The 72,089-nt window shown below is 39.7% G+C and overlaps 2 protein-coding genes and 1 non-coding gene across 3 annotated transcripts; 1 reads left to right on the top strand and 2 right to left on the bottom strand.

Moving 5' to 3' along the window:
* The first annotated feature begins 30,800 nt into the window (after window positions 1-30,800).
* Window positions 30,801-30,907, top strand: LOC127089009 (small nucleolar RNA R71). The gene has a single exon (XR_007790791.1). It is a non-coding gene; the product is annotated as a small nucleolar RNA R71 (small nucleolar RNA).
* A 12,641-nt stretch (window positions 30,908-43,548) lies between these two features.
* Window positions 43,549-44,480, bottom strand: LOC127081138 (pyrophosphate-energized vacuolar membrane proton pump; the record flags this gene model as incomplete). Its single annotated transcript, XM_051021421.1, has 2 exons — window positions 43,549-44,024; window positions 44,124-44,480. Coding segments are annotated over 2 exons (828 nt in total), but the record flags the coding sequence as incomplete, so codon positions are not given.
* A 732-nt stretch (window positions 44,481-45,212) lies between these two features.
* Window positions 45,213-46,778, bottom strand: LOC127081137 (peptidyl-prolyl cis-trans isomerase FKBP65-like). The gene is made up of 5 exons (XM_051021420.1): window positions 46,314-46,778; window positions 46,053-46,223; window positions 45,641-45,768; window positions 45,450-45,549; window positions 45,213-45,329 (listed from the first exon to the last, which is right to left on the bottom strand). The coding sequence occupies exons 2-5, from the start codon at window positions 46,182-46,184 to the stop codon at window positions 45,213-45,215; spliced, it is 477 nt and encodes a 158-aa protein (XP_050877377.1). The 5' UTR covers window positions 46,185-46,223; window positions 46,314-46,778.
* Window positions 46,779-72,089: the final 25,311 nt, after the last annotated feature.

The raw sequence follows: 72,089 nt of genomic DNA, 5'->3' as shown, positions 1-72,089 counted from the left end.
GGTCTCAGTGCATTTCAAAATAGTCAGATGAATTGACTGATCAACTTTTCAAGTCCACAAATCATATTTTGATGAATTGATGATTGAGGACACTCAAATAAGTTCAAATATGCATGAAAGGAAGAGTTAAAGAAATTTCCTTGATTGTATTTGACCATGGGCTGAGGTGGCTTCAAGAGCAAGGCTTTGTGGATGATAAGATGAACTGGGGTTTCCTTGGGGAACAAACCTCAAACCCCTTGACTTGCTTTGATCGAGATGATGAATTGAGATGCTAGGGAGGCATATTTGACGGATGAGAGCTTTGGGAACCATTACCATGCTTGCTTTCTCCTCTTCTTGGCCATGTCTTTGTACCAATGACCTCCTTGAAGCTTTTGGCCTTGTGATTGCTCAAGCTACAACCAAAAGATGTTAGTGACATATTTTTGGGCTTTTGGTTAGCCAACAAAAATGAGAAAAGCAATGATATACAATTCAAGCATGCTTGGTGATCTCAAACCACTCACAAAGAGTCCCACCCAAAGGCAAAGGGAACCAAGATGCTTAAAGATCCTTGAAGCTATGCAAATGCAATGTTATGATGCCATGAGGGATCTTAGCGACAAAATTAGGGTCTTACAGATATCTCTTTTGATAATCATACACCCGTGGGGGTTCACACTGAAAATGACACAACCATCATGGTCATGTTCACAATCACTAATCAAACACATAGTTCTATGCATCTCCACCAAATATCTACAAATATGCCTCACATCAAAAACTCTGAAATTCCCGGGACAGTCGTCCACTATGTTGAAAGAAGCGTTACCACGAGCAGGCAACATATTGGCTTTCACATTCGGAGCTTTGTCCTCAAAGGACACGATACCACTCTTCACAAGCTCTCTGGTGAAAAACACACTGAAGATCAGGTTTGAACCACCATGGCAGTGGCTCAGGAATTTGTGGAGGGTTTCTTAGTTGAATAAGATTCTTGAGTACCAAAGACGGGTATAACTCTGCATACGTCATAGGAATAAGGTCAAAAGAGACCTTCTTCCTCTCAAAATGTTGGTTCTTTGTTGCGATTGTTGTTGATGTTGTTATTGAAATGGAACTGATTGATTGTTGGAAATGTTGGAAAAAACTGGAATTACTGAAGATACCTGGTGCTGATGTGTAAGACCCCAATTTTGAACCTAAGATCCCTCATGCTATCTCACCATTTGCATTGGCTTTCAGATCATACCTTGGCATCTTCATTATCCCTCATGAAATTCTGGTATCAGATATCAGATGTCGAAGGTAATGTCATGACACTAATATCTGTTAATACACATAGGATAAAGATACAGAATGGTAAAGCAAATGACACAAGCAATTGTTAACCCAGTTCGGTGCAACTCACATACGTCTGGGGGCTACCAAGCCAGGAAGGAAATTCACTAAAATAGAATTAGTTCAAAGACTCTCCGTACACTTCAACAAGTTACAGTCTTTCTCACCTAATCTCTACCCGTGCAATTTCTACCTAAGCACTCTTAGATATGAGAACCCACTCACTTCCCTACAATCACACCTGTGATCTTAAACAACAATCCCTTGAGAAAAGAAAATACTTTTCAATTACAACTCTTGATTTTACTTCACAGTTTCAATCAAGAAGACACACTCTTGATCTTGCTTCACAACTTTGATCAAGAAGACACACACTCTTGCTTAACAACTTTAGAGTGACAAATTACAACCACAAATCAGTCCAATTCAATCATCAATGGATGACTTGAATGGCTTACAAGTCTCACGAATAAACAAACACAAACCCTAGCTCTCTCTCTATATTTCGCTTAGTATTGGTTGTATGTTCAAACAGGTTTTCTAAGTCGCTTTTTATAGAAGCATCCAGCTGGGCTTGGACATCTTGAAAACCCTAAATCTATTTTCCAATTAAATCTTTTTATAACAGCTGGTTAGATCTCCTTGGAAAATAAGTAAATCTGGTTGTAATCCATGATTGAATGCGCCAGCTAATCAGATCGTCAATCATACAAAGATTGCCACTAATTGTGCAATCACAAAACACCAGACATTCACACTGAATGTTCTGTGTACAGGATGTCGTGACATCGGGTCTGACATCCTGGAAAAATCCTGCATAATCCAATAATTCCTTTTATAACTTTCAGCAGGTACAACCATATCAGATGCCATGACCTTGTGTATGTCATCTGAAACAATCCTGCATGAACATGTCTTTCATTTCAGCTCCAGCACGTACATCCAATATCAGAAGCCATGGCATTGTATGTGGAATTCTGAAACAATCCTGCATGAACATGTTCTTGAACTCCAGCACGTACATAGGATATCTCATGTTAAGACATCACACATAACATCTTGTGAACACTCTTTGTTTTACCAAAATTGCTGCCAACACTTAGAATCAACAAACTCCCCCTTTGGCAAATTTTGGCTAAAACATATATCTGTCCTTTTTGTTCACAAGGTAAACTATCAGCAGTTAAACAACGTAACAGTAGTTTAAACAACAATAGAAGCAAAACAATTACTAGATATAGCTACTAGTAATACACACATGCACAAGGGTACTTCTCTTCCCCCTAAATCTGTGCAACACAAACATAATTACTAGTTATGGATGCAACTAGTAAGACACACAAATGTACAAGGGTACTCCTTCTCCCCTTAAATCTGTGCACACAACAAACAGTCTCTATGACCATAACAGCTACTGTAACTCCAGCACCTGTACCAGCTAGAATGTCATTCTGACATCTACTTCAACACCACCACATGTGCACCATATCAGACATCCTCTTTGGCATCTGTAAACAGAACAACATTCTGTTTTAACACCTGTGCACTTCCTTTAATAATAATTGTCCTCCAGCTATATACATCTCACAACTTCCACAACAACTTCCATATCAGCACTTCTCCCCCTTTTTAGTCAAAATTGACCAAAGGTTACCTTTTTCAAAAACAATAAAACTTCAGTCTTTCAAGCATCAGAATAGCTTCCAGCCACACAGTCTAGTCTTTGCCACAACACAGGTTACCCAGTCAGAAATATCCTCTGGGATAACCACAAACTCCTTTACTTGCTATAGGTTCTCATGAACACAGATCCTCAACTTCCCTCTTAAACATTCAAATTGGTTGGCATCCAAAGCTTTAGTGAAAATGTCTGCAAATTGCTTTTCAGTAGTAACATGCTCCAGAGTTATGATCTTCTCTTCTACAAGTTCTCTGATGAAGTGATGACGAATGTCAATGTGCTTTGTCCTGCTATGTTGAATAGGATTTTTGGAAATATTTATGGCACTCAGGTTATCACAGTATAATGTCATGACTTCTTGTGTGACATTGTATTCAGACAACATCTGCTTCATCCATACCAGTTGAGAATAACTACTCCCAGCTGCTATGTATTCAGCTTCAGTAGTGGATAGAGATACACAGTTTTGTTTCTTGCTAAACCATGAAATCAGATTGTTCCCCAAAAGGAAGCATCCCCCAGATGTGCTTTTCCTATCATCATCACTTCTAGCCCAATCAGCATCATAGTAACCAGTCAACATGGATCCAGATCCATGAGTATACAACATCCCATAGTCACTGGTGCCATTGACATATTTCAGTATTCTCTTCACTTGGTTTATGTGACTGACTTTCGGTTCAGCTTGATACCTAGCACAAACACCTACAGCAAATGCAATGTCAGGTCTGCTTGCTGTGAGATATAGCAAACTTCCTATCATGCTTCTGTGTAGACTCTGATCTACACTGACACCATTTTCGTCTTTAGAGATTTTCACATGAGTAGGAGCAGGTGTCCTTTTATGGATTGCATTTTCCATGCCAAACTTCTTCACATTGTTCTTGGCATACTTGCTTTGAGATAGAAAGATAGAGTCTTCCATCTGTTTGACTTGTAGCCCAAGAAAGTAGGTCAGTTCTCCAACAAGGCTCATCTCAAACTCAGATTGCATTTGTCTAACAAAATGTTCAACCATCTGTTTTGACATCCCACCAAATACAATGTCATCTACATATATTTGTGCCACCATGAGCTTTCCTCCTTCATTCTTTACAAACAGAGTTTTGTCAATGCCTCCTTTCCTGTATCCATTGTCAGTGAGGAACACTGTGAGTCTCTCATACCAAGCCCTGGGAGCTTGCTTCAACCCATAGAGGGCTTTCTTTAATCTGTACACATGTTGTGAAAGATTTGGATCTGTGAATCCTTTAGGTTGTTCAACATATACTTCTTTATTTAAGTAGCCATTCAGGAAGGCACTTTTTACATCCATTTGAAACAACTTGAATTTTAGAATACATGCCACTCCAAGCAATAGTCTAATGGACTCAAGGCGAGCTACAGGAGCAAATGTTTCATCAAAGTCTACTCCTTCAACTTGAGTATATCCTTGAGCTATTAATCTAGCTTTGCTTTTTGTAACAACCCCTTGTTCATCAGATTTATTCTTATATACCCACTTTGTTCCTATGACATTTACTCCTTCAGGTCTAGGAACCAATTCCCATACTTCATTCCTCTTGAATTCGCCTAACTCCTCTTGCATGGCATTGATCTAGAACTCATCAGTCAAGGCTTCCTTGATATTTCTGGGTTCAATCTTTTACACAAAGCAGCCATGTGAGATTACTTCCCTTGATCTAGTAGTGACTCCTTTATCTGGATCTCCTATGATAAGATCTTTGGGATGATCCTTCTGAATTCTGATAGAGGGTCCATTGTTGATTTTGTCATCTTCAGGTTCAGCTTGAGGAGGTTCTTCTTCCTTATTTTTGTCTGAGAAGTCAGCTGGAGAATCATTCAGAGATGTCTCGACATCGTCTGTGACATCTGTCTGTTGGTCATCAACCACAACATTAATGGATTCCATCAATACATTAGTTCTGGAATTAAAGACCCTATAAGCTATGATGTTTGTTGAATAGCCCAAAAATATTCCTTCATCACTTTTGGGATCCATCTTCCTTCTTTGCTCACGATCAGCCAGGATATAGCATTTGCTACCAAATACATGGAAGTATTTGACGGTAGGGTTTCTTCCTTTCCAGACTTCATAAAGGGTTGTGGGAGTCCCTTTCTTTAATGTCACTATGTTGTGAACATAGCAGGCTGTGTTCATGGCTTCAGCCCAAAAATGATAGGGCAATTTCTTAGCATGAATCATAACTCTGGCTGATTCTTGAAGAGTCCTATTTTTTCTTTCCACCATACCATTTTGCTGGGGAGTGATGGGAGATGAGACCTCATGATGAATTCCTTCTGAAGAGCAGAATTCTGCAAATTTGCTGTTCTCAAACTCCTTCCCATGATCACTTCTAATTTTGACAACAAGACTTTCTTTTTCCCTTTGAAGTTTCAGACAAAGCTCCTTAAAGACTTCAAATACATCAGATTTTACTCTTATAAAATTGATCCATGTGTATCAGGAGAAATCATCCACCACCACATATGCATATTTCTTCCCACCAAGGCTTTCTACTTGCATGGGCCCCATCAAGTCCATATGAAGGAGTTCCAGGACTTTGGTAGTTGTGTCATGTCTGAGCCTCTGGTGTGACATCCTTGTTTGTTTTCCAATCTGATATTCTCCACAGAGTTTTCCCTCATCAATCTTTAAGTTGGGAATTCCTCTAACAACATCAACTGATATGATCCTCTTCATATCTTTAAGGTGCAGATAGCCTAATCTTTGATGCCATATCTTCACTTCTTATTCTTTGGCTAAGGTACACATTGAAGAGTATCCAGTTTCTTGAGAGCTCCACATGTAGCAGTTGTCTTTGGACCTAACTCCCTTCATGATTACTTTATTTTCTTTGTTAGTAATCAAACATTCAGTTCTGGTGAAGTTTACATTCAGACCTTGATCACACAGTTGACTGATGCTTATAAGATTAGAAGTTAATCCCTTAACAAGTAGGACATCATCAAGGTCAGGAACTCCAGGGCAATCCAGCCTACCCATTCCCTTGATTTCACCCTTTGCACCATCAACAAAGGTAACATAACTCTTGGCATGAGGATGAAGTTCCGTTAGCAGATTTTTGTTCCCAGTCATATGTCTAGAGCAACCACTGTCAAAATACCAATCTTCTTTGGCTAAAACTCTGAGGGAAGTGTGAGCTATCAGACTTGTGACCTTTGTCTTAGGAACCCATTGCTTTTTGTTGATAGTCTTGTGATGCTTGGACCTTGATTGGTATTGAGACTGAACAGGGCCAGGATAGCCACATAGCTTATAGCAGAAGGGCTTCAGGTGGCCAAATTTTCCACAGTATTGGCATTTCCATCTTTGATGCTTCCTTTTTTGCTGTTGTGACATCTGATGTGACATCTCAGGTTTGCTTTTAACATGGCTGCACTTAGGTTTGGATTTTGGTTTGCAACCAGTGTAACTGCACTCAGCCTTGAATCCAATGCCAGATTTGTTTCCTGTTATTTGGCCCGTCTGGAGAATCTTGTCTAAGATGGCAGATCCATTGTTAAGCATTCTTACATACTTAGTCATCTCATCTAGTTTGGAATTCAAGAATACAACTTCAGTCTTCAATTTTGAGATGGTTTCCACAAACTCTTCCTTTTCATTTTCCAGCTGAGCTATCACTTTCTTCTGGCTTTCAACTTGTCTGCACACTCCAGCACTTCTGTGGTACAACTCTTTGTAGGTAGTGGCCAGCTCTTCAAAGGTTCTCTCATCATCAATTGACTCTTCCTCAGACCCCCATCTTCCTGTCAATGTAGTCACATGGTTTGTAGCTTCTTCTGTTTCACTTCCATCAGACCAAGAGGCCACAAGACTCCTCTTTTGTTTCTTGAGGTAGGTCCCACATTCAGTTTTAATATGACCATACCCATTACACTCATAGCACTGAACTTCTTTGTGCTTTTCTTCAGACTTTGTTTTCTTACTAAAGCTGTTGGATTTACTGATGTCAGATGTGATGTTCTTGACATTGCCCTTTGCTCTCACATCTACCTTTTTTATCAGTCTGTTGAACTGTCTTCCCAGCATTGCTATCTCATTTGCCAGGTCTTCATCAATATCTTGACCACCTTCCTCATCTTCCTCTTCAGTGTTTGACATAAATGCTATGCTCTTGGCTTTCTTTTCAGCTCCATCACATATTCCCATCTCAAATGTTTGGAGGGATCCAATTAGCTTATCAACTCTCATATTTGAGATGTCTTGAGATTCTTCTATGGCTGTTACTTTCATAGCAAATCTCTTGGGGAGTGATCTGAGTATTTTTCTTACTAACTTTTCATCTGACATCTTCTCACCCAAAGCTCTAGAGGCATTGGCAATTTCAAGGATACTCATGTAGAATTCATGAATATTTTCATCTTCTTTCATCCTTAAGTTTTCAAACTTGGTGGTGAGCAGCTGTAGTCTAGACATTTTCACTCTAGAGGTGCCTTCATGAGTGGTTTTGAGAATGTCCCAAGCATCTTTAGCTACTTCACAGGTGTTTAGTAATCTGAAGATGTTCTTGTCCACTCCATTGTAGATGGCATTCAATGCTTTATAATTTCCAAGGGCTAGGTCGTCCTCCTCCTTGGACCATTGTTCTTCAGGCTTTTTCTCAGCAGTGGCTTCTCCTTCTTTAGTAACTACAGGGTGCACCCGGCCTGTCAACACAACCTTCCAAGCCTGGTTATCAAGAGATTTTAGAAAGGCTACCATTCGAGGTTTCCAATAGTCATAGTTAGAACCATCCAAAATTGGTGGCCTGTGAACAGATCCTCTATCTCTCTCCATTGTACCAGTAAGTATTTCCCCTAGATCTCACCCAGAACCAGAGCAGGATGCCTGCTCTGATACCAATTGAAATTCTGGTATCAGATATCAGATGCCGAAGGTAATGTCACGACACTAATATTTGTTAACACACATAGGATAAAGATACAGAATGGTAAAGCAAATGACACAAGCAATTGTTAACCCAGTTTGGTGCAACTCACCCACGTCTGGGGGCTACCAAGCCAGGAAGGAAATTCACTAAAATAGAATTAGTTCAAAGACTCTCCGTACACTTTAACAAGTTACAGTCTTTCTCACCTAATCTCTACCCGTGCAATTTCTACCTAAGCACACTTAGATATGAGAACCCACTCACTTCCCTACAATCACACCTGTGATCTTAAACAACAATCCCTTGAGAAAAGAAAATACTTTTCAATTACAACTCTTGATTTTACTTCACAGTTTCAATCAAGAAGACACACTCTTGATCTTGCTTCACAACTTTGATCAAGAAGACACACACTCTTGCTTAACAGCTTTAGAGTGACAAATTACAACCACAAATCAGTCCAATTCAATCATCAATGGATGACTTGAATGGCTTACAAGTCTCACGACTAAACAGACACAAACCCTAGCTCTTTATCTATATTTCGCTTAGTATTGGTTGTGTGTTCAAACATGTTTTCTAAGTCCCTTTTTATAGAAGCATCCAGCTGGGCTTAGATATCTTGAAAACCCTAAATCTATTTTCCAATCAAATCTTTTTATAACAGCTGGTTAGATCTCCTTGGAAAATAAGTAAATCTAGTTGTAATCCATGATTGAATGCACCAGCTAATCAGATCTTCAATCATACAAAGATTTCCATTAATTGTGCAATCACAAAACACCAGACATTCACACTGAATGTTCTGTGTACAAGATGTCGTGACATCGGGTCTGACATCTTGGAAAAATCCTGCATAATCCAATAATTCCTTTTATAACTTCCAGCAAGTACAACCATATCAGATGCCATGACCTTGTGTATGTCATCTGAAACAATCCTGCATGAACATGTCTTTCATTTCAGCTCCAGCAGGTACATCCAATATCCGAAGCCATGGCATTGTATGTGGCATTCTGAAACAATCCTGCATGAACATGTTCTTGAACTCCAGCAGGTACATAGGATATCTCATGTTAAGACATCACACATAACATCTTGTGAACACTCTTTGTTTTACCAAAATTGCTGCCAACACATAGAATCAACACCTCATTCATTGGGTTTGTAATGGGAGAGGTCACCAAGCACATTTGATTGTATTATACTTTGTTTTGATTTTTTTACTAACCAAAATACCAAAAATATGTCAATGTGTAGTTTACTTCTTTTATAGGAAGTATGCGTGTTCACCTATGCCTCATCAAGCTCATATCTTGGGTTTGAGACCCTAAATGCAAGGAGGCTAATAAAGAGATGGTTCACATTGGCTCTTGACATCATATATGGATCCCCATGATCTTAAATTATCATTTTGATCAAGAATTCATCAAGAGTTTGAAGCTTGTTTTCCTTGGAAGCCCTAATTCATCTGGGTATCTTGTGTGACTTACTCAACAAGTTTCTTCAACATTTGATAAAATATTTCAATGGATACTTTATGTACACATATATGATCCTCCATGAGTCCAAAAGATCAAGGGAACTTTATGTTTGCAAGTTGGTTCATGGTGGTTGACCAGAGAAAGTCAACTAGTCAAAACTGGGGTTCCCTAGACCCTATCTCCTATGACTTTTGTCATATGAAAATGATTAGAAGAGAAAAATTACTCCTTATAAAATTGCAAACAACTTTCATGTTAAAGTCAAGATCTATTTTTTCTTGGAAAGTCATTTTTATGGTGAAAGATTATAGGTCATTTTGTCTGAACCCTAGTTAGGAGGTCAATTTCCAAGGACCATAACTTGCTCAATTTTTATGTTATGAAGGATATCCAAGTTTCATGATAAATTTAAAGATGTACTATCCAACTTTTATTATTTGAGAAATGTTAAATTCAACTTAGAAATGCTTGTTCCAAGAGGAAACATTATAGGTCATTTTGGGCCATTACCATTGAACAAGAGATTTTCCTCAACTTCTAAAATGCATAACGCCTTCATCCGAAATCCAAATGAGGTTCAATTTGTGACCAAATGGAATAGGTTTGAAATAGCTACAACTTTTATGAAGTAACTATTTCCATTTGAAGCCCCTAGAAAAAGTTATTCAAGGTGGAAGAAGTGAACATTTGACTTGGTACTTAGAAAATTTTCATTTATGTTTGATTTTCCAAACTTCCACCTCCAAATTCATCATAATCTAAGCTTCAAATGGAAGAGTGTTCAACATGAGAGTTGTTCCCATTGATCTCACCTTTCCAAAAAGTCTAAGATCACCTCATTTGGCCAAGTATTGGATGACTTTCACATTGCTTCTCTTCAAGGCTTCACTTGGATTAATCTCATGTTCACATTCCAATTTCCATTGCTTGATTACATGACACATTTTCAGCATTGCACGTGATGAAATTGGACCTGATTACATCATTTCATGGGCCTATCACACGCCCATGCAACCATGCAAGAGTGAATTTCTATTTTTGGCATTTTTGAATGAAGTGTGTGGAAAGCAAATGCATATCCTATAAATAAGACTCCTCATGCTCAGAATTATGGACACCTTGCCTAAGCTTTGAACCTGCAACCCTAACCCTCACTATTAGAGGACAAACTTGAAGATTTTCAATTGAAAATCGAGTTTCAATTTCACTTCAGTTTTGAAGTTGAAACTCCAAGAATCCAAACCTTTCCTTGATCCAATTCAACTTCTACAAGCTTCTGAAGTCGAGTCAAGGCCAATTGGAAGCAAGATCAAGCAATATTTAAAAGCTCCCTCGGAGGTGAATTTTCAGAAACTTCATCTCTTCGATTCTCTCTCAATTCTTCACTATTCTCTTTGATTTTTGGGTGGCTGAAGTCCTACCAATGTAGGCAACAAGATTGAGTTACTTTGATGTTAAATCGAAGCAACTCAGTTCATGATCCTCAAAATTCAAATCCATGTATCTTTTGATATACTTGGAATTGGAGAAAATTGAGGCCAGATTCGAGATCCTGAGCATTTTCTCATTGAAATAATGTCCTAGTTTTTCATTTTTCATTAAGATGAAGTTGGACCAGTTCGGTGGAGGTCACCAGAGAAGATGACTGAAGCCCTAACTTCGATGGTGTGTTGGGACACCTCCTGACCACCTGATCATGTTGGAACATTTTAATCCTGGCCTTTGGTTTGAATTACCAGGCGTACATCACTTTGATTCATGTCCACCATGGAAAGCACGCGTGTGGCCATCAGATCTTCCACCACAATTACTGAGGGAGATCTGATGGCCTTTGTTTTTTCTAATTTCTTTTTATTTTCTGAATTTTTATTTAATCCTTTTAATTTGTTTAATTCATATTAATTTCATTTTTAATCTAAAAAATATGGGACTTTCACCAAAAATCTTTAATTATTTTTCTCTTTCATATTATGAATTAAAATTATTTTTGGATTAATTTTAATATTTTTCATGAATTAAATGTTTTTGTGCATATGTTTAATTATTTTAAAATACTTCTGACTTTTTAAAAATAGTGTAAATTTTTGTCTAAGGTCTTTTGACCTTGTTTGACCTAGGATAAATCCCTTGGCCATTTATTTGGTGTTTTGAAGGGATTTTAGATTTTAACCAAACAAACTGTATTTTAATTCACTTTTAATTGGATTTTTAATTGATTAAATGTTCAAAAATATTATTGAGTCATTTTTATAGTCTTGAGATGTTTGATTTTCTGTTTGGGCCTTGGTCAAGGTTGATTTGACTTTTGTTGAATCAAAACCATTGGATTTAGGGGTTGATGAAATGTACATTTCATCTCTCAAAATGAATGGATGTTCTTGATTTGATGAAAATCCTCCCTTGGTCAATTTGTGTTTCTATCTTCCCCTCCCTCTTCATCTTCATCCCTATTCTTTCCCATTCCCTCATTTGACTAATGAAATCTCTAATGTCTTAAGGCTAATTGGTTCATCAATGACCTTGTGTCAGATGAACCAATACAAGTATGACTGAGATAGGTCCCTCTCTCTTGATCTTTTCTTTTAGTGTGTGGCATGTTTTAGGAGTTTGGTTCTTCATACCAAACCTCTAACATGCATTAACACCTAAATTTTAATTGCTCGACCTCAGATAGTTGTGACTTCTACATAAGTCCAATTACGATTGCTTAACATAAAGCTAAATTTGACCCTAATGGCACATCATTCTAGTATGTGAGATTGTAAGTCTCCCATTCTTTATGGTATTGTGTGGAGACTTGACCTTTGTTCCTTTCATGAGAGCCTGTGGCATACTTGTTGAATTATCCAAGTTGAAGCCCTTCTCATGGAAGATGTCTTGGTGTAAGGATTCATACTAGTGAAAGAATGGTTGAGTGTTCTCCAAAGAATGACTTAATCAATTAAAAAACACCACTAACCTTTATTAACCTTTGACTAAAATTTGACTAATTCTCATTAAAATTGCTTTACTTTCAAGTCATTTACTTTGTGCAATTTAAATTTCAGTCATTTATCATTCATTGCCAGTTACATTTCATTTAATTTGTTTATGTTTATGTCATTTTCACTTTGCTCAGTTGAGCCATATCTTGTGATTGTATATATTTGTTTGTATGTTTTGGTTTTGTTTCTGGCCTTAGGACCTTAAAATACTTAATAACAACAAAAAACCCTAAAAAATATCTGGTGGACTGTTGATCTTGATCTGAACTCTTGGACTTAGAACTAGGTAACATTCCCTATGCAAAAAAGACTTGGCCAATGCCAACATTTTGAGACCAAGCTATTGTGAACTGAGCCTTCATCTGATGCAAGCCTTGGATCTTGTTTGAATTCATCTGCTACTTTGTCTTTGTGCTAATTGTTATTTTGACCTTGTGTCTGATGCTTTGCTTTGAGTTGATCAAGGAATATTTCATCTGATACATGAGAAGACAAAGAAGGCTGCTAACTTCTGGGATTGCTTGCTTGGATGTGGCTATCTTTATTTGATGCCTTAATCTTTATGATGTCTGGATATTTCTAATTGCTTATTGATTATTGTTTGATTCAAAGTCCAAAGGGAAAGTGGGTTTTCAACATGACATTCTTGTCTGTTGGATTGCATCCCATTGGTCAAATCTTTTCAACTCTCAACTTTTAAGTTGTGCTTAGGATAGCCTCTTCATCTCCTCCCACTTCTTAAATTTCAAATCTCTCCCCCTTTTAAAAAACTTTCTTTGCTTTTTATTTCAAACTTAGACTTTGTTTTAATAACTAGAAACTTTGGCCTTATGCCAATGAATTTTCAAACTCTTTCTTAAATAAAATTTGTAAATAAACTTAACCATACTGACTTAAATCTCAAAAGACAAAAAGGACTGACAACTTCATTCAAACTTTTGGCCTTTGTGCCTTTTCATTTAAACTTTTGTTAAAAGAAATACACAAACTTTGAAATTTTTACCACGAACCACGAGGTTTTGATCCCTCATTTTAATGTTGGTACGTAGGCACAAGTCCGAAGGTCTTGTCAAACACAAAAAAATATAATCAATAAATTCTTTTCTCACCCCCACACTCTATTTTTTCTCAAATATCTTTTATACCAAATACATAGGCACACATAAAAAGGGCTCCCTAGGAGTACCTAAGAAACTTTGGGTGCTAACACCTTCCCTCGTGTAACCAACCCTCTTATCCAATTTGATAGTATCAACAACAACAATGTCAGTAGATCAGTATCGCCGTTAGTTATACTATTAGCGGGCCCTGCTCCGTATGCATCCGATAAAGCTGTGCCGTGTCAATATAACGCCACTATGATTGAAAATGGTCAAGAGGTTCTGAGTTTTTGTGATGAAGAGCTTCCTAAGGAAGGAAGAAATCATAATTTGGCGCTGCACATTTCAATGAACTGTAAGGAGGATGCCATGTCCAATGTGTTGGTTGACACTGCACATTTCAATGAACTTTTGTATTAGATCCTTTAGACTTCAAGCAACGTTATGGGAAGCTTTTGTCTGTATTATTTACTGATGTGTTGAAGGACTTCTGAGTATTTTGGTTCAGTTTTATGATCCTCTCTACTGATGCTTCACTTTTACCGATTATCAACTTGTACCTACGTTAGAGGAGTATGCCCATCTCTTGGAAATACCAATATCTGACAAGGTACCTTTTAGTGGACTGGAGGAGATTCCTAGATCTCATATCATTGTTGAAGCTCTTCATCTGAAGAAGTCTGCGATTGATGCTCATTTGGTGTAGAAAGGAGGTATTTTGGGACTGACTTCTGAGTTTATCAGTGGTAAAGCTGTTGTCTTTGCTCAAGCCAGTAGTATGGATGCTTTTGAAGCCATCTTTGTATTGCTAATCTATGGTCTAACTTTGTTCCCTAAAATTGACGATTTTGTTGATGCTAACGCCATTAGAATCTTCTTGACTGGGAATCATGTTCCTACTCTGTTGGGTGACATGTATTTCTCTTTGCATTTGAGGAACTCTAAAGGTGGTGGGACTATTGTATGTTGTGTTCCTCTTCTGTACAAGTGGTTTATTTCGTACTTGCCTCAAACACCTGATTTTTTGGAGAACAAGCAATGGCTATGATGGTCTCAGAGACTTATGTCTCTCACTAATGATGATATTGTTTGGTATGATTCTGCATTGAGTAGCTTGGTTATTATTGATAGTTATGGTGAATTCTCTAATGTGCCTCTCATTGGTACACAAGGAGGAATCAACTATAAACCTGCTTTAGCTCGTCGTCAACTTGGGTTCCCCTTGAGAGATAAACCTAATAACACCCAGTTAGAAGGTTTGTTTTATCAAGAGGGTAAAGATCCCCAACATTTGAATCAGAGGATGATGCATGCTTGGCATAATGTGCATAGGAAAGGAAGATCCGAGCTTGGTCCATGCAACAGTGTAGATTTGGAAGCTTACACTATTTGGGTGAAGAAGAGAGCTTTGGAGCTGAAGATGTCGTATGCTTCTGAAAGACCTATGTCTTTGGTTGTGGTTGAGCCATTAACTCTCCCTAACCAATATGTAAAGAAGTTGGAAGACGCACTCACCAAGATGTAGCAAGAGAGAGATATGTGGGAAGAGCGGTTACATGCTTTGAGTCGAAAGCATGAAGAGTTGCAGCTTGAGTCTAAGGACAAGGATGCACTTATTGAGATTCTTGAAGACCAAGTAGTGAAGAGACAGAGAGAGCCAGCAGATCTACCATCCTCTAGCATGCCTCAACCTTCTGGTGCTTGGAAAAAGATTGTTGATCAGCTAGTCCTTGAGAAGGCTCAAACGAAGACATCTTTTGAGTCTAAGATTCGATGCATCCGAAGGAAGTACTCACAGATAGATCATCTGATATCGTTGCTAAGGGATCCTTAGGATGATAGTTTCCTTTTCTCTTGTATTTGTACTTGGATTTCTGAAATTGTACTCAGTGTAATCCTTCCAAAATTTTATGAATAAAAAGAGACTTTATGGTCAATCAAATTGTCACTATTGTTATATATATATTGCAAATAGAACTTCATATGTTCCTTGAAATTAAAATCAATAAAAAACTTGCATTTTATGCATCATTTGCATAGCAGGTTTTGTCCGCCAAATGTATTATCAGTTCTTCTTTTGAGCATCAGCAAAGTTGACTCATCGTTATAACACTCGTGCTAATCAACCAAGGACCATGGAGCATCTAGAGCAAGAAAACAGAGAGTTGAAGGACGAGATTTCCAGCTTAACGACGCTGATGGAATCTGTCATTGCTGTACAGAACCAGTCATCGCCAACTCCCGCAACTCCTCCCCAGAGAATTGTCATTTCTGAGGTTGCTACCTCAACTGTTCCTATTGCTGCCAGCCAATCCTGTCCTTCCATGCCTGCTGCATTCCCTTGGGGGATGCCATCCAACTTTATGCCAGAAGGGTATGCACCCACCTTTGTTTCTCTGCCGGCATCTAGCTTGGTCACGTCAGTGCCACCTTCTGTTGTTCATACTCTGCCTTGTGTTGAGGAAACTATCTATCACTCTGAGCCGTCTGAGGGTCCAGACGTGTATGAGAAAATGGACGAGATGAAAGATCAGTTCCTAGAGCTGCGTAAAGAGTTGAAGACTTTAAGAGGAAAAGATTTGTTTGGGAAGAGTGTTACTGAGCTTTGCCTGGTCCCCAATGTTAAAATCCCGATGAAGTTCAAGGTCCCTGACTTTAAAAAGTATAAAGGGAACACTTGTCCGCTGAGCCATCTTGTGATGTATGCCAGAAAAATGTCTACTCAAACTGATAATGATCAATTGTTGATTCACTATTTCCAAGACAGTATGACTGGAGCTGCTTTAAGGTGGTATATGGGTTTGGACAGTGCAAGCTTCCGTACTTTCAACGACTTGAGTGATGCCTTTGTCAAGCAGTACAAGTACAACGTGGATATGGCGCCCGATAGAGACCAGCTGAGGTCTATGTCTCAGAGAGATAAAGATACATTCAAAGAGTATGCCCAGAGATGGAGGGAATTGGCTGCCCAGACCAGTCCACCTCTTGAGGAGAAGGAAATGACGAAGATCTTCTTGAAGACACTGAGTTTGTTTTATTATGAACATATGATTGCAAGTTCCCCCAATGACTTTACTGAAATGGTAAATATGGGGATGAGGCTAGAAGAAGGAGTCCATGAAGAACGTCTGTCTAAAGAAGAAGCATCATCTAGCAAGAAATATGGTGGGAGTTTCTCCAAGAGGAAGGAAGGAGAAACTAATTCAGTGTCAGTGGGGAGGCAGAAGAGGCCTCATGTCAGAAAGAGTTCTCAACCTCGTCAACATCAACATCAAGTTTCATTAGTAATTCCTGTATTTTCCAATAATTCCAACAATCAATCAGTCCTGATTCAGCAACAACAACGTCAACAACAACCACAACAAAGAACAAACTACAACAATAATAGTAATAACCAACAAAACTTTGAGAAGAAGAATGTCTCTTTTGACCCTATTCTTATGACATACACAAAATTATACCCATCATTGGTTCTCAAGAACCTCATTCAACCAAGAATTCCTCCGCAAATTCCTAAGCCACTCCCATGGTGGTTCAAAACTGAACTTCGTTGTGCTTTTCACCAGGGAGCCCCTGGCCACGACATAGAAAACTGCTATCCACTGAAGTATGAAGTGCAAAAGCTTGTAAACAATGGAATGGTGTCCTTTGAGGACATAGCGCCTAATGTGAAAATTAATCCATTACCTGCTCATGGTAATGCTACTGTCAAAATGGTGGATGGATGTCCAGGGAATTTTCGAGTTTTTGATGTGTGACGTATCTAAAGATCTCTAGTGGAGATGCAGAGAACCTTGTGTTTAATCAGTGACTGTGAACATGACCATGATGGTTGTGTGATTTGCAATGAGAACACCGTGGGTGTATGGTTGTCAAGAGGGATATCCAGAAGTTGATGGATGAGCATGTAATCCAGATTCAACAGTCAATGGATATATATGATGTGAATGTGATCTTGCCGATATTTAAGACCCCTGAGCGGGTAGTTATCTAGTTTGATAGCAGCAACATCAACAATGTCAACAAATCGGTATCGTCGTTGGTTATACAGTTAGCGGGCCATGTCCCATATGCATCCGATAAAGTTGTTCCATATCAATACAATGCCACAATGATTGAGAATGGTCAAGAGGTTCCTCTTCCAGTTGCAGACTCCATGGTGAACATTGCTGACATTGCGAAGATGACCCGTGGTGGTTGTGTGTTTGGTCCAGTTTTCCCCAAAGAAGTAGAAGACGTTACAACAAGTAAGAAGGCAGAAATTCCAGTAGTGAATCCAATTAGTACTTCAATGTGTCAGTCTGGTGAATCCAACAAACTGAAGGCTAACGATAATGATGAAGTTTTGAAACTGATTAAACGAAGTGAGTTCAATGTTGTGGAGCAGCTGCTCCAAACTCCGTCAAAGATCTTTGTACTGTCACTATTGATGAACTCTGAAGCACATAGAGAGGCGCTGCAGAAAGTGCTAGAGCAGGCTTACGTTGAGCATGATGTGACTGTGGATCAGTTTGACCACATTGTTGCCAATATTACTTCTTGCAATAATCTGAGCTTTTGTGATGAAGAGCTTCCCGAGGAAGGCCAAAATCACAATTTGGTGTTGCATATTTCAATGAATTGTAAGGAGGACGGTATGTCCAACGTGTTGGTTAACACTGGTTCGTCTTTGAATGTGCTTCCTGAAATCAACTATGTCAATAGTTTATTATCAAGGCGCCCCGATGAGGTACAATGGCGTGATTGTCAAAGCGTTCGACGATTCTCGTAAAACTGTCATTGGAAAAGTGGACCTTCCGATTAAGATAGGTCAGAGTGATTTCCAAATTACTTTCCAGGTAATGGATATCCACTCGGCCTATAGTTGTATATTAGGAAGGCCACATATTCATGAAGTAGGAACTATGAAGTCCACTCTACACCAGAAGCTGAAATTTGTGAAGAACGTCAAGCTTGTCGTTGTTGGTGGAGAGAAGGCATTATTGGTGAGCCATTTGTCATCTTTTACCTATGTTAAAGCTGAGGAGGAGGTTGGAACGCCGTTCCAAGCCTTGTCTATTACTGAGGAGAATAAAACTGGGGAACCCATGTCTTCTTTAAAAGATGAAGAAAAGGCTATTGAGGTTGGCAGCATTGATCAATTGGGTCGTATGATAGAGATTGCTGAGAACAAGAATAGGTTCGGATTGGGATTTCAACTAGGCCCGTTCAACATCAGAACTGAAGTTATGGAACCAAGTTTCCGCAGTGGAGGGTTCATTCATGTTAATGATCAACACTTAGTTGTCGTGATTGAAGACAGCGATGATGAAGATGAAGCTTGCACGAACTTTGTGACACATGGCCAGACTTGTAACAATTGGGTTGTTGTTGATGTTCCTACTGTTATTCATTGCTCTAAGTAATTTGTTTTCATTTTTTAAGAAAAAACCTTATCCTATGCCTCAGGGAGAAGTGAACATTGTTGGGCACTTTTATTATTAACATCAATAAAATACAATTTTATTCATCCACATCTATGATGTTTTATTTTTACTTTTTGCTTTTCTAAAAATGGTAATCACAAAAAAAACACAAAAAAATAATAATAATCTTCCATCTACATAATATTTGGTCACAATTCACCTCTCTAAAATCAAAATATCAAATCATTATGCATGTTGATTCTCAAACCCATTAAATACAATGATCCTACTCCCTATCCAAACTTTGATTTCCCTATGTTTGAAGATAAGGAAGAGATTGATGATGAAGAAGTATCTGATGAATTATCTCGTTTACTTAAGCACGAGGAAAAAGCCATTCAGCCATTCAAAGAGCAGATTAAACTAGTCAACTTGGGTTCTGAGGATGATGTGAAGGAAGTCAAGATTGGGTCTCAACTGTGTCCAGAAGCTAAGAAGGGGTTGATTGCTCTTCTTCGAGAATATTCTGATGTGTTTCATTGGACCTATCAAGACATGCCTGGGTTGGATTATGAGATTGTGGAGGATAGATTGTCGTTAAAGCTAGAATGCCCTCCGGTCAAGCAGAAGTTGAAAAGGACTCATCCTGATATGGCAGTTAAGATCAAAGAGGAAGTGCAGCAGCAGATCAATGTTGGTTTTCTCGTAACCTCCGAGTATCCGAAGTGGGTGGCCAATGATGCGTGCTTTTCGCAAGTATACGAACGCGTCAGAGTAATATAAAAGATTGTCAAATCCAAAAAGACCAAGTGTCAATCTATCGTTATCTATTGATATGGTGTTTATCAAAGGCAATCAAAATAGGTGTTTTTAGAATGTGTAATGAAAAGTAAAGTATTGAATAAAGTTCAATTAATAAAGACAAGGTCGAATGTAATTCACATAATCAATTAATAATCCAAGTACTTGCTAATAGAACTACTTATGGGCAGTGTTTCCTACTTTGAAAAGAACCAATTTAACGGGAACTGTCGCTTTCACGTATTCAGAACCGAGTTGTACTCCCTAATCAAACCCTCTTATTGTCACTTATAAAAAGGCACGCATTGCGTTAGAGTAGTAAACCTATTTTTAAGAAATATAGTATCTTGACTAAGTTGAAAAGTATTTTAACCAGAATTTCTTAACCAAAAGAGGTTCTCACGAACCAGACTATAAACTTATAAACGCGTCCGAAAATAGTTTTAAAATCTCTTTTCTTCTTAAATTAAGACTCCTAATGAACTAAACAAAGCGCTTTCGCTGTTTTTGAAATAGTTAAAAACAATTAAGTTTAAATAGACGTTGGACGACTTTCGATCTTACCCAACGGAAATTGAAGTGCGGGAAAACTTAAGTTGAAAGTTAAAATAGCCCTTAAGTGTTTCTACGAACAATTCTACGGATTATCGGTTCAATTACGATCCTTACATTCTAACCTTATAGGTTTAGTTAGACATGGTAAAGTAAAGGTGCATTTAATTTAAATAAAAGTAATGCGAGTGCGGAAAGTAAATAAAAGTAATGAGAGTGCGGAAAATAAATGAAAGTAGTGCGAGCGCGGAAAATAAATGAAAGTAGTGCGAGTGCGGAAAATAAATGAAAGTAGTGCGAGTGCGGAAAATAAATGAAAGTAGTGCGAGTGCGGAAAATAAATGAAAGTAAAGCGAGTGCGGAAAATAAATAAAGTAAAGCGAGTGCGAGAAATAAATAAAGTAAAGCGAGTGCGGGAAATAAATAAAGTAAAGACAGTGCGAGAAATAAATAAAGTAAAGCGAGTGCGAGAAATAAATAAAATAAAGACAGTGCGGGAAATAAATAAAGTAACGACGAAGTAATAAAAACCTGCTCCAATCGGAGGGTTGAATAAAATGCAAAGCGGAAATGAAAATGGCGGCAGGATTAGCTTCCTTCCAAAGTGCTCCAAACTCGATTACAGACTCGATCACAAAACTCGATTACACAATTGTGGTAACACCCCAATGCGAAGCGATTACCACTTTAAAATACTGAATATATGCCTAAGTGAAACAAAGTTTGCTCTAAGTTTGCCTCTGCTCTAAGTTTGGATGCTTGAATAAGTGATTTCGAGTCTCTATTTATAGGAGAGTAAAATGATGGAAATGACAAGGATGCCCTTCAACTTGAAAATGGGAGGGAAAACTTTTCCTCTTGTGGCACCCGCCACAAGGCCATGGCGCCCGCCTCAAGGCCAATCTGAGGCGCCTTAGTGGAAGTAGTGGGGAATGTGGCAGTTGAGGGAAGTTGAGCTAGGACACGTCATGGCAGGGTGTATGGCGCCAGCCACAGTGGAAGCCATAAGTACAAAATGCTGAATTTTAGGGTTTTTAGCTCTTTTTCACTCCTTTTCTCTATCGGGGCTCCGATTAAAGTAAAAATCTGAAAACAAAGAGAAACATAGTAATAACACAATAAAATGACAATAAAACTACTAAAATGCATGCGAAATCGGAGTCGAAAATACTGTAAATTTCAGTGTTATCAAACTCTCCGACACTTAAACCTTTGCTTGTCCTCAAGTAAAACATTAAAAAGCTCATAAAACAAAAACCAGTGTAAACGAGTGCTTCAGGTTAAAGAGGTTCTAAGTTCAAGTCGAGATGCAGTGATAGGTACTAACTTAGTGAACTAAGGGTATCATGATGACACTAATCCGCAAATACGAACATAAACTTTATTCCTATATTAACCAACCCATATTATCCCATAATACCTAGGCCTGCCTCTTCATCTCTTTTTGTGTCCTTTTCATTCAGGCGCAATCACATTAAGCCCGTTATCCGTACATGCTTCATAGCAGAGTGACCTGTTAGTGGTTATGACCTAAACATGGGGTTTCTGGCACATAAATCTGTGTAAAACCCTTTTATTTGACCCAACTGTAGTTGTGGGGGATCGAATCGTAATTCGCCCTACCGAGTTCAGTGCCAGATACCTTTGAACCAACTAACAGTGGGTAAGTTTTTCTTTTTCTTTTTCTTTTTGTAGCAAATTTTTACAATTCTTTGGTTTAAATGACTTTGTGAGGGTCACCTATACCGGAGTTGCCTTTTTGCTTTCTTTTATTTTTTTGTTTTGCTGGATCGTTCACTTATTTGCATCGGTCCCCTACGTAGAGGATGCGTAGGCCGGAGCTGACTGCTAAGATAAACTACTGAGGACTTATATTGAAATGATGATTAAGGCCATGGTATATGGGGTTTCGGGAATGATTCCTATATTTACGAAGCTTATGGTGCTAAAACAGATACTGATGTTTCATAAAGTTCTCCCAAGTCACCGCATCCTTACTTGAAACCTGTCTTTAAAACCCGAAAACTTTCGGAATAACACTGTTTTATTTTGCAAAAAAAATTTCGGTGGGGCTAAAGGTTTGGGGAGATTAGATTGTACTTAAAGATACACTATATTTGGTGACTCGTCAAACTCATGCATTATCTAAGACACTTAAACTGAAAGCAAAATAAACAACTAAAAGGCAATAAAAATAAACAAACTATCTAAAAACAGCAAAGAAAAGCGATAAAGAAAAGACGATAGATTCTCCTCCCACACTTAAATCGAACATTGTCCCCAATGTTTCGAAATAAGATAAGGGAAGAGTTACCTGACAACCTACTGCTAACCACTAGTGCCCTCGCCATCCTGAGGTGGACGACGGGATCGGGTACGACGACGGTCACTCTGATCCATCCTCGCCTGCAAGGCATCCTGAGCGGTCCTCACCTCTCGAAGGTTACCCAAAATGGAACCTTGAGTGGCTTCGATGAGTGCCATGTGTTGCTGGTGGTATTGTTGCTGACGGGCTTGCGTATTTGTAATCGTAAGCAGGGACTGTAAAACAGTGTCATAGGACCTGTCTGTCCTCCGCTGCGATTCTTGCATGAAGCTAATGTTATTCACCAGTTGTGGTTGGATGGTAGAGAGTAGGTTGTCACACCTTTGCTCTCTAGCCATGTGGTCACGCCACATCTCCTCTGTAATATAAAAGCCAGGAGCGGTACCTGCAGAAGAAGAAGATGGTGCGGTGTGTGGTGGTGAAGTGTGATGGGGGGACACATTAGGTGCGGGAGATCTCTCTCTCCGATCATATTCGTCATCAGTGTCATGTCCCGCCTCATCAGGAATGTTAGGACGAAGAGGACCTAGAACGGGTGGAGCATCTAGAGCGTAGGTCCAATTCCTTTCATCTCGTACATTTGTACGTCTAGTGCATGGTAAAACAACAGATGAGATAGCTACACCATGAACCATAAGCACATAACCTCCTTCTCTCCTCAATCGGCACAATTTCATGTCTCTCAGAAATTTTAGGTTAATTGTGCGCGGAGGTAAGGGGTCTAGGGTAGCTATCTCATTGTTCAGGTTAAGCGCCCGAGCAATAGATGTAATCAATCCTCCAAAAGAAATCGGTCCCGCTTTATTTAAAGTTAAAGTCATATGAGCAAGCATGAACAGGACCAAATTAATTCGTCTATTTGTGAGGCTTCCTTGCAAAAATAGAAGCTCTCTAGCATTAACCTTATTTGGATTCTCCTGGCCAAAAATAGTACATGCCAATAAATATCTAAAAACTCTGATGGCCGGGTTATGGATAGTCGAGGCAAGAACTCCCTCAAAAGAATTTATGGAAGTGTTTGACAGTCTTTGCCAGAAGGAGAACACCTTGACTGACCAATCCGAATCCAAAGGGGCCTCACAAATAGCACCGTCCCCATGAGGGATTTCTAATAAGCCTGCTAGTTCGTCGGTACTGAATTCATATTCAACAGCAAACATTCTAAATCTGACAGTACCAATTGTGCTAGCAGTGTTAGGATTGACAATATAGATTAAAGAACTCAAAAATTCGATTGTCAATCGCTCATAGGTAGGTTCTTTGTTTGAAAAGAAATTATGCAAACCTAAGTTATCTAATAAATGAAATATGCTATGATAGATACCTAAAGTGTAGAGACAGTTTTCGTCAACATACCTTGTCGGGAGGATCTCCCGATTTTGCAACCGTTCGATAATCTTCCTTTGCCTATCTCCCGGTTTCCCTCCTCGAAGAATGAATCCATTAAACTCCATTGTGTAGCTCTTGAAACTTGACGAAGAAGATGAAGTGGAATGTGATAAGGTTGGATTTTTACGAAATCCAACGGATGAAAATGAAAATGGAAATCGGGACAATGATTTGTATGGTGTGAGGATGAGAAAGGTGTGAGCTTTTTGTGGGTTCAAGGATGTTTTTGCAAGGTGGAAAAATGGGTTTGGAAGGTTGTAAGGTGTGAAAATGGTGAAGAAATGGAGTCTGCCCCGAGCTTTTACAGACGCTGTGGCGGGCGCCACAGGGTCTATGGCAGGCGCCACAGGGTCTATGGCGGGCGCCACAAGGCAAAATCTGGCTGGGCCGGATTTTGGTCTTTTGGCCTGGGTTCCGGATAGCGTTTGTCTTGTAATTTTCCTAGTATCATTGGCTTGCATAATTTTATAAAAGTAAAAATAAAAATAAAACAAAATTTAAATATTAGACTAATAAATAAATAAATAAACAACTAAAATAAAAAATGTAAATAAAACAAACATAAGACATATATATATAAAAGTATAAATATCAATGTGTAGACATAGATGATAAAATATTCCAAATGCGATGATATAAAATGAGTTATGTAAATGTGAGAAATATAAAAAAGAGATAAAATAAGATGAAATGGTGAGATCATATAGTCGGGATGTCGTCTTCCTGAGTGGATCCACGGAGCATGGCTACCTCCTGCCTGAGCTCTGCGATCTCCTGGTATAAACAGTCGGCTTCGGTAGCGTGGGTGAGATCAGATACTCCCATCTATAAAGTGAGGTCAGCCACCTCCTGTTTAAGCTCTGCAATCTCTCTACGACACTCTACAATCTGGGTGCGGATGTCTGGGGTCTGCAATGATAGATTATTAGAGAAAATAGTGATCCTGGGAGAAGGTGGTGTAGGCGTGTACTCAGCAATGGGTGGTGATCTCGGCTCTTCGATGGTCTCTCCCTGGCCCTCTAGAGCATAACTCCAATTCGCTGGGTCATGCACACTAGTCATCATAGGATCCGACAGTGTGAAATAATGAATAACCTCATTGTCGACTAGCAATCGAAATTGACATGGGTGGAAAGAGGCTCTCCTCATCAACCCTCTGGTCAAACAGAAGTCGATGTCCATGGTAGTGTACCCACAGTAGGTCCGGAGATGTAACAGCTTGCGAGATAGACCTAAAGCGACAACAATCTGTGTAATGATCTCGCCCACATGGATGACTCCTTCGGTCGATCTGGAGACACCGCTGAGGCCACATAACAGAAAGTTCCCACATGCTACAGGGCGAGACTGGGATGCACAAAATATTAGGAAGATCTCCTCTTCACTCAGTAATGTCTCAGCATCCGGTCTTCCTAGGAAGGAATGTGCCAATATCATCTGGAAGTATCTAAAGGCAGGGTTATGTATAACATGAAACAACTGCGTAGATGGATCCTCGCTTCTGCCACCTGATATATCACTCCAAACTTCTCCACCTCCTTACCCAGAAAATATCCCATAGGTGTCTCCGGGATAGCATCAGGAGTGGTCTGGAAACCCAATAGGCCACCGAACTCTTTCTGGCTGAAAGAGTACTCAACTCCAAAGAGCCTGAAAGCAGCATAAGTTCTTGTAGGTGTTACTCAGATCGTCAGCAAACTCGTCCCAGTGAAGCTGGTGGCTCAGGAATCGGATACTCGGTTCGATACCCAGTGCCTCCATACAGTGCTGATCAGGATAACGTGTGGGCGCCATAGGGCGCTGATAAAGAGCGATGTAGCGCTCTCTCTGAGCATTATCTCTATAGGCTACGTGCATATCGTCGAAATCCTGCATCCTGTAAAAGTTAGGAAAGTGATCCTGAAAAATACAAACCATTCAAATTTTTAGTCTCGATGAAAAATATGATAAAATAAAATAAAATTAAATAAATGCGAAAAAGTAAAATGAAAAACCATGGGTTGCCTCCCACGCAGCGCTTGTTTAACGTCATTAGCTTGACGATTAGAATTTATACACCTGTAGTAGTATGAATTGGTGGATCAATCAGAGTGTGGCTTGAGTAGTATGCTGGAATGTCTCCTCCTTCGTAGAGATTCAGTCTTTGTCCATTTACAATGAATGGACTACAGGTTTCGTTCTTGATTTCTACTGCTCCGGATCTCACAATCATGGATACTTCGAAAGGGCCAGTCCATCTTGAGCGTAGCTTTCCAGGGAAGAGCCATAACCTAGAGTTGAAAAGGAGAACAAGATCGCCTATATTGAAGTTTTTCTTTACTATTCTTTTGTCGTGATAGGCTTTTGTTCTCTCTTTGTATATTTTTGCATTCTCGTAGGCAGATTGCCTAAGTTCTTCTAGTTTATGAATGTCAAGGGTACGCTTTTCTCCAGTAGCTAGGTAGTCTAAATTCAAAGTTTTAATGGTCCAATAGGCCTTATGCTCTAATTCGAACGGTAAGTGACATGATTTTCCATATACTAGTTGGTAAGGAGTAGTTCCTATAGGGGTTTTGAAAGCGGTTCTATAGGCCCATAATGCTTCTTGAAGCATCTGAGACCAGTCTCTCCTAGAAATAGAAACAATTTTCTCTAGGATTTGTTTGATCTCCCTATTGGATACTTCTACTTGGCCACTAGTCTGTGGGTGGTATGGTGTTGCTACTCTATGCCTAACTCCATATTTTCTTAAAAGTTTGTCAAATATCCTTGATATGAAGTGTGATCCTCTATCGCTTATGACTAAACGTGGTATTCCAAATCTTGGGAAAATATAGTTTTTAAATAGTTTGATCACAACCCTAGTGTCGTTTGTGGGTGCAACTATAGCTTCAATCCACTTAGACACATAGTCTACAGCTACTAAGATATACCTGTTTCCTAAGGATGATGGGAAAGGTCCCATGAAATCTATACCCCATACGTCGAAGAGTTTTACTTCCTGAATGTTTCTTAGAGGCATTTCATCACGCCTTGAAATGTTTCCAGTGCGTTGGCATCTATCACATTTGACAATGCAGGCATAGACATCACGCCACATGGTAGGCCAGAATAGGCCAGCTTGAAGAATCTTGGCGTATGTCTTAGAGGTGCTCGCATGTCCACCATAGGGTGCAGAATGACAATGCTCGATAATACTATTTACCTCTTCTTCCGAAACACTACGGTGAAAAATGCCATCTTTACCCCTTTTGAAAAGGAGCGGTTCGTCCCAATAGAAGTTTCTCACATCGTGGAAGAATTTCTTCTTGTGGTGGTAGCCAAGATCAGGGGGTACTATATCAGCAGTTAGGTAATTAACGAAGCTACATACCAGGGTACGTTACTTATTGCTAAGGAATTTTGGGAGTGCTCATCAGGGCCTAGGTTATTATCTTCAATGGTTTCTAGTCTAGCTATCAGTCTATCATAGATGAAATCATCATTTATGGGTACTAGTTCTGGTTTTAGATGTTCTAGCCTAGAAAGGTGATCGGCTACTACATTTTCAGTGCCTTTTTTTATCTCTGATATCTAAATCAAACTCTTGTAGTAATTGAATCCATCGGAGTAACCTGGGCTTGGCATCTTTTTTACTTAATAGGTAACGAATGGCAGCATGATCGGTGTAAACTATAAGTTTTGCTCCTACTATATAAGATCTAAATTTGTCTATAGCGAAAACTACAACGAGTAATTCTTTTTCAGTTATTGCATAGTTAAGTTGGGCAACATCTAGGGTTCTACTGGCATAATAAATTGCATGTAATTTTTTATCTTTCCTTTGTCCTAGAACGGCTCCAACTGCATAATCACTAGCATCGCACATTATCTCAAAAGGTTCTGACTAATCAGGTGGTGTCATAATGGGTGCAGATACTAATGCTTGCTTTAAAAGATTAAATGCCTCATTACATTTTTCATCAAAAATGAATTCAGCATCTTTCATTAAAAGTCCAGTTAAAGGTTTAGTTATTTTGGAGAAGTCCTTGATAAAACGCCGGTAGAATCCATCGTGTCCATGAAAGCTTCAGACTTCTCTGATGGTTTTTGGTGGTTTTAGGTTCTCTATAACTTCTATTTTAGCTCTATCTACCTCTATACCTTTTTTGGAAACTATATGCCCTAAAACTATTCCTTCGGTCACCATGAAATGACACTTTTCCCAGTTTAGCACGAGGTTCACCTCCACGCATCTCTCCAGGATTTTCTCAAGGTTAGCAAGACAATTGTGGAAATCGAATCCGTAAACCGAGAAATCATCCATAAACACTTCCATAATACCATCTAGGTAATCTGCAAAGATTGACATCATGCAGCGTTGGAAAGTGGCTGGGGCATTACAAAGGCCGAATGGCATTCATCTGTAGGCAAAAGTTCCATAAGGGCATGTAAAGGTAGTTTTTTCTTGATCTTCGGGGTGGATAGGTATTTGGAAGAATCCAGAGTATCCATCTAGATAGCAGAAGTAAGAGTGTCTGGCTAGACGCTCCAACATTTGGTCTATAAATGGTAAAGGGAAATGATCATTCCTGGTTGCTTTATTTAATTTTCTATAATCTATACACATCCGCCATCCTCCTTTTAACCGTTTTGCTACATGTTCGCCTTTATCGTTCTGCACGACTGTGATGCCTCCCTTTTTAGGTACTACATGCACAAGGCTCACCCACTTACTATCCGAGATCTGATAGATTATACCTGCCTCAAGTAACTTAAGAACTTCCTTTTTAACAACATCACTCATTATAGGGTTTATTCTTCTCTGATGTTCTCTAGAGGGTTTTGAATCTTCTTCGAGCGAAATCCGATGCATGCATACGGATGGGCTTATACCTTTTAGGCCAGAGATACTATATCCTAAGGCTGAGGGATATCTTCGTAAAACGTCTAAAAGTTGGTTCGTTTCCTCTTGGCTCAAGGTAGCACTGACTATGACTGGACGGTTCATCTCTTCATCGAGGAACTCATATCTCAGATTCTTAGGCAGTTCCTTAAGTTCTAAGGTTGGTTTTTTAGGGCATGGCATAGGATCTGGGGTAAGGGATAAACATACGTGAAGGTCGTCATCGATGAAGGGTTTCTTAAAGTCATCATCTTCCATTATGAGAGTTGATGGTAACTTAATTGTTTTTATAATTTCTTCTTATTCTAATTCTCTAACACATTCATCAATGATATCCAAGGCATAACACGCATCTCCCATCACAGGTGCCATAAGAAATTTCGAAAGTATAAATTCTATTTTCTCATCACCTACCTCAAAGGTCAACTTTCCTCTCTTGACATCTATTATGGCTCCTGCAGTCGATAAGAATGGTCTACCTATAAGGATTGGTATATCAGTGTCCTCTTTGATGTCCATGACAACAAAATCAGTAGGGATCAATAGCTGACCTATACTAACAGGGACATCTTCTAAAATGCCTATCGGATACTTAACAGATCTATCGGCTAACTGAAGTGACATCTGAGTGGGTTGTAATTCTCCTAAGTTTAACCTCTCACAAACTGCTAGAGGCATTAAGCTCACACTAGCTCCTAAGTCTAGAAAGGCTTTTTCGATGACATGCCTTCCCAAAAGACAAGGAATGGAGAAATTTCCAGGATCTTTATCTTTTTTGGCTAATTTATTCTCGGAAATGGCATTACATTCCAAAGGCTTCGGATCGTCAAGTCTACGTTTGTTGGTAAGGATGTCTTTGAGAAACTTTGCATAAGAAGGTATTTGGGTGATGGCTTCTATGAAAGGGATTTCTACGTGAAGTTTTTCTATAACTTTAATAAAATTTTGATATTTTTTATTGATCTGTGTTTTTTTGAGTCTTTGCGGATATGGTATAGGCGGTTTATATGGCGGGGGTGGTACATAAGTTTTGTCTTTAGGTTCTTCTCCTTTTTCTCGACCTTCCTGGTTTTCAGATTCCTCTGGTTCCTTTAATTCTTCCGTGGGCATGGTATATTCCTTAGAAGTTTCGGGTTCACTCAATCTTGGGTTTGGTGGCTCATCATAAGCATTCCCACTTCGTAGGGTAATGGCATTAGCTTGTCCTCTTGGATTTTGTTGAGGTTGTCCAGGGAACTGTCCTACAGGTGTAGTCTCAGGGGCTTGGTTTAAAGCTACCTGAGAGATCTGGGTTTCAAGCATCTTGGTATGAGTAACTATTTGGTCAACCTTGGTTCCTAACTGAGTAATCAATTCGTTAACATGAATGTTTTGGTTCATGAACTCCTTGTTTTGTTGGGTTTGAGCGGTGATAAAATTTTCCATAATTTTTTCAAGGCTCGGCTTTGGTGGTACAGGTTGCATAGGTTGATTTGATCTTGGGGCTTGATAACCATGTTGTCTCGGAGGTGCATTATTTTGGATTGGGTTATTGTTTTTATAGGAGAAGTTCGGGTGATTCCTCCATCCAGGGTTATAGGTATTCGAGTATGGGTTCCCTTGGGTGTAGTTCACTTGCTCAGAGTGGGTTTCGTTTAATAGACTTCATTCTGTAGATTGGTGTCCTTTTGTTCCACATATCTCACAATCCGCCGAAACTGCGGCTACAGTATTCGGGTTTATGCACATATGCTCGACCTTAAGGGCTAATGCGTCCATTTTAGCTTGCATCATGTCTATAGAGCTTAGTTCATGCACTCCTCCTTGGGCTTCCTTCTTCTCAACTGTCGCTCGTTCAACTCCCCATGATTGATGGTTTTGAGCCATATCTTCGATGAGGACACTAACTTCCGGATAAGGTTTGTTCATCAGAGCACCGCCTGCGACAGCGTCGATGGTCATCTTCGTGTTATAGTGAAGTCCATTATAGAAGGTTTGAATGATTAACCAATTTTCTAAATCATGATGTGGGCATGCTCGTAACAACTCTTTATATCTCTCCCAAGCTTCGAACAACGATTCTCCTTGGTTTTGGGTAAATCTAGTTATATGGTTTCGAAGAACGGCGGTCTTACTTGGGGGAAAATATCTAGCAAAAGATACTCTTCTAAGGTTATCCCAAGTCGTAATGGAATTGGGTGGAAGGGAATCTAACCATGATAGGGCTTTATCTCTGAGGGAAAAAGGGAATAATCTTAAAAGTATTGCCTCAGGAGAAGCTCCATTGATTTTAAAAGTGTCTGCTAATTGAAGAAATATTTTTAAATGTTGGTTTGGGTTCTCAGTAGCGAGACCTGCGAATTGTCTCTGTTGCACTAGTTGCAACAGGGAAGGTTTAAGTTCAAAATTATTAGCTGGGATGGTTGGGTTTACTATACTAGAACTAGGTTCTTCGTTGGATGGTTGAGCAAAATCCTTAAGAGGTCTTTGGTTTTGATCTTAGGCCATAGCTCTCTTAATTCTATGAAAGAATAAACGTGCGTGAGCGTAACGTTCAGGTTCTGCCAGAGGGTATACTAAGCTCAAACTTCTGGTGCTACGAGTTCTTCGCATTGACCGGCGGGAACTAACCTAAGTCTAAACGATATAACAACAGGGAAATGAAATTTGACGAAATTGGTCCCCGGCAACGGCGCCAAAAACTTGATGCGTGCTTTTCGCAAGTATACGAACACGTCAGAGTAATATAAAAGATTGTCGAATCCATAGAGACCAAGTGTCAATCTATCGTTATCTATTGTTATGGTGTTTATCAAAGGCGATTAAAATAGAGGTTTTTAGAGTGTGCAATGAAAAAGTAAAGTGTTGAATAAAGTTCAATTAATAAAGACAGGGTCGAATGTAATTCACATAATCAATTAATAATCCAAGTACTTGCTAATAAAACTACTTATGGGCAGTGTTTCCTACTTTGAAAAGAACAAATTTAACGGGAATTGTCGCTTTCGCGTATTCAGAACCGAGTTGTACTCCCTAATCAAACCCTCTTATTGTCACTTATAAAAGGCGCGCATTGCGTTAGAGTAGTAAACCTATTTTTAAGAAATATAGTATCTTGACTAAGTTGAAAAGTATTTTAACCTGAATTTCTTAACCAAAAGAGGTTCTCACGAACCAGACTCTAAACTTATAAACGCGTCCGAAAATAGTTTTAAAATCTCTTTTCTTCTTAAATTAAGACTCCTAATGAACTAAACAAAGCGCTTTCGCTGTTTTTGAAATAGTTAAAAACAATTAAGTCTAAATAGACGTTGGACGGCTTTCGATCTTACCCAACGGAAATTGAAGTGCGGGAAAACTTAAGTTGAAAGTTAAAATAGACCTTAAGTGTTTCTACGAACAATTGTACGGATTATCGGTTCAATTACGATCCTTACATTCTAACCTTATAGGTTTAGTTAGACATGGTAAAGTAAAGGTGCGTTTAATTTAAATAAAAGTAGTGCAAGTGCGGAAAGTAAATAAATCTAGTGCGAGTGCGGAAAATAAATGAAAGTAGTGCGAGTGCGAAAAATAAATGAAAGTAGCGCGAGTGCGGAAAATAAATGAAAGTAATGCGAGTGCGGAATATAAATGAAAGTAGTGCGAGTGCGGAAAATAAATGAAAGTAAAGCGAGTGCACAAAATAAATAAAGTAAAGCGAGTGCGAGAAATAAATAAAGTAAAGCGAGTGCGGGAAATAAATAAAGTAAAGACAGTGCGAGAAATAAATAAAGTAAAGCGAGTGCAAGAAATAAATAAAGTAAAGACAGTGCGGGAAATAAATAAAGTAAAGGCGAAGTAATAAAAACCTGCTCCAGTCGGAGGGTTGAATAAAATGCAAAGCGGAAATGAAAATGGTGGCAGGATTAACTTCCTTCCAAAGTGCTCCAAACTCGATTACAGACTCGATCACAAAACTCGATTACACAATTGTGATAACATCCCAATGCGAAGTGATTACCACTTTAAAATACTGAATATATGCCTAAGTGAAACAAAGTTTGCTCTAAGTTTGCCTCTGCTCTAAGTTTGGATGCTTGAATAAGTGATTTCGAGTCTCTATTTATAGGAGAGTAAAATGATGGAAATGACAAGGATGCCCTTCAACTTGTAAATGGAAGGGAAAACTTTTCCTCTTGTGGCCCCCGCCACAAGGCCATGGCGCCCGCCACAAGGCCAATCTGAGGTGCCTTAGTGGAAGTAGCGGGGAACATGGCAGTTGAGGGAAGTTGAGCTAGGACACGTCATGGCAGGGTCTATGGCGCCGGCCACAGTGGAAGTACAAAATGCTGAATTTTAGGGTTTTTAGCTCTTTTTCACTCCTTTTCTCGATCGGGGCTCCGATTAAAGTAAAAACCTGAAAACAAAGAAAAAGATAGTAATAACATAATAAAATGACAATAAAACTACTAAATTGCATGCGAAATCGGAGTCGAAAATACGGTAAATTTCAGTGTTATCAGCAAATATTGTGTTGGTTCCAAAGAAAGATGGAAAAGTCTGCATGTGTGTTAATTATAGAGATTTGAACAAAGCTAGTCCGAAAGATGATTTCCCTCTGCAACACATGTACATGTTGGTAGATAATACAACTAAATTCAAAGTCTTTTCATTTAAGGATGGATTCTCCGGTTCTAATCAGATGAAGATGGCATCTGAAGATATGGAGAAGACCACATTCATTACACCCTGGGGAACATTCTGTTATAGAGTGATGCCTTTCGGTTTAAAGAATGTTGGTGCAACATACCAGAGAGCTATGACCACTCTTTTTCATGATATGATGTATAAAGAGATTGAAATTTATGTTGATGATATGATTGCCAAATCAAGTGATGAAGAAGAACATGTTGAGCATTTGTTGAGGTTATTCCAGCGTTTGAGAAAATACAAACTCCTCTTGAATCCCAATAAGTGTATTTTTGGTGTTCGTTCTGGTAAGTTGTTGGGCTTTATTGTCAGCGAGAAGGGTATTGAAGTTGATCATTCCAAGGTCAAAGCAATACGAGAGATGCCTGTGCCCAAAATTGAGAAGCAAGTAAGAGGTTATCTCGGCCGTTTGAACTATATCTCGAGATTTTTATCGCATATTACTGCCACGTGTGCGCCTATTTTTAAGCTTATTTTAAAGCTTTTTAGGAAAGATCAGTCTTGTGATTAGACTGAGGATTTCCAGAAAGGTTTTGATAGTATGAAAGAATATCTGCTTGAACCTCTTATTTTGTCTCCGCCTGTTGAAGGAAGACCATTGATCATGTATTTGAATGTGCTTGATGAGAGTATGGGTTGTGTTCTTGGTCAGCAAGATGAATCTGGAAAGAAAGAATATGCAATTTACTACCTCAGTAAGAAGTTCACCGACAGTGAGACTCGATATTCTATGCTTGAGAAAACATGATGCGCATTGGCTTGGGCTACGAAGCGTTTGCGTCAGTATATGTTGAATCATACTACTTGGTTGATATCCAAAATGGATTCAATCAAGTACATTTTTTAGAAGCCTGTTTTAACTGGGAGGATTTCCCGTTGGCAGATGTTGTTATCTGAGTATGATATTGAATAACGATCTCATAAAGCGATTAAAGGTAGTGTCTTGGCTGACCATTTGGCTCACCAACTGATCGCGACTTTGGTAAGTCTATGTGAATTGTGACTGCAAGTGCACAGTCCTATCGCGTAGTTTTAAAGATTATCGAACCCACAAGGACTAATAATCGAATTTATTGTGGTCTAAAGTTACTATGTAAATCTAAGGCAAATGATTATTCTAAGATTGGAGGGATGAAGAGAAATAACTATAAGGTAAATAGAATAAAGATAAAGATATAAGATATAGGGGATATCGGTATGTAATACATCAAACCTCAAGGATTCGATAGATAGTTGGTGTAATCTTATTGGCTAAAATATTCTTCAGTAGAAATTATTTATAGAAAGGACTTAGTCTCACACTCTCATTTTTATTGACTCTGAACATACTCCTAAACCAGAATGCTTGGCTCTCGCGGTCTCATTTTGAATTTAAAAGTATTTTTCGAATATAGATAAAGTCTAATTAATCCTAAAGCGCTCTCGATGTGTTTAGCATCAATGCCTAGTGTCAGCTATTTGGTTAAAATCTCAAACTCTCGTTCTTGTTGACAGTAACCTTAGTTTGTTTTGTACTCTCGTACGAAAACAGTTTGATTAAAATAAGAAACTAAAGCCGGAAAAATAAGTTTTAATAAAAACTAACACCAATTATTTATTGAATCTCGTCTTTTCGACGGTCTTTACATACCGATACCTAAGGTTTAGCCGGACATAGATCCGATGACAGACATGGCAATTGGGGAATTAAACATACAGTAAGGTATAAATAAATAAAACAGTAAACAATAATAAACCTGGATTGCAATTTAAGAACTGAAATTGAATCTTGAATCTTCGATTAAATAATTCCGGCAGGCTTTGGCAATGAATACCCCTTACAATTGAATCCTAAATACGTAAAAAATAATAAACTATAAGAGTCCCCGATGTGGAGAAACTATCACTTTTACAATGGTAAGAAACTGCCTAGAAACTAAAAAAAAATAAAGCAAAACAAAAATTAATCGTAGACTTAAAACTGGAAAAAGAGAGAGGGAGTGTGCGAGTCTGAATGGTCCTTTTTATATCCATTCCATATTCCTCATTTGTAGCAGAAGTTAGTGGAAACCGTGGCTAAAAGAGTGGAGGAAAAGTAGGAAAAGTAGGAAGACTAGGTTGTAGCAGTTGCCACAGCCCTAATTCCATGATGAGTGGCACGCCACTCTTGTAGTAACCGCCAACCACTTTTCAAGGGTTGGTGGCGGGCGCCACCTCCCTTTTGGCCCAATGTGGCGGGCACCACATCCTTTGGGTAATGGGCGCCACAAGCCCATTTGCTTTGGTGGCCCATTATCCCATTGGAAACCTCATTTTCTTCTCTTTTCTTGCCTTTTTTCTTTCCTTTTTGCTATTTTCCATTTTTATTACGGTAAACCTTTTAATCGATAAATACCTGCAAATAAACATAAAATACTGTGTAATAAATAGTGTTAATCGAGTAAAACGCAGTGCATATAGAGCCAAAAATACGATACGTTTTTGCGTTATCAAACTCCCCCATACTTAAACTTTTGCTTGTCCTCAAACAAATGCCGCGTACATGAATAAAAAGTTTTGTAAAATATTTGCAGCATACATTATCAAGACTCGTAGAAAGCACAGTTGCATTCGGATACTCATTCTAGTCTATAAACTTTACTTTGGTTCAAATTTGTATTAACAGGTACTCACTTCCACACTAAGGGTATCGTTAGAACACACAGTCGCAATGTTGAAACCATAAGTCTCCTTCCTATGCAAACTAATCCGAATCATGTTGTCATGCCTAAGTACACCTTACTAAACCTTCTTTTTATCCTTTTTCATTTTGGCACAATCACATTAAGCCCGCTATCCTTTCACATTCATAGCAAGATAGTCTGTTAGTGACTATGATCTCATCATTATTTATTTATTTCTTTTTCGCACTTTGGCTCACATAACATTTGAAGATGGTTATACCGTTGGGCTAAATGACCGGGCGAGGGTCACCTAACTTAGAGGGAACAATGTTTTTCATACATTTTGTAATCTTTTCTTCTTTTAAGCCTGAAATCATACACTTATTTGCATCGACTTCTCGTGTAGTGTGTGCTTAGGATGGTGTTGATTGCTAGATAAACTACTTAAGGAAATATTAAAGGATAGACTTTAAGGCTATGGCATGACAAGTACTCAAATTGATCTAATACTTGGAAGATTTAAGGTGTTAAAGCGATACCGATCTTATAAAGCTTTTCCAAATCTCTATAATTCAACCTCAGTTTGATTTATAGTTCAGAATTTTCAAAAGATGCACTGTATCTCTAAGTCTAGATTTTTGCAAAATTTTTGTATGGCTCAAGTAAACAGGAGAATCAGTAAATAACGGAAACCACACATAAAGACTCGATAGTGCATTGATATTTAACTCGACTGAAACTTTAACAAAAATTAAAATAACCATAAAAGTTATAAAATAACAAAAAGAAATAACAATAATTTAAATCTAACAAGAAAGCCATAAATAAAAAAGCGGTAAAGCTTCCTCCCCCATACTTAAATATTGCATTGTCCCCAATTCAATGAGGTAAGATAGGAAAGAAAGATAGAACCTGGTTATGCTGCTACTGACGCCTTCTGCCACGTGTACATGGACATCCACCATTCCCTGGCTGGTGAGGTGACGTATAGTTCTGGAGATCTTCCACACGCATTGTCAGTGTTGCCATTTCTTCGATCAAGCCAGACATGTTTTGTTCGGTCCTGAAGGCATAGTCGTGCCGATCATGCTGCATTTGGAGAAGGATTTGCATCATTTCAGTTAGCTGAGCTCCCATGGTTTGGATCTATAGGTCTTGCTGAGCGTCTAATTCTCTATGTTGCAGCAGTTCAGCATAGATCTCATCAAGAGTGGCTGGTGCCATATTTCTTCTTGGTCTTTGACTGGAAGATGTACCTGCAACATTTTCAAATGAAGTGTGTGTGGTGTGCGGGTCAGTAGCGGGAGCAGTTTACTCCCGAATGTGATCCTCATCGGTGTCCCCGCCAGTAGCTACATTCTCAGGAATGTGCGCGGGGACTTGGTTAGGCACCAGATCATTAGTATAACAATAATTATCCGGGTTGCGCACATCTGTGCGATTTGGATTTGGGAGGATAAATTCTTGTAACACATTATTAGTAATTATTAAATTAAATTTACCATCACTCGTTCGTTTTACTAGTTTCATGCTCCTTGCCATGTCAATTTCAATGGCATGATACGGGAGCGGGGTTAGTCTAGAGAATTTTTCTTCGAGTCCTAGGACTCGGGCTATGGAGGTTATTAAACCTCCAAAAATAATCGGGCCTCGCTTTGCATTGACAATGGCATGCATGTGAGATAGCATAAACGGGACGGTATTCACCTTTTGTGGAAAAAATGTGGCGAACAAATAAAAGAGTTCTTTTTCGCTCACCTTGTTAGAATTTGCTCGGCCAAAAATGGTGCACGCCAATATTAAGCGGAAATATCGAATAGCCGAATTTTGAATTAAAGTGGCTCTGTTTCCCTCAAAACTATGGGTTACTGTACCGGTTATTGCCCTCTAAAATGGTTGGAAAGCGCATTGCCAACCCTCAATATCTAGGACCTCACTTACTATGCCATTCCCATGGGGAAAATGTAGAAGGTCCACTAATTGGGAAAATGTAAGGGCATATTCGATGTTAAATAAACGAAATTGGACAGTCCCACTGGAGCAGTTTGTGTTGGGTGTGGGACTAAAGATTAATGAGCTTAGGAATTCTAGTGTTAGTTGAGCATAGACAGGGTCTTTGAGAGATAGAAAATAATTCAAATTAAAAATGTATAGCATATAGTTAACACTATCTTGAATTCCTAAGGCATATAAACAGTGTTCATCGGCATACCTTGTTGATTTGATCTTTCTGGTGCTTAGAGACGTGTTCGTCTCCTCTTGTAATTCGCATGGCTCGCCGTTTTTGAACATTATTTCATATTCCTTCATCTGTGTCATGATGAATTTTACACTTCTTGTGTAATATAGTGAGAATAGAGCAAGAGAGGAGAGAAATATGTGAATGAGAGTTGTGAATTGTTGAGGTAATGTTGGTGGTTTATATAGAGGTGAAGGTGGTTAGAAAATTAATTGGTAAATAAATAGCATTTACCATAATCAATGCCTTGGTCCAAGAGTTTTGAAATTGGTTGAATGACATTAAGGCATTGTCTGCTTGCAAGGAACATCACAATAAAGGTGGGTTGAATGGACCAAAGTACACAGCCTGCGCCACTTTTGGTGTGTATGGCGGGTGCCACTAGGGCCCTATGGCGGGCGCCACAACCCTGGCATGGGCGCCACAACTGTGTGTGGCAGGCGCCACATGCAGTGTGGTTTCCCATGCGTGTGCTTTTATTTTGCTTTGACCATGCAATTGTTAATTTATCAATAATATAGTGTATGAGAATAGAAAAACATGATACATTGGAATGGAATTTAATTGCAAAATTGACGAATGAAAGAATCGGGTAGACGGGAAAAGATGAAATAATTTGTCTACTGGAATAAAAGGTAATAAAGTAATTAAATAAATTCCAATGTGTGAAAGTAGATAACAATAAAATCCCAACAAGAAAATAAAATAAAATAAAAGTCAATAAATCGGTAACACAATAATAAATTAGCCATAACGGCGACTGCTGGTAGGAGGAGAGAACGAGTAGAAGTGCTGGTAAATGTGATCCAGGTTCCCTGTCACTACATCCATAAAGCCGTGGAATTCCACGCGGAGGGTGCTCAGCTCGCCTCTCAAATTGGCGACATCTGCCTGAAGAGCTTCGATGGCAGCAACATGATCGGTAAGAGGTGTAGTAGGTATAACTGGGGCATGTGATTCCGCATCAGAGAGATAATTGTCATAGTGGTCGTAGATTTGGGGTGTCTCTGTAGGAGATGGTGGTGCATCTGGTGGTCCATCCAAATCATAGAGCCAATTGTTCCTATCATGTACACTCGTCCTAGGGTCTGGCAGGGTAATTAGGTGTACTACTTTGCGGTTGATTAGAAATTCAAACGCATCTGGACCTAGGTTCCTAATGATACCGGTGTTGAATAAAAAGTCAATATTCATTGGTCGTATTCCACCTAAAAGGGCGAGCTTGATAAGTGGATGTCTCAGTCGATGGAATTTGCTATCATGGTCACTCAGCCTCCCACTAAGATTGGTCTATAGTCCTCTTGTGCCATACGATACATATTAGTTATCATAAATGTAGCAGCGTTAACAGGTCGGGCCTGTGATGCGCAATACATTATGAAGAGTTCGTCCTTGGACACAAAGGTTATGTTCCTTTCCAAACAAGGTGTGAGCTAGGATCTTATGGAAGTAACGAATCGCAGGGTTATGGCTGTTCTCTGAATGCATAAGGTCTGGCTCGGGATGGTCATTTCCTATGATGCTACCCTATAAGAGATCTAATTGATGGTCTACAAGTCTGTCTTCCTGGGTGATGGTAAAGATATCAGGTCCATGAGAGCAATCTAGGAGTTCATCCATTTCTCTATGGGTGTAGCGGTAATCCATATCAAATAACCTAAAGGTGATTAGGCCTTTGTTAAGTCCAATACCATGGTTTGGCAGGTGCACTAGGGAGCTTAGGAATTCTAAGGTCAACCTACTATAGGAACTAAATTTTCTTCTGATAGCAAAGGTGTCCCAACCTAGTTGGTTAATTAGGAACGTAACACTGTCTCTTATACCTAATTTGGTCATGGTGCGTCCATCTGGGTACAAGGTTAGTGTCATTTCTCTCTGAGCTAGAGCCTTAAAACGTCTCCTTTGAGCTCTGCCTCTTAAGACTATATCCATGTAATCTACTTGTTGCATTGTGATAGTCAGTAGTTAGATAAAATCAAGTAGATAATAATATTAAGTTAGTAATGGTCAATAATACAGAAATTTACCGATTAACTTTATTAAAAATAAATAAAGAAGAAAACAAAGAAATGAAGATTAAGCAATAGTAATAATTATAAATTTATGATGAAATTAAATAGTTAAAGACAGAGTGTGGGTTGTCTCCCACAAAGAGCTTTATTTATTTGTCGTAAGCTTGACAGAAATATGATAGGTGATATTCTTTCGAATGAGCCTGAGGCTCTACAAGCTTAAGATTTGCAATGAAATCATTGTTATCACTGTCGTGCTAATGTTTCAAACATTGGCCATTTACTATGAATGATTCGCTTGTTTTTCCTTTTATCTCTATTGCTCCATTAAGAAAGATATTGGTAATTTCGAAGGGACCGGACCATCCAGAACGAAGTTTTCCGGGAAAGAGTCTGAGGCGGGAGTTAAACAGGAGTACTTTGTCGCCTTGGTTAAACTCTTTCCTTAATATGCGATTGTCATGCCATTTTTTTGTTCTTTCTTTATAGATTTGGGCATTCTCATACGCATCTAGCCTAAGTTCTCCTAGTTCGTGGATATCAGATATTCTTTTCTCGCCTGCGGCAGTATAATTGAGATTAAGGGTCTTAATGGCCCAATATGCTTTATGTTCTAATTCTACCGGCAAATGACATGATTTTCCATAAACTAGCTTAAAAGGTGTGGTTCCTATTGGGGTCTTATAAGCAGTCCTATATGCCCACATGGCTTCTAGTAATTTTTGAGGACCAATCTTTCCTAGAGGTGGCAACTGTCTTTTCTAAGATTTGTTTGATTTCTCGGTTCGATACTTCTACTTGCCCATTCGTCTGTGGGTGGTAGGGTGTTGCTACGCGGTTCCGGACTCCATATTTCAATAATAGCTTTTCAAAAATACTTGAAATAAAATCGGAGCCACCATCACTGATGATAAGTCTCGACACTCTGAATCCAGGGAAGATTATTCGCTTAAAGAGTCTAATTACCACTCGTGTGTCATTCGTTGGAGAGGCTATGACCTCAATCCATTTTGATACGTAATCGACCGCAACAAGGATATACTTCCAAAATACCTTTAAGCGGCATTTCGTCGCGTCTAGATATGTTGCCAGTGCGTTGACACCGGTCGCAATTTGTGACCGCGATGTGGACATCTTTCCATAGAGTAGGCCAAAAGAGGCCGGCTTGCAAGATCTTAGCGCAAGTCTTCTGGGTGCTTGCATGTCCTCCATAAGGAGTAGAATGACAGTGGGAAATCACGTTTTCTACCTCATCTTCTGGGACACATCGACAGAAAATGTCGTCGGCGCGTCTCTTGGAAAGTAGAGGTTCATCCCAATAGTAATGTTTAAGATCGTGGAAGAATTTTTTCTTTTGTTGGTAGGTCAAGTCTGGCGGAACCACCCTAGCTGCTAAGTAGTTGACGAAGTCAGTGTAGCATGGTAATGTGGTTTGGGTGTAAATTGCGTCCACTACTTCGTTTGTTTTAGTATCCTTATGGGTTAATGCATCTTTAGTTGTACTGCTTTCCATTTGGGCTATGAGTCTTTCGTACGAAAAATCATCGTTTATAGGCACTCGTTCAAGTTCAATACCTTCCATTTTTGACAAGTGATCGGCCACGACGTTTTTAGTGCCTCTTTTATCCTTGATTTCTATGTCAAACTCTTGTAATAGTAAGATCCACCTTAGGAGTATTGGTTTAGCGTCTTTTTTGTTTAACATGTATCTAATTGCAGCATGATCGGTATAGATAATTATCTTTGCTTCTACTAGGTAGGAATGGAATTTATCCAGAGCGAACACTACGGCTAAAAGTTCATTTTCTGTGGTGGCATAGTTCATCTGTGCATGGTCTAGGGTTCTACTTGCATAGTATATTGCAAGAAGTTTCTTATCCCTTCTTTGTCCTAAGACTGTGCCTACAACATAGTCACTAGCATCACACATGATTTCAAAGGGTAATCTCCAATCGGGTGGTTACATGATAGGTGCGGTAATAAGAGTTGTTTTCAGTTGTTCAAACGCCGCTAGGAATTTGTCATCAAAGATGAATTCAGCGTCTTTCATCAATAAGCCAGTCAGTGGTTTGGTGATTTTTGAGAAATCTTTAATGAATCGTCGGTAGAAACCGACGTCTCCTAAGAAGCTTCGTATTTCTCTTATGGTTTTCGGAGGATGGAGGTTTTCTATAACTTCTATTTTGGCCTTCACTACTAGAAAAACTGTTATTAGCGTCGGCCATTTACAGACGCTAACGGTGAAAAAACAGACACTAATATGTGGTTAGCGTCGGTTTAGCGTCGGTGTCGGGCCTTGAATAAAAGTTGCGAAGCTACTGTGTAACGTCGGCTAAAGATACACCGAGGCTACGTAGCCTCGGGGAGACGGAGGCTAAAGCGGACACTAATTGAACCGACGCTATGTTGTTTCAAAACCATGAAAAGTCAATATTATGTTTAGCGTTGGCCTGTCCGACTCTAAAGTCAACAAAAAAAGTCAACAGATAGCGTCCGTGTCACCGACCCTAAAGTCAACATAGAAAAGTCTATAATAATATTTAGCCTTGCATACACCGACTCTAAAGTCAACAAAAAAGGACAATAACGGGTTGCAACATGACAACCTCACTCGAACAAATTTTTTCAATCCACAATATCATATTTATGGTAAAACATTTGGAAACAATTTTAAACATTCGTGAAAGTAACTACAAAAGTTCTACCCACATTAACTTTCAAAAAACATACACAAAAAGTAATCACATCCGAGATTAATTCGTTCTACTAAAAGTACAAGATCAATCTTCATCTAATGATTGATCATCCAAATCGTCATCATAATGATGAGAATGTGATACAAAAGTTGAAGTGTCAAATTTCTTCATCATAAATTCCTTCCAAGCATTCATCTCCCTCTCCATCCTTTGTGCAGTCTCGGTAGCAGCTTTTGCAGCCTCGGTAGCAGCTCGCATTGCTTCGTTAGCCTCTTGTAATTGGGTCGTTGCAGCCTCGGCAATTTGTTCAACTCTAATTCTAGCTGCTCTTTCAGCACAGCAGGAATTTCATTTTCAACAGAACTTTCCTTTTCAAACTGATAGCAGGAATTTCAAACTGATATCAAACAGCACAACAGGAATTTCATTTTCAACAGAACTTTCCTTTTCAAACTGGCAATCTGTAATCAACACAACAACCACATTGCATCATGAATTAATATTGATTGTATTACAAGCAGCAGACAGTGGGTACCAAACATTAATTACCTGTACACCAGAAACCAATGATCCGGCAAGGACACCAGAAAGTGTTTCAACACCAAAAAAGATCCCAACAATAAGGGGTGTTAGCATAACAAGGGCACCAGGTGGGATCATTTCTTTGATGGAAGCGTCGGTGGAGATTGTCACACATGTGGCATAGTCAGGTTTCGCAGTTCCCTCCATCAATCCAGGAATCGTGTTGAATTGCCTGCGAACTTCCTCAACCATCTTCAATGCTGCACTTCCGACACTCTTCATGGTCATGGCAGAAAACCAGTAAGGGAGCATGGCGCCCACAATCAGACCGATGAAAACCTTGGGAGTCAGGACATCGACGGTTGTAACACCAGCACGGCTCACAAAGGCACCAAAAAGGGCCAAAGACACAAGGGCGGCAGAACCAATAGCAAACCCCTACAACATAGTTACAACATACATCAAGAACTTAACTAGAATAATAGAATATATTGAACTAGGTGAAAAGAAAAGAAAAAAAAAAGAGGAAAACTGAACCTTTCCAATGGCAGCAGTTGTGTTTCCTGCAGCATCAAGAGCATCGGTTCTCTCACGAATTCTGTGACTCATTCCAGCCATCTCAGCAATACCTCCGGCATTGTCACTGATTGGACCATATGCATCGATGGCTAATCCGATTGCTATAGTACTCAACATTCCAAGTGCAGCAACAGCAACACCATACATAGCAGCAAAACTGAAACTTACAAAAATACTAATTGCAATGGCAAAAATTGGAATGATAACAGACTTGTATCCCAAGGCAAGACCAAAGATAACATTGGTAGCAGCACCAGTCCTGCAACAACAAGGGCAGCACAAGATGCCTCTGCATATGAACCAAATAGATCGGATCCCATACCGGCAATATCACCAACATTATCACCAACATTATCAGCAATAACCTGAATACACAAGAGTAACAAGAAGTATTTATAAATATATATTTTTTAAATTAACTATCAACTTTGGTCGGTACAATATTAACCTCTAAAACATAGATAAATTCAAAATATAAATATTATAAAATTGATACAAGATTAAACCATAAAAATCAGATTGTGCAACAAATCATAAGCTTTTATTCAATTCAGAATCCTTGTGAAAAATCAGTTCAATACAAAAATTAAAGCAGTACAGTATGATAGTGAAAGAGAATTTATTTAAAACCTAATAATATTGATAATAGAAGCTAAAATTCAATTGAGGATCATCATCTCCATACACATAGTCTCAAAATGGTTGAGCAAAGAGGAAACATAGATTAATGGTTGAACTTGGATTAACATAGCAGGCTCAAGCTAAAATGCCCTTAATTAACAGTATCATAATGCAGACACCGGTTCTTTCAAAAACAAAAAGGCAATGAAACAATTTGGTTATCCAATTTCATACTAGGAATAGAATACAATTTCATATAGGCAGAGAAGAGTGTCATAATGATTTTCCTTTCCTTTCATACAAAACAGTAGAGAATAACCCAATAATAAGCCATAACACTTAAAGGTGCTTTACAAGGCACATGAAAAATTCTGGAAAAACTTAATAATAGACTAAAATATAACAGAACAAGTGAACAAAAACACCTCATAGATGAGGACAAGAATCAATAATTAAACCACCATTAGAAGGAGCTGCACTGTCACCAACATTGTCCATTTCCGTTTTCACCACTTCATCCTCTTCTTTCTCAACCTTCAATCTCTGCTTGAGGACCATGATAAGAGTTTTAATTAGAAATTAGAAATACATTATACTATACAGAATTAAGAAAACAATGGGAACTTAGATTAACAAAAGTTATCAAGTTTAAACACTAATCACCTTCGGTTTATGAGCGAACATATTTTCATACAGTTTGGCATCTTTTTTGTCACTATCAGCTTGAAGTTGCTTCACTTTTGTTTTCAGCGTCTTTACCTCCCTGAAAAATGAAAAACAATGCACACCCCGTGATAAGTTTCTAATCCGGAAATAAATTTCTATGGAGAATCAAACCAATCGTTTATGTGTACCTGTTTTGTGGATCCACCTCAAGAGCTTTCTTGATGTCTACATCTGCTAAAAGAAAGTCTCCCGTCTCTATATATGCCTGCGCTCGTCTATACAAAGCTTTCACGTTGTGAAACTCAACATCAAGTACCTGATGAAAAGAGTAAGAGAAGCATGAGGAGGATTATAATATTTCAAAAAGTTCACTTCTTATCTGTATTAAAGTTTAACAATAGTTGTATAAACCAGTCTATAACCGTCCTCAAACTTGATCCTATCTAAGTCTTTATGAGTCTGCTCGAGTTTACACGAAACAATTTTGTTAAGTGAGTTAACTCGGCTTTGATAACTAGAATTGTTAACTAGTACGGGATCAAAAATTAAACATGACGATATACACCATTCACAATTAACAGCCGATTTCTTGATACATACCTCTACGTATCCATCTCCAAAGTTGATGCCATTTCCAAAATAGGTGCGAGAGATATGACGGTTAAGGGATGCTGAGTTGAACTGTGTCAATACAAATACTTTGTTGATCCCGCTGTTGATGCAGTTGCTCATTGGAATGTCTATAAGCCTGTAGCATCCACCAACAGGAACCTGAAAAATGTAAACAATACTATGTATCATTACCGAATGAAACAATTCTCGAATTTTGAGTCAACAAAAACAATGGTTTGGTTAACTCACAGCTGGTGTAGCAGCTCGTTTGGTAAGAGGAAAAAGTTGAACACCAGAACCTCCTCCCAGTATGATGGAAACAACATTTTTAGGGTTGGCTTTTCTTCTCAAAAAAGACGGAACTTGAAATGTCTGAAGTTGTCACACATAAATACGAATCCAAGAATCATTTACCTGGAGTAATCAGAGAGGGGGATGAAGAATATGAATCAGAATCGGAAGACTAGCGATGATGCTTGCGACGTCGTTTGGTGTGGGAGTGAGACTTGGTTTTTTTTCGGTTCTTAACGGAGTCCTTGTCGCGGTCTCGGCGATTACGGTGGTGACGCCTGCGACGGTGAGAGGAAGAATCGGAAGAGAGAGAGGAAGAATCAGATTAGGGTTTTCGTTTTGTGAAATGAAATGGAGGGAGAGTGAAAAATGACGAGGGAAAAGGAAAGAGGGAAATAAGCTGATTTTTGGTACGAAATAGAAAATTCCGTAGAGTCCGCCAAGCGGACTCTAATTAATAAATAAAATACTTAAACCTTAAATATATATATATATATATATATATATATATATATATATTATAGATAAATCAATGGAAATTGTATATGTTATAAGAATAGAGTCGGCTCAGCGGACTCTAAGTAAATAAATACTAATTAAAAAATAATGCTACTAGATAGAGTCGGTCTCACCGACTCTAAATAAATTAATCAAACATTCTTCAAATATAAAATAACAAGTAGTGTCGGTTTTGCCGACACTGATAAAAAAAATAACTTGTCTTACAAGTGTACCTAGATAGAGTCCGTTAGTGTAGGCTTAGCCGACACTAATAGTGTCCGTGTCGGTGGCCGACTCTAAATTAGGAGGCTAAAATGACTTATTCTAGTAGTGCTTGTCGATTTCAATCCCCTTGTTGGATTCTATGTGTCCGAGCACGATTCCTTGTCGGATCGTGAAATTGAATTTTTCCCAGTTTAGCACGAGGTTCACTTTTACGTATCTTTCGAGGATGAATCCTCGGTCAAACTTTTCACTTTTCCTTGATTTCCATGGCCACTTATCAATCCATCTCTCATATCCATCACCTTTTCTTCTTTTTCTTCTGTGAGGTGGTTTATCCTTCTGAACTTGTGGTGGTGGTTCTGGCTCTATCCTGAGAGCTAGCTTTTCAGGTTTAGGTTCAATTTTTTCATCCACCACCTCAAAGTCTAATTTTTCCCATTTAATAGTAATGAGTTCCCTAGTTTCAAGGTCTTCTAATTTTATCTTCTTATTTAGGATCTCAAATAAAGGTTCATTGGTATGGATATTTTCCTATAGCTCCTCATACCTTTCGGATTTGGGGCCTACCTTAACTTCCACAAGCCTTTGCGGGAAATAAATTGGTGATTTATAGGGAGGAGGAACAACACATAGTTCTTCCTTCTCTACCTCTTTGACAACCTCCCTCTCGGGTGGTGTCGGTGGTTCTTTCTCAATCTCTACTCTTTTCTCACTTGAACCCTCCTCATTATCACTCTCCTTAGGATTTTCGATAAATTTTTCACTGGTGATTATTACAACACCGCATGTTTCTCTGGGAAGGGTGTAACACCTCAAAATTTGCCCTCCTCTCTTGGGACTGGCTTAACATATTGCATTGCATTTTTTAGGTCATTAGGCATTACATAATTTCATATCATGTGGTTACATGGTGCCAATCATCCTCCCAAGTCTTGATCAGAAGATGGAGAGGTTATGTGCAAGCTGAGGGTTTCATTGGATTGGATCATTAATCATCTGAGGATGGAGGTCCAAATTAGGGTTTTTGATTTCTCAAGGGGATTGGTCTTGATCTTGTTTGAAGTGATACATCATCATCATCATGGTCTTGTATTATCCAGAAGATTCAAGAAGATTGATCAGATACCTTGGGATTAGGGTTTTGACCACTGGTCAACCCTAATCAACTGCATTGGGCCAATCAGGGCATGGCAAGGAGATGGGGTCTACAATGGATATGGGGATCATTTCATGATTGTATTGAGCTTATTGAGGCTAGGGTTTCATCCTTGGGCCATTTCATCAGAGGATTGGGGCTCAGATTGATCAATGCATTGCCAAATTCATCTATCAGTTGAAAAGTCAATTGTGGTCAACTGTGCTTGATTTTATAGATTTGGAGGTGGGAGAGAGTTGGATACACTTCATTCATGTTGAAACAAGTTTTTTTTGACATGTCAAAGCTCAAGAATGAAGAAAATAAAGTCAGGACAAAAATTGCCAAAAATAGAAAGTGACTTGTAATGGAAGTTTCCAAAAATGGAAAGTTTTTCATCATAAAATTACATGTCCAAAAAAGCTTCAAATGAAAATTTGTTCAACATGAAAGTTGTAGATCTTGATCTCACCTTTCCAAAAAGTCCAAGAACTTGAAATTCCCTTGCATGGTTGGCAAGTTATGGTCCATTCATTTTCCAAAAATGCCTATAATCAAAGTGGCATAACTTCCACATGGAATGTCCAAAATGGATGATCTTTTTATGAGCAAACTCCATTTCACATGTACTTTCATGGTGCATAATCAAAATTCATCAAAAATGGTCAATGCAAAAGGTCAATTTTCAAGTGCACTAATTGAATCCAAGGGCAAAATGGTCCAACTTGAGAAATACTTGGAATTTTGGAATGGGAGTTTTTGCAACACATCACAAAGGCCAAATAGAAGTTGTTCCAACTGTCATGAGCTGTCAAGGATCAATATTTGGCTAGGCTATTTTTGAACTTTCACTTAAAGTGCATTTTTGGCATGGCATAGTGAAAATGAGAAATACAAGGCCAATTGACATGAGACTAAAGCCAACACATTCCAAATGATATTTAGAAGATGTCTGAGCTGTCACATTGCTGTCATGTGGCCTAATGTGAAAAGTCATTTTTGCCCTTGCCTTAAGTTTAACATTATGCTAATCAAATGCATTTTTTGCTAATTGGTGATTAAGAGGTGATTAAGGCATGAGTATAAAGCTTTAATTATAACTGAATTGCAAAGGTTAATCATAATTCTCAAGATCCATAACAGAATTTCATCAAATTCTCTCAAACTTTCCAAATTTTCATCAAACTTTTTTCACCAAAACTTCATCAATTCTTCATCATTTGGCACGATTTTTCTTTGGTTGATCTTCTACAAGCATAAGCTTTGACTGTTTTGAAGAATCATTACCGTAACCTTGCTGGATCGTGACTGTTCATACCTTGCTCAACAATGGTGATTTGAGATTTCTCACATTTGGATCGTGCTTGAGCTGAAATACGAGTTCCAATCATCTTCCTAAAGCTTCATCTGCATCTGTTTTGGACAATTGTGCGCAAAAGCTTCAAGAATCATCACTGCCATCTCCAAGGTACATTAAGTTGCTTACAGTTCTTTAAGAACTTGCTTGCTGCTGCTTGGTTTTTAAACCAGTTGAGGTAGACTTCTATTCTCCATGTAGTCTGGAAGACCTGGCCTGTTACTGGGCCAGGCAACTGTCTGAAGTCCTCCTTAAGAGGCGATGTTTGTGGTTGTTTACATTTGTGCCCAAGCAGGTAAAGACCTCTATGAGGCAATTGGTGGATCAAAGGGATATGCAATCTATCCCCCACTATTCTGTTGAGTCGTCCCTCTGCTCACACGGCTGTGTGTTGATGCATTGGGACACAAACCCAAGATCTTGTGTTGTTGCACAATCGAGTCAGAGTCTTGAGCGTAGAAGGGTCCCTCCATTCTGGACCCACGCTCCTTTGTCTGAAGCTCTCCCTGATCAGGGATAAGAGCTGTGAAGTCTAATCTTCACTCACCTTTCATCTGCTTCACCTTAGCCCCTCAATGGCAAGGTTAAGAGCGAATACTACCCCTGTACAGATGACTTGCCTAGGCAGTCAAACCCATTGTTTGAGCCCACTTGACTGGATATAGTGTGTGCTTTGTGAATACTTGCTTGAAATGCTTGTTTTGATTTGTTGATGCTTGCGTGCTTGCTTTCTTCCTGGATAGGATTAGCTTGCTGTTGTGCAAGTAGGTAGAAACCACAACATAGGGCAATGATGCATGATAACACTAGGCTCGAGTACAGCTCCCTGGTAGTGTGTCTCCCCTTGGTTTCTGGTTAGACTTTCTTTCCCTTTCAGGGGAACTACATCGCCCTGATCCTCGTTCCAGACGAGGTATGTAGGCAGGAGACCGTGCGAGGTCTCTCCGGGCACTTTTTTTTCTTTTTGTGTGTGTGCTTGACAGTTATAGGCTCGAGTTCCCGAATCCCTATTAACTTGTTGGTTGTTGTGTGCTTGGGAGCTGATGTAAGTCCATCGAGTGGCATTCGGGTTCCAGTGTGCGTGTGTTTGGTTCGGATGCCGATGTAAGTCCAGTGATTGGCGGTCGGGCTCCACGTTTGCCTCTTGTGTGTGTTTTGGTTCAGATGCTGATGTAAGTCCAGTGATTGGCCTTCAGGCTCCATGTTTGCCGGTGTGTTTGTTTGTTTGTTTGGCGTGCGTGAGCCGAACTACGGCAGCTCTGATTCTCGTTCCAGACGAGATACGTAGGCATAGGATGCGATGTCCTATCGAGCTCCCTTCCTCTTAACCCCACCTGTGTTGTTTTCGGTGCGTGTGTGTGTGGTGTTTTAGCAACCTTTTCTTTTCTTAGAACGTGGATCCCGTCGAGTACGACGGACGTGAGGGGTGCTAATACCTTCCCCTTGCGTAACCGACTCCCTTACGCTTTCTCTTTGGTCGCGAGACCATGCTTTTTCCAGGTTTCTCTGAGCGTTTCCTTTCCCTATCTTGGGATAAATAACGCGCAGTGGCGGCTCTGTGTTTTTTTTTGTTTCAGCCCGTCGGTTGTTTTTCGCGGATGCGACAGCTGGCGACTCTGCTGGGGACATACTAAGATGTTGACCTGTGTTGGTCCGTCTTCCCTAAGCGAGTCCTTCCTAGCGTTCTAGGATAGTTTGGGTTGCTTGTGATGCTTGATTTATTGCATTTATTATTCTAACCAGTGTATATATTTGCATAAATATTTGCATGCATCATACTATCATGTTGCCGTCCTCTGTGCAGGTGGTTCCTCTGTTTTGGGGGTGGGTGTTCTGAGTGGGGCTAAAAACCAGGCCCGAGTATACACCTAGGATTAGCGTGGTCTCACGTCGCTCACATGCCGGTTGGGCACATTGTTGCGACGTGACATACCACAAGCCGGACGAGGTTCATCTGAGAAGTGCTCTTCCAGTGGGGTTTTCCACTTTGGTTGGGTTATCTCTTTTGAACTATTGATTCTGGTGACCGATCATTTCTCGGATCTTTGGTTTAGACGATATTAAGGGAGCTACAATGGCACACCCGAAAGGGCAAACCCATTGAGTATCTCTGCCCGATTGTCGAGACTATTATCCGCCTTAGGATGACCTGATTAGAATTTACCTGTGAAGGGAGGGTGATTCTTTCAGATGCATGTTCAGAGGGTGACTGTGATGGTGACTTTTGGTTCCGTTGATCAGGGTCAGATTTATAAGTCGGATTTATGGTCGTTTATTTCCGAGACGCCGGAGTGCTGTCCGTGTTATTTATCAGTGGGGATCCGTTTATTTCAGGATTCCCCAGGCCGATTCAGATGGTTATGGGTATCTGCTCAGAGATGGTTTGATGATGATGGTGATGTATCTGTCTTCCGTTTATTTCGGAACCCTTGAGTCGGATTTGTGGTTACATTCTCCTTCAGATGGTCGTGATCAGTTCAGAGATCAGAGGCTTCTGTACAGTTGATGATCAGAGGACTTGGAGGATGGCAATCCAGTGCATTGCATACATCTGCATCATTCTCACTTTGCATTCATCTGCACCTAAACTATGCCTAGCCATATGAGGAGTATTATGGATTGAGATTCTGGTTGAGAGACATCATGAATTTCAGAATGTGGATGCCGGATTATTATCTGTCTCGATGAAACCAGAATCAAAGGACAGAATCTTCCTCGTATGGATAGACGTGCATTCATGCATATTAACCTGTTTGCTGTTTTGCAGGAATCATTGCTCGTGCTCGCAGAATTGTACCTTTGCACTCAACCCGTCCTCACAGATACTTCACAAGACGCAATACTCCCAGACTAATGGATCTCCCAAACACAGATATCCTCGAGCTGAAGGACAAGATGACTGAGTTGATCAACATCATGCAGGGTTTTGCAGTTGGTCAGAAGGCTCTGGCTGATAAGGTCGAAAAGCTTGAGCGGGCTTCAGCAGCAAACAGTGGTGTGAACCTGGATGGTGTCTCCAACCAGGGGCTGGGTGGATCCAGAGACGGTGAAAAAAGAGCAACCGTAGGTATGGTGAACAACAATGCTGGTGGATTTGGTGCTGCCACTGGTGGTGGGCCCGGTCTGGGGCATAATCTGAAGGATAGTCTGTTCCCGCCTTTCTTCGGGGTTGAGGACGACAGAGAAGAGGATAGGGAGGCTGATCAGTTTTCAATGCATAATGAGCCATTTGGTCAGTATGGTGCCCAACCTCAGAATAAGGAGATTCAGTTGCTGGCAGAGAAGGTAAGGGCTCTGGAAAGCCATGCTACTCCGGGATTTGTCAACATGTCGAATATGGGGCTGGTAGAGGGGATTGTGATCCCACAAAAGTTCAAGGCGCCCGCATTTGACAAATATAATGGGAGTTCTTGCCCAGAGACTCACCTTCAAGCCTTTGTCCGCAAGATCTCTGCATACACTACAAATCAAAAGCTTTGGATGTACTTCTTCCAAGACAGTCTGTCTGGAGGATCCTTGGAATGGTATACCAAGCTGAAATCTTCTGACATCAAGAGCTGGCAAGATCTTGGTGACGCGTTCTTTAAACAGTATCAGTTCAATGCTGATATGGCTCCGAGTCGTACCCAGCTGCAGGGTATGTCTCAGAAGAATAACGAGGGGTTTAAAGAATACGCTCAGAGGTGGAGGGAGTTGGCTGCCAGAGTTCAACCTCCACTGGTGGACAGAGAGATGTCTGATCTCTTCATGGGTACCCTGCAGGGGGCATTTGCTGAAAGAATGGTGGGTTGTCCGGTAACCAACTTTGCAGACATTGTGGTGGCCGGAGAAAGAATTGAAAGTTGGCTACGAATGGGGAAAATACAAGGTAATGCTTTGTCATCAGGATCAAAGAAACCCTTCGGAAATGGCCAAAGGAAGAATGAGGGTGAATCAAGTGCTGTGTATGCCCAGAGAGGACACGGTAGGGATCGTTACTACCAGCACACTGCTGCTGTAACCACCCCTGCTGGTAATCAATCAGCACGTCAGCCACCTCAACAGAGAGCTGGGTACCAGGTGAGAGGAAAAGGGATTGATCGCCATTTTGACAAGCCGCCTGTGACATACGCTGTTCTGTTCAAAAAGCTGATGGATCTTGGGTTGGTTCAGCCGAGGGCGATGGTTCCGATGAGATCAGATCAGAGGCCTCCTAACTATGATGAGAACGCCCAGTGCGAATTTCATTCTGGAACACCGGGGCATAACATTGAGGGCTGTAGAGCATTCAAGAATGTTGTCCAGGACCTGGTGGACTCCAAGGCTATTAACTTTGCACCGTCTCCAAATGTTAATGCTAATCCCATGCTGGCGCATGGTCAGGCGATGGTGAGTGCAATTGCTGAAGATTCGGATCACGCCTGTGTGATGGGTGAAGAGAACGACAGTGACTGCAAGTTTGATGGTTGGATAAAGCCGTGCGTACCAGGGAACTGGAAGGCTTAAAAAGATCAGCACTGTCACTCATCCAGAAGAGTAATGATTTCTATTTTGGTTTTATCTGCATGAAAGCCATACGTGTTGCCCGACACGTAATGGTTCATTGTAAGGGCCACATCATGTTCATAATTTGCAACATTTCTGCATCATTAATAAATGGATGTTTTTCAGTCAAAAAGCGGTGTTCCCTGTTTTTCATTTATTTTTGCAGTTTAAAAACAAATAAAAATGGCAATGTTTATTTTCATTTTTCTCCTCTTTTGATTTGTCTCGTTCCGAATTCAAAAATAATTCTCCGGATCTCGTTGATAACAATTTGGTTACACCTCATATGACTTCGACAAACCAATCTATCATGCCGAAGAAGAAGGCGAAGAAGATTGTGACCTGCTGGAATTAGCCAGGTTGTCAAAACAAGAGGAGAAGGTGATTCAGCCGCACGTGAAGCGAGTTGAGATTGTTATTCCAAGCACCGCCGTGGTCAGGAAGGAAGGAAATTGGGGCCGCTTCGGAGGCAAGTCGAAAGCAGAATGGTAGCTCTGTTGAAAGAGCGTGTGGATACCTTCACCTGGTCGTGTCAGGATATGCCAGGGTCGGATACCGATGTCGTTGTGCACGAGCTACCATGGAGAGAAGACTGTCCTCTAGAGAAGCAGAACGCCGGTGCCACGTATCAGAGTGACTTTGTTTCATGATATGATTCATCATGGAATCAAATGCTATGCTATGACATGATAGCAAAGTCCCAAACAGGAGAGGGGCATCTGGCAGACCGGGGCAAGTCGTTTGACCGGTTGAGACAATTCAAACTGAGGTTGAATTCATATAAGTGCACTATTAGAGTGCGATCCGGTAAGATGTTGGGGTTCATTGTAAGAAGGGGAATCGAGGTTGATCCTGCTAAAAAAAAAAAACAGAGAAAAAAAAAATGCCTGAACCGAGAATAAAGAAAGAGGTTCGTGGTCTCTTAGGCAGATGGAACTACATGTCATGGTTCGCATCTTATCTAACAGCCACGTGTGAACCCATTCAAGAAAAAAGAGATCAAACGGTCAGGCGAAATAATGATTGCCAAGGGGCATCGAAAAAATAAAAGAATGAGTCGCAGGAACCTCTGATTCTGATGCCTCCTGTAGAAGGAGCAATTGTTAATCTGTACTTGACGGCCGTCGAGGTGTCTACGAGGTGTATTGGGTCAGCATGACGAGTCTTGTCGAAAAGAGCATGCAATTTACCTTAGCAAAAAGTTTACCGACTGTGAAACAATACATTCACTGTTCGAGAAAACTTGATGTACTTTGGCATAGGCTGCTCGCCGACTGAGACAGTATATGCTGGTTCATACCACTTTGTGGATTTCCAAGATGGATCCGATCGAGTATGGGTTTGAGAAGCCAGCATTGACCGGACGGGTGGCGAGAGGTGCAAAAGAATGCTGACTGGTTTGTGATACTCTCAGAAAGCAATAAAGGGGTGTATTGTCCGATTACATCGCTCCGCAACCCATTGAGGATTATCAACCGATGAGGTTTGAGGTCCCTGATGAGGACATCTCGAGGTGCTCCAACCGAAAGATTGAGAGTGACCGATCCAGGAGGAGGGGCCTGACCCTGAATCCGAACGGATTCTGATGTCTGATGGGGAGGTTAAGGTGAATGAGCTTTTGTTGCCCGGATAACGTTTGAATGCACCGACGGTGCGATTGTGCAGAAAATGGTGGTAACCTACAGAGACTGGCATGAGATGTTGTCGTTTGCATTACATGGGTATCGAACGTCGGTGCGTACATCTATTGGGGCAACTCCTTTCTCATTGGTATATGGAATGGAGGTTGTATTACCGGTTGAGGTTCAAATCCCTGTAAGAACAAAAATTGTTCTACAACAGATTCCTTGATTTTGATGATAACAAAGGATGAAACCTAAAATGGCACCCTAACGAAAAGTTTCTAAGTGTGCAGGATTCTAAAGAAAGAAGGAAGAAATCTGATGATGTCATCAGATACAAAACCAGATCAGATACAAACTATCAAATGATCAGAAGCATCTGAAGTGAAAACAAGTTCAAGAAAGTCTAACTCTGAGTAAAACAACAAGTATCAGATGCATCTGAACAAGAAGTAAGCTCTAGAAGTTCTAACTCTGAACAATATTATCTCTAGATTCCAGAAGTTATCAGCGCTATCTGAAGAAACTATCTGAACTCAACATCAGAAGCAAGATTCGAAGATTCTCCAGAAACACAAATACTCTGAGCATGGATTTCTAATCATGAAAGAGTAACGTTAAAGTCAAATAAAGAAATGCAAATGGTTTTCCTAATTAAGAAAGAGACGTTAATCTCCGTTTTCAATAAAGAAGATACTACTTGTGGTAAGTAGTCATTTCAAGGAGAGAAAGTTATCCTGCAGAAGCTATTTAAGTGATGGCGTAAATTCATTTTAATATCCACCAGTTTCATTTACTACCTCACTTCTATATATAAAGGACTGCAAATCAACTTTCAGCATTACACAAGTATTAGCTAACAAGCCAAAATTATACTGAAACATCAACACTCAAGAAAAACACTCTTGCTCTCTAAGATCTTCACGAAGCTTTTGCTTATTACGTGAAAAACTCTTGTTCTTACTATTGTAATATCTGCTTTCTTAGAAGCATTCTAGATTACATTAATCTTTCATTTATTTGTTTGTTGATTTCCTCAAGTGACTCTGTGTAGTCTGTATACTTGAGAGGACTAAGAGATTTTTCTCTTAGACATTGTTTGTAATCTTTCAAGATTAGTGGATTAAGTCCTTGTTGAAGGCGAAATCACCTTGGCCGGGTGGACTGGAGTAGCTTTGTGTTATAAGCGAACCAGTATAAAATCATTGTGTGGTTTTCATTTTGAAAAAGCGCTTATTTTTCCAAACAATTCAAACCCCCCCTTTCTTGTTTTTCTCACCTTCAATTGGTATCAAAGCTCCGGCTCTGTTATTGATTTTCTAATCAAACACTTAACAGTGTAGAGAGATCCAGTACGAGAAAAACCATGGCCCACTCAAATGAAAGAGATAGTTACAATGCTAAGCCTCCTGTTTTTGATGGAGAGAAATTTGATTACTGGAAAGATAGAATCGAAAGTTTCTTTCTTGGTTATGACGCTGACCTCTGGGACATTGTCACAGATGGATACACACCTCCAGTCTCAGAAAATGGAGCTGAAGTTCCCAGAAATAAGATGTCAGAAGATCAGAAACGTATCTTCAAAAATCACCACAAGGCCAGAACAATACTTCTAAATGCTATATCATACAACGAATATGAAAAGATCACCAACAGAGAGACAGCCAAAGATATACTTGACTCTTTGAAGATGACTCATGAAGGAAACTCCCAAGTCAAAGAGACGAAGGCTCTGGCGCTTATCCAGAAATATGAAGCCTTCAAGATGGAAGATGACGAAGCTATAGAGGCTATGTTTTCTAGATTCCAAACTCTTATTGCAGGTCTCAAGGTGCTAGACAAAGGATACACAACTGCAGATCATGTTAAGAAGATAATCAGAAGTCTGCCAAAGAAATGGAGACCTATGGTTACTGCTCTGAAGCTGTCAAAGGATCTGAACAATATCAGCCTTGAAGAACTTGTCAGTTCTCTCAGAAGCCATGAGATAGAACTAGAGGAAGATGAGCCTCAGAAAAGGAACAAGTTCGTAGCGCTAAAGTCCAGATCTGAAAGACGGAAACCTGACAGAACCAAAGCTCTCCAGGCAGAAACTGAAGACACTGACGACTCTGAACCAGAAGACTCTGATGATGAAGAAGAGTTGTCCCTACTAACCAGAAGAGTTAAGCAACTCTGGAAAAAGAGGAACAACAACTTCAGAAGACCAAGACCCAGAGGGGATCGATCTGAATCAACTTCAAAAGGTAAATCTAACAAAGATATTACCTGTTATGAATGTAAAGAAACAGGTCATTACAGAAATGAATGCCCCAAGCTAAAGAAAGACAACCCTAGAAAAGAAAGCTTCAAGAAGAATACCTTCAGGACAAAGAAAGGACTGATGGCTACCTGGGATGATAGTGAATCTGGATCATCAGAATCGGACTCTGATGAACAGGCCAATGTGGCACTTATGGCTACCACATCCAGGAGTAGCTCAGATGAAGAATCTGAAGAGATATCCTATGCAGCAAAGTTCAGACACCAGTCATGGTACCTGGACTCTAGATGCTCGCGACACATGACGGGAAGAAAGTCTATGTTCCAAAGTCTGGAACTTAAAGATGCTGGATTTGTAGGCTTCGGAGGAGATCAGAAAGGAAGGATCAGAGGCTCCGGAACTATTGGTAATGGTACTCTTCCCTCTATATCTGATGTTCTTTATGTAGAAGGATTAATGCATAACTTGTTATCCATAAGTCAATTAAGTGATAACGGTTATGATGTAATCTTCAATCAAAAAACATGTAAAGCCATTAATCAGAACGATGGCTCTGTCCTTTTCACAGGCAAGAGGAAAAACAACATTTACAAAATAAATCTTTCTGATTTAAAAGATCAAAATGTTAAATGTCTAATGTCAGTTCACGAAGAGCAATGGGTATGGCATAGACGCTTGGGCCACATTAGCATGAGGAAACTTTCTCAGCTAACTAAACTCGAGTTAGTCAGAGGCCTACCTAAACTGATGTTTTCTTCAGATGCTCTGTGTGAAGCTTGTCAGAAAGGAAAATTTTCAAAAACATCTTTTAAAAAGAAAAATGTTGTTTCTACCTCTAAGCCTCTGGAACTTCTTCACATTGACTTATTTGGTCCTGTGAAAACAGCATCAGTTAATGGAAAGAAGTATGGACTAGTCATTGTTGATGATTACAGTCGCTGGACATGGGTAAAATTCCTAAAGCACAAGAGTGAGTCTCACTCTGTATTCACCAGTTTCTGTTCCAAAGTGCAAAAAGAATTTGACTCTAAAATTATTAGAGTCAGAAGTGATCATGGTGGAGAATTTGAAAACAAAGATTTTGAAGAATTATTTGATTCTAATGGAATATCCCATGATTTCTCCTGCCCTAGAACTCCACAACAAAATGGAGTTGTAGAGAGGAAGAATAGGACACTCCAAGAGATGGCCAGAACCATGATCAATGAAACTAATATAGCAAAGCACTTTTGGGCAGAAGCTGTAAATACAGCGTGTTACATTCAGAATAGAATCTCTATAAGACCTATTCTAGAAAAGACTCCCTATGAACTGTGTAAAGGAAGAAAACCAAACATTTCATATTTTCATCCTTTTGGATGTTCTTGCTTTATATTAAATACTAAAGAACATCTGAACAAGTTTGATTCCAAAGCACAGAAAGGTATTATGTTAGGATACTCAGAACGCTCTAAAGGCTACAGAGTATACAACACAGAAACCAAAATTGTGGAAGAATCAATTCATGTCAGATTTGATGATAAGCTTGACCCTGAAAAGTCAAAGCTAGTTGAAAAGTTTGCAGATTTGGAAATCACTCTTGTAGAATCTGATAAAACTCCAGAAGCAACTGTCACTCAGAACTCTGAAGAAATTAAATCTCCAGAAATCCCAAAGAAAGTCAAAAGTCGTATCAATGTATCTGAAGATTTGATTCTGGGAAACAAGGACGAACCTGTCAGAACCAGATCCACCTTCAGGACTTCTGAAGATACTCCTCTGGGACTAGTGTCTCTGATTGAGCCTACGTCTTGTGATGAAGCACTTCAGGATAACGACTGGGTGGCAGCTATGCAAGAAGAATTGGATCAATTCTCAAAGAATGATGTCTGGGATCTCGTTCCTAAACCCAGAGGCACTCATGTCATTGGAACCAGATGGGTTTTCAGAAACAAGCTGAACGAGAAAGGAGAAGTTGTCAGAAACAAAGCTCGACTGGTAGCTCAAGGTTACAGTCAACAAGAAGGTATTGACTATAATGAAACCTTTGCTCCAGTCGCGAGGTTAGAATCTATTCGTCTTCTTGTATCTTTTGCTATTAATCACTCTATCAAATTATATCAAATGGATGTCAAGAGTGCATTTCTTAATGGTTATATTTCAGAAGAAGTGTATGTCAATCAACCTCCAGGCTTTGAAAATTCAAATTTTCCAGAACATGTTTTTAAACTTAAGAAATCCTTATATGGACTCAAACAAGCTCCCAGAGCTTGGTATGAACGATTAAGCAATTTTCTTCTGGAACAAAATTTTATCAGAGGGAAAGTTGATTCTACACTCTTCTGTAAAAACCTTAATAATGATCTCATGATATGCCAGATTTATGTTGATGATATTATTTTTGGTTCTGCTAATATCTCTGTTTGCCAAGAATTTTCTAAGTTAATGCAGGCAGAATTTGAGATGAGTTTAATGCAAGAACTAAAGTTCTTTCTGGGAATTCAAATTAATCAAACTCCAGAAGTCACGTACGTCCATCAAAGTAAATATATTAAAGACGTTCTGAAGAAGTTTGACATGACTGAATGCAACTCTGCAAAAACTCCCATGCACCCAACTTGCATTCTTGAAAAGGAAGAGGTAAGCAACAAGGTTTGTCAGAAGCTCTATCGAGGTATGATAGGCTCTCTTCTCTATCTGACTGCTACTCGTCCTGATATTCTCTTTAGTGTCTGTCTTTGTGCCAGATTCCAATCAGATCCTAGAGAATCTCATTTAACAGCAGTTAAGAGAATTCTTAAGTATCTGAAAGGAACTCCTAACCTGAGCCTGATGTATGAGAAAACATCAGAGTATAGACTCTCGGGTTATTGTGATGCAGATTATGCAGGAGATAGAATAGAACGAAAAAGCACTTCTGGAAATTGCCAGCTTCTGGGAAACAATCTGATATCCTGGGCTAGCAAAAGACAATCAACAATTGCTCTATCAACTGCAGAAGCAGAATATATCTCAGCGTCACTGTGCACAACTCAGATGCTCTGGATGAAGCATCAGTTAGAAGATCTGCAAATCTTTGAGAGTAACATTCCTATCTTTTGTGATAATACTGCTGCTATTTGTTTAAGTAAGAATCCCATTCTACATTCCAGAGCCAAACACATTGAAATAAAACATCATTTTATCAGAGACTATGTTCAGAAAGGGATAGTAACATTGAAGTTCATTGATACTGAACATCAATGGGCAGATATCTTTACTAAGCCTCTAGCTGAAGATAGATTTCTTTTTATCTTAGAACATCTGAACATTAAAAATTGCCCTGAGTGAAGCATGGCTCTGAAAATGTAAAATGAGACTCTGATAAAAACAAATACACTTCTGCCTCTGACTCTGATACTTCTACCAGTTAAGAAGATATCTGAGTTAGAAATCTCCAGGAATCAATCTTTTGGTATTCCTGAAGATCAGATACATCAACACGTGGAGCACTAAGCGTCTAACCCTAGAACTTCTAGACAGCTGTCAAAAGAAATTCAAAGGTCAGAACGTTTGAAATCTCCTTGAGCAGTGTGCGTACTGTGGGATTAGACATTTATTAATTAGCTGTAATCATTTTTCCCCCAAGCGTGCTTACTTGAGCGTTGTGCTAACGCAATTTAATGTGTCGTTTTGCATGTGTTTTACTTAGAGTATATAAACACTTTCTCTCACATTTCACACACTTATCACTCTCACTCACTCTAAAACCCTAAACCTCTCTCAAGCATTCTCTGAAAGCTCTTCATCTTCATCAATCTTCTTCTCCTTCACCATGGACGCTCAACAACAACAAGTCTTTAACTTCTCTCAAGAAATGGAATCAAGCTCTACTGCTCAAACCTCAAGCATTCCAACACCAACGGTTACAGGCGTCACCATCTCCCCTGTTTACAAAGAACCTCATGTTCTTGACCGTGAACGCCATATCAACCTTTCAACCCCTTTTGAAGGATTGGACGTGTTGTGTGAATCACTAGTTGATTTCGATAACTTGAAGAAAAATGGCGTTGATCTTACTGAAGAGCTTCGCAAACAAGGATGGGAAAACTACTTCCAAAGGCTTTATGGTCCTGTTTACCCTCTTCTCATCAAGGAGTTCTGGAGATTTGCAGATGCAGATGACCACTTCATCGTATCCTATGTTTTGGGGGTGAAGATTGTTATTACTGAAAGGTCAATTGCCTCCCTGTTGAACATGGAAAGAAGTGGAGGAAAAAGGATTTACAACATCCCTCCTAGGTCAAAGCGCATTACTGATGTAATCAACCCAACAATCTTCAAACCCAACACTGAAGGAAATCCTTCAAAGAACAAAGAGCTGCACCAGAACCTCAGAGTGTGGCTGAAGATTATTCTGGGAACCATTCACCACCGACCAGCCTCTAACTCCTCTGACTACATCAATGCAGACCAGAAATGCATTCTGTATTGTATTCAGAAGGGAGTGAAGATTTGCCTTCCTGCGCTTCTATTCAGATATCTGAGAGATTCTGTCAGAGAAACCAGAAACAATATGAAGCCCAGATCCTACATCCCTCTGGGAAGATTGTTATCTGATGTCTTCATTGAGAATGGGCTGGTGGATCATCTGGAGAAGGCCAAGCTGATGCTAGATCTGGCAATAGATGTTGGGAAGCCTCTGAATGCCAGAAATCTCAAGAGTATGGGGATAATTAAGAAGATTCAAGTCAGACCCACTCTGGACACATCCTGGGATTGTTTGAAAGATCAGAGGAAGATGCCTCATGGCCTTGCCAGGTTCTTCAAGAACGAACCCAGAGATGCGGTGGCCATCTATCTTAATCGTCTGCTGGATGAAGGTGTTGACATCTCTGACTTCAGCCTCGACGATTGTCTAGATTCAGAAGAAGACTTCGTCAGATACAAGAGAGGTCTCTCTGAGAAGAAGATAGCACCTCCGGCAAAGAAGGCAAGAATTGAAGAAGCTTCTGGAAGCAGATCTTCAGCTCCTCTGAATATATCTACTGGTACGTCTGTTCCTTCTGTTACCACTAATCCTCTGATGGCTTCTTCTAACCCTCTCTCTTCACAACCTATTTTTACTACCTCTGAAATCCCACCTTCAACCACCAGAACCTCCCAACCTTCACCAGTTCTAAATGTAGCCCGTACATTCATACCTCCCTCTGAACCTAAACAAACCCACCAAAGCACTTCCTCTTCATCATCCTCAGAACCAGAATCACCCCCATATGTTTCTATCTCTTCTGACCCAGAATATTCTGACCCTGATTCCCCAACCATAGCCACAATTTATGCTCATAAACTTGCTTCACAACAACAAACACAAACACAATCTGAAGCAACTTCACCTCCACCACAACAAACAACCACCATACCTTCTGTAACACAACCCTCTGACCCCCACACCTCTGATATCACCCCACCAAACATCTCCGCTGCACCAGAACCAGAAACTGAACCTTTAGACTTAAACCCTCTTTACGCTTCACCCCAAAGATCTGAACCTCAACCAGAAGCAGAATCTGAACCTCAACCTGAATCAAAATCTGAACCTCAAACATTAAATCTCAGCCCTCCAAACTCTCCACCTCATACCTCTGAACCTGAACATGAACCTGAACTTTCTACACCTACCCTTGAGGAAGCCATCATGCAGGTAGCAGAAGCTTCAGTACAAAAGGTCAAGTCTCTGACCACTAACTCTGAAATCAGTGATGATCCTAAATCTGTAAGGACACACTGGAACAGAGTCATTGGCTGGATGACCTCTGAGTCATTTAGACTGAAGAGCATATCTGAACAAGTCAGAAATGGCTACATCAGAGATGCTGAGGCAAGACTCCAGAAGAGACTTGCCAGAGAAGCTGAAGCCAGAAGGCTGGAGGAAGAGAGATTGGCCTAGGAAGCTGAAGAAGAAGCAAGAAGACTAGAAGAAGAAGAAAAAGCTCGTCAAGCTGAAATCCTAAGGGAAAAGGAAGCTGAAGCTAAGGCTCTAGCGGATGCAGAAGCACAAGCTGCTGCTGAAGCTCAGCAGGCTCTGACTCTGGGGGAGTCCTCTTCTGTGATCCCTATGGTTCTTCAGACTCTGAAAGAACTTAAGCAAGATCAGAATGAACTCCGGGCCAGAATGGACAAGCAAGATACTGTCAACGACAACATCCAGAACATGCTTGCAATGCTGCTTCAGAGAATGCCTCCGCCTCCGAACCCTTAGGCACTTAGGATTTATTTTGCTTGACTGTTGTTTTGTTTCTTTTTGCTTTTCTCTGAATCTGATGTTTTCTTGTTGCCTTTGTACCTTAATCTGAATACAAGTTTTTCTCTTTACTTATTTATTTTTTTTACTATGTCTTTTTGATTCTGACAAAAAGGGGGAGAAGTCATTAATAGCTCTGATGAAAATATTGTCTAATACCTTAAGCATTCTGCAACATATTTTTCTTAAAAATAAATTTATCTAACCTGGACTTAAGAAATTGCAGAAGATATCAAGAAACTTCTTTACTTAAGAAACTCTGGTAAGAACTTCTGAACTCCCTAGCATTATCTCAGGGGGAGCTTCTGTCTATCTGATCTAATATTATTCATGTTTCATCTGCTAATTAAGGTTGTTTTGTCATCATCAAAAAGGGGGAGATTGTAAGAACAAAAATTGTTCTACAACAGATTCCTTGATTTTGATGATAACAAAGGATGAAACCAAAAATGGCACCCTAACGAAAAGTTTCTAAGTGTGCAGGATTCTAAAGAAAGAAGGAAGAAATCTGATGATGTCATCAGATACAAAACCAGATCAGATACAAACTATCAAATGATTAGAAGCATCTGAAGTGAAAACAAGTTCAAGAAAGTCTAACTCTGAGTAAAACAACAAGTATCAGATGCATCTGAACAAGAAGTAAGCTCTAGAAGTTCTAACTCTGAATAATACTATCTCTAGATTCCAGAAGTTATCAGCGCTATCTGAAGAAACTATCTGAACTCAACATCAGAAGCAAGATTCGAAGATTCTCCAGAAACACAAATACTCTGAGCATGGATTGCTAATCATGAAAGAGTAACGTTAAAGTCAAGTAAAGATTTGCAAATGGTTTTCCTAATTAAGAAAGAGACGTTAATCTCCGTTTTCAATAAAGAAGATACTACTTGTGGTAAGTAGTCATTTCAAAGAGAGAAAGTTATCCTGCAGAAGCTATTTAAGTGATGGCGTAAATTCATTTTAATATCCACCAGTTTCATTTACTACCTCACTTCTATATATAAAGGACTGCAAATCAACTTTCAGCATTACACAAGTATTAGCTAACAAGCCAAAATTATACTGAAACATCAACACTCAAGAAAAACACTCTTGCTCTCTAAGATCTTCACGAAGCTTTTGCTTATTACGTGAAAAACTCTTGTTCTTACTATTGTAATATCTGCTTTCTTAGAAGCATTCTAGATTACATTAATCTTTCATTTATTTGTTTGTTGATTTCCTCAAGTGACTCTGTGTAGTCTGTATACTTGAGAGGACTAAGAGATTTTTCTCTTAGACGTTGTTTGTAATCTTTCAAGATTAGTGGATTAAGTCCTTGTTGAAGGCGAAATCACCTTGGCCGGGTGGACTGGAGTAGCTTTGTGTTATAAGCGAACCAGTATAAAATCCATGTGTGGTTTTCATTTTGAAAAAGCGCTTATTTTTCTAAACAATTCAAACCCCCCCTTTCTTGTTTTTCTCACCTTCAATCCCCTCTTTGAGAGTCCCGATGGACGTGAAATTGCAAGAGGCGGAATGGGTAAGGACTCGGTACGAAGAGTTGAGCCTGATAGAGGAAAAGAGGCTAGCAGCCATCTGTCATGGGCAGTTATATCAGCAAAGGATGAAGCGTGCTTTTGACAAGAAGGTGCGACCTCGGGTATATCACGTGGGTGATATGGTGCTGAAAAGGATCCTTCCTCCTCAAAACGATCGAAGGGGCAAATGGACACCGAATTATGAAGGTCCATTCGTGGTCAAGAAGGTTTTCTCTGGCGGAGCCTTGTTGCTAACGACCATGGATGGCGAGGATTTTCCATCCCCTGTGAATGCGGACGCGGTTAAAAAAATACTTCGTGTAAATTGACCCGCTGGACGAAAAGAATAAAATAGTCCAGGCAAAAATGGGCATCCCGGCGAACCAAAAAACAGAAAAGAAAAGGTTCGGGCAAAAATTAGGGATAAAAAGAAAAATGTACACCCGGCAAGTCGAGAACCTGAAAAGGCGACTTGGGCAAAAAAGGGTATCCCGGTGGACTGAAAACCCGAAAGGGCGGTCCAGGCAAAAGAGGGATTGAAACGAACAACTGCGTCTAGCATGATCGTTTACGCTTTGGTTAAGGCATCATGGATAATACCCGGTAGGGATCAGTTGGAATTTTCTTGTTCAGAAGGCAGAAAGCACGGAGAGTCTGAGGACATATGGGGTGTAACTGAGTTGGAACTCGATGAGATCACGGGTTTCACATTGCCATTAGGATAGATTTTTTTCTTTTGTGCGCAATTACCTCTTTTCAGGAATTGCTTCCTTTGTATTGCTCAATTTGAGCCCCACACTTCTCAATCAATAAAGTGCATATTCAGTCAAATAATTTTGTTTTTGTTTTTCATAACCGCTTTGATTGCAAAAACATCCGATTATTTTGATAAAGAATTTTGCATTTTAAGGCATACAGGTCCCTTCCAATGCATGTTTATAAGATTGAAAGCTGGAAATCTTATTTGGAAGGTTAAGTGACCCAAGTGTTGAAATCTTGACACGCCTGGGGCACGATTTTATCTGACGATCTGTTTTGCAGGAACTGTTAGATATTTTCACTCACTTGCAGGTTGTGATGTGGAAGCTGTTACAAAACAAATCCCTATGGAGTCCAATCTGGGACGAATGAATATGAAGGGATGACGAGAAAACGTTGAGACGTACGACGATCCTGGAAATTAATCAAGAAGACTCTTCAAAGTCGGAAAATTGAAAAGTCTGTATAGTCCCCAGGAGTTCGCTCTCCGTCGAGCACGGAGCAGTTTGGAATACAAGATGATGGAGCAGAAAAGGTCCAGACGGGTTTGGGAGTTCTCAAAAGTGGAAAGCTGATACGAGATTGGGAGGCGGATACCGTGGTTCGACGAGTCGACGGGTGTTCTGTACCAACTTTTCTCATTTCCCCAACGGGGTCCCCAAGCAGAGTTGTGAGGGCTAACTCCCCAGCAGATCCAAGGTTTGTGGATCCCCTAGCTGAGTCAGGATGGTTATCCCCGGCAGGTTTAAAACGGTGTTTCCTCAGCGGCCAGGCCTGAAGGTTGCTATTCCCCGAGTGGAGCGGGTTTCAATGAAATATATCTCCAGCAATGTTCATCCTACCAGTGGATAGGATGAGTTTCCGTAGCAGACTGATATCTGCATCCCCAGCTGAGTTGATTCTACCTATGGATTGCATGGGTTGTCCCCAGCGGAGTGGCATTCGCTTCCCTAGCAGGGTCAGGATGGTTATCCCCAGCAGGTGTCAGATCGATGCTTCCCCAGTTGCCAGGCCTGGAGGTTGCTGTTTCCCAGCAGAGTATCTGTGAGCATTTCCCCAGTGAAGTCGTCAGGTATCTGTGAGGTTTCCCCAAAGCAGGTTCGGGATTGATATCCTCAGCAAGTCGAAGACTGTTGTATCCCCACAGAGTGTTGGTGGTTCTTATCCCCAGCAGTTTCCCGAGCGGATTGGGTGCAAAGGAAGTTCTTCCCCAGCAAGGGTTACCTTTTCCCAACAGCAGTGTTATTCCCCAGCAGGGTGGAGAGCGGAGTATTGCCAAATTCATCTATCAATTGAAAAGTCAACTGTGGTCAACTGTGCTTGATTTTATGGATTTGGAGGTGGTAGAGAGTTGGATACACTTCATTCATGTTGAAACAAGTTTTATTTGACATGTCAAAGCTCAAGAATGAAGAAAATAATGTCAGGACAAAAATTGCCAAAAATAGAAAGTGACTTGTAATGGAAGTTTCCAAAAATGGAAAGTTTTTCATCATAAAATTACATGTCCAAAAAAGCTTCAAATGAAAATTTGTTCAACATGAAAGTTGTATATCTTGATCTCACCTTTCCAAAAAGTCCAAGAACTTGAAATTCCCATGCATGGTTGGCAAGTTATGGTCCATTCATTTTCCAAAAATGCCTATAATCAAAGTGGCATAACTTCCACATGGAATGTCCAAAATGGATGATCTTTTTATGAGAAAACTCCATTTCACATGTACTTTCATGGTGCATAATCAAAATTCATCAAAAATGGTCAATGCAAAAGGTCAATTTTCAAGTGCACTAATTGAATCCAAGGGCAAAATGGTCCAACTTGAGAAATACTTGGAATTTTGGAATGGGAGTTTTTGCAACACATCACAAAGGCCAAATAGAAGTTGTTCCAACTGTCATGAGCTGTCAGGGATCAATATTTGGCTAGGCTATTTTTGAACTTTCACTTAAAGTGCAATTTTTGGCATGGCATAGTGAAAATGAGAAATACAAGGCCAATTGACATGAGACTAAAGCCAACACATTCCAAATGATATTTAGAAGATGTCTGAGCTGTCACATTGCTGTCATGTGGCCTAATGTGAAAAGTCATTTTTGCCCTTGCCTTAAGTTTAACATTATGCTAATCAAATGCATTTTTTGCTAATTGGTGATTAAGAGGTGATTAAGGCATGAGTATAAAGCTTTAATTATAACTGAATTGCAAAGGTTAATCACAATTCTCAAGATCCATAACAGAATTTCATCAAATTCTCTCAAACTTTCCAAATTTTCATCAAACTTTTTTCACCAAAACTTCATCAATTCTTCATCATTTGGCACGATTTTTCTTTGGTTGATCTTCTACAAGCATAAGCTTTGACTGTTTTGAAAAATCATTGTCGTAACCTTGCTGGATCGTGACTGTTCATACCTTGCTCAACAATGGTGATTTGAGATTTCTCACATCTGGGTTGTGCTTGAGCTGAAATACGAGTTCCAATCATCTTCCTAAAGCTTCATCTGCATCTGTTTTGGGCAATTGTGCGCAAAAGCTTCAAGAATCATCACTGCCATCTCCAAGGTACATTAAGTTGCTTACAGTTCTTTAAGAACTTGCTTGCTGCTGCTTGGTTTTTAAACCAGTTGAGGTAGACTTCTATTCTCCATGTAGTCTGGAAGACCTGGCCTGTTACTGGGCCAGGCAACTGTCTAAAGTCCTCCTTAAGAGGCGATGTTTGTGGTTGTTTACATTTGTGCCCAAGCAGGTAAAGACCTCTATGAGGCAATTGGTGGATCAAAGGGATATGCAATCTATCCCCCACTATTCTGTTGAGTCGTCCCTCTGCTCACACGGCTGTGTGTTGATGCATTGGGACACAAACCCAAGATCTTGTGCTGTTGCACAATCGAGTCAGAGTCTTGAGCGTAGAAGGGTCCCTCCATTCTGGACCCACGCTCCTTTGTCTGAAGCTCTCCCTGATCAGGGATAAGAGCTGTGAAGTCTAATCTTCACTCACCTTTCATCTGCTTCACCTTAGCCCCTCAATGGCAAGGTTAAGAGCGAATACTACCCCTGTACAGATGACTTGCCTAGGCAGTCAAACCCATTGTTTGAGCCCACTTGACTGGATATAGTGTGTGCTTTGTGAATACTTGCTTGAAATGCTTGTTTTGATTTGTTGATGCTTGCGTGCTTGCTTTCTTCCTGGATAGGATTAGCTTGCTGTTGTGCAAGTAGGTAGAAACCACAACATAGGGCAATGATGCATGATAACACTAGGCTCGAGTACAGCTCCCTGGTAGTGTGTCTCCCCTTGGTTTCTGGTTAGACTTTCTTTCCCTTTCAGGGGAACTACATCGCCCTGATCCTCGTTCCAGACGAGGTATGTAGGCAGGAGACCGTGCGAGGTCTCTCCGGGCACTTTTTTTTTCTTTTTACGTGTGTGCTTGACAGTTATAGGCTCGAGTTCCCGACTCCCTATTAACTTGTTGGTTGTTGTGTGCTTGGGAGCTGATGTAAGTCCATCGAGTGGCATTCGGGTTCCAGTGTGCGTGTGTTTGGTTCGGATGCCGATGTAAGTCCAATGATTGGCGGTCGGGCTCCACGTTTGCCTCTTGTGTGTGTTTTGGTTCGGATGCTGATGTAAGTCCAGTGATTGGCCTTCAGGCTCCATGTTTGCCGGTGTGTTTGTTTGTTTGTTTGGCGTGCGTGAGCCGAACTACGGCAGCTCTGATTCTCGTTCCAGACGAGACACGTAGGCATAGGATGCGATGTCCTATCGAGCTCCCTTCCTCTTAACCCCACCTGTGTTGTTTTCGGTGCGTGTGTGTGTGGTGTTTTAGCAACCTTTTCTTTTCTTAGAACGTGGATCCCGTCGAGTACGACGGACGTGAGGGGTGCTAATACCTTCCCCTTGCGTAACCGACTCCCTTACCCTTTCTCTTTGGTCGCGAGACCATGCTTTTTCCAGGTTTCTCTGAGCATTTCCTTTCCCTATCTTGGGATAAATAACGCGCAGTGGCGGCTCTGTGTTGTTTTTTGTTTCAGCCCGCCGGTTGTTTTTCGCGGATGCGACAAAGGGTCTTAGAGATGTTTGCGCAAGTAGGGAGATTTGAGTCTTCAATGCCTCGTTGTGAGTGATGAGGGACTCGACCACAGTGTTCAGTTGCGTAAGGGTTTCATTGGTATAAAGACTTTGTTTTCTAAATTCTTCATTCTGAAGAGTTTGTGTAGCCACAAAGCATTCCATCATAGATTCTATCCTAGAGTGAGTTTGCGTCTCAATGAAATCCTCCATTAATATTTCCAGGTTGGATTTATAGGAATCTTGCGATTCCTTAAAATACTGAGAGTGATAATCGTAGAGAAAATTTGGGTGATACATAATAATAGAGAAAAGAGTGTCTTAGTCTATACTGGGTAAAACTGGAGTTACGATATCGACTAAATTAGTCCCCGACAACGGCGCCAAAAACATGATCGCGACTTTGGTAAGTCTATGTGAATCGTGACTGCAAGTGCACAGTCCTATCGCGTAGTTTTAAAGATTATCGAACCCACAAGGACTAATAATCGAACGTATCATGGTCTAATGTTACTATGTAAATCTAACACGAATGATTGTTCTAATATTGGAGGGATGAAGAGAAATAACTATAATGTAAATAAAATACAGATAAAGATATAAGATATAAGGGATATCGGTATGTAATACATCAAACCTCGGGGATTCGAATGATAGTTGGTGGAATCTTATTGGTTAAAATATTCTTCAGTAGAAATTATTTAAAGAAAGGACTTAGTCTCACACTCTCGTTTTTATTGAATCTGACCATACTCCTAAACCAGAATGCTTGGCTCTCGCGGTCTTATTTTGAATTTCAAAGTATTTTTTGAATATAGATAAAGTCTAATTAATCCTAAAGCGCTCTCGTTGTGTTTAAGATCAATGCTTAGTGTCAACTATCTGGTTAAAATCTCAAACTCTCGTTCTTGTTGACCGTAACCTTAGTTTGTTTTGTACTCTTGTACGAAAAACAGTTTGATTAAAATAAGAAACTAAAGTCGGAAAAATAAGTTTTAATAAAAACTAACACCAATTATTTATTGAATCCCGTCGTTTCGATGGTGTTTACATACCGATACCTAAGGTTTAGTCGAACATAGATCCGGTGACAAACATGGCAATTAGGGAATTAAACATACAGTAAGGCATAAATAAATAAAATAGTAAACAATAATAAACCTGGATTGCAATTTAAGAACTGAAATTGAATCTTGAATCTTCGATTAAATAATTTCGACAGACTTTGGCAGTGAATACTCCTTACCATCGATCCCCAAATGCGTAAAAAATAATAAACCGTAATAGTCCCTGATGTGGAGAAACTATCACTTTTACAATGGTAATAAACTTAAAGAAAACTAATGCAGAACAAAAATTAATCATAGACTTAAAACTGGAAAAAGAGAGAGGGAGCGTGCGAGTCTGAATGGTCCTTTTTATATCCATTCCATAGTCCTTATTTGTAGCAGAAGTCAGTGGAAACCATGGCTAAAAGTGTGGAGGAAAAGTAGGAA

Source organism: Lathyrus oleraceus, chromosome 5 (assembly GCF_024323335.1).
Source record: "Lathyrus oleraceus cultivar Zhongwan6 chromosome 5, CAAS_Psat_ZW6_1.0, whole genome shotgun sequence".
Lineage (NCBI taxonomy): Eukaryota > Viridiplantae > Streptophyta > Magnoliopsida > Fabales > Fabaceae > Lathyrus > Lathyrus oleraceus.
Note: the sequence above shows the minus strand (reverse complement) of the source record. Positions and strands in the feature narration are given on the sequence as shown.

Bases quoted from the DNA above. Each gene is read 5' to 3' on its own strand.
- LOC127081137 (XM_051021420.1), bottom strand. From the start codon at position 46,184: ATGAGCAACTGCATCAACAGCGGGATCAACAAAGTATTTGTATTGACA. The intron at 45,769-46,052 runs GTATGTATCAAG...TCTTTTCATCAG, and splicing joins TTGGAGATGGATACGTAGAG to GTACTTGATGTTGAGTTTCA. The intron at 45,330-45,449 runs GTGATTAGTGTT...GTCCTCAAGCAG, and splicing joins TGTTCGCTCATAAACCGAAG to AGATTGAAGGTTGAGAAAGA.